The sequence below is a fragment of the Zingiber officinale genome, chromosome 9B (genome assembly GCF_018446385.1).
Source record: "Zingiber officinale cultivar Zhangliang chromosome 9B, Zo_v1.1, whole genome shotgun sequence".
NCBI lineage: Eukaryota > Viridiplantae > Streptophyta > Magnoliopsida > Zingiberales > Zingiberaceae > Zingiber > Zingiber officinale.
The window spans coordinates 18,506,642-18,578,730 of NC_056003.1; the positions used below are offsets into that span (position 1 = coordinate 18,506,642).

Genomic DNA, 72,089 nt, shown 5'->3' on the forward strand with positions numbered 1-72,089 from the left:
GAACCTCGTTACATCGCTGCGTGTTGAGGTTTGATCTTCTTTTCTTTGTTTCTTTGTTTTATTTTCCGCTGCGCTAACGTCAACTTGTAGAAAGAAACGAAGATTTGGGGTCGGCTATTCACACCCCCCCTCTCTAACCGCGACCATCGATCCTAACAAGTGGTATCAGAGCGAGGTCGCTCTTCGTTGGATCAACACCCGGGGGAGCACGAGCTAGAGAATGGAGTTATTTGGAGAAGACGTCACAATTCCACCTTTCTACGATCGCGACGACTTCACGTTTTGGAAGGTAAGAATGAAGTACTTTCTTATGACTAACCTAGAAAATTAGAGGTGTGTGCAATTAGGTTTTACTCCTCCATTGGATAAAGAAGGAGAACTTTTGGAGAAGAAGAAGTGGACGAAGGAGCAAATCCACCAATCAACCATCAATGATGAGGTAACGAAAATCATTGAATTTTCTTTACCTAATGATGTTTTGTGTAGGATAGGTGGATATAACGATGCCAAGGAGTTGTGGAATAACTTGGCAAAGTTCCATGAGGAGAACTCCACTCCAAGTCATGAAGAGGAGTCAAGTGAGCCAAGTAGCTCACATCATGGAGGCATGGATTTAGGGGTTGAGGGCTACTCAACATCTAAGGAAGAAGAGGAGGAGAGTTCCTCTTCAAGATCGGAGCAAGAAGAAGAAGCTTCTATCTCCGGAAGGGATGAAGAAGAGAGCTCACATCCATCCTCAACCCTAGGTCACTCAAGCCATTTAATTTCAAATAAATTACACATAATGTGCTTTGAGTGTAGGGAATTTGGGCATTACAAGAGTAAGTGTCCAAAGAGGGTTAGGAAGACTCCACCGGCGCCAAAGGTCAAGGAAGCCGGAGTCCCGACACGCAAAGGCAAGGAGCACGTGATGTGCTTCCAATGCAAGCGAAAGGGACACTATAGGAGTCAATGTCCGAGGGGGAGGCAACCTCACAAGGACAAGAGACCGAGCACGTCAATAGGGGGAGCTAAGGCAACCCCTAAGGTAACATTTAAGTCTCATTCTTGCAATAAGACACATGCTAGTAGTTTTGTTACAATTGTTAATAATGATAAGCATGTTAACTTTAGGAACCAATACATGAGCTTAGGAGCCAAACATGTTAACCTAGATAAGGATAATACTAGAAATGTCAACCCTAGAATTAACCCATCTAAGGCTAAGGAAAATCTAGGTAGAAATCCCAAATCATCTAGACATATGCCTAGGAATACCTCAAAGAAAAATGATAAATTAAAGCTTGAGGTATTAGAGAAAGAAAATCAAGTCTTGAGGTCAAGACTTGACTCTCTAGAAAAGGCTCTTGAGGATTTGACTCTAGGGTCTAGGGGTCAAAAACCCAAGTCCAAGGACAAGAAAGGTTTGGGTCACAAACCTAAGTCCCAAGTGGTCAAGCCCACTTACCATGATGTTCCATTCGATTATGGAACAAAACCTAGTACTAGGAAGACCATCACCAAGGTCACAAGGGGAGTCACCCCTAGAGTTGATCTTGATGAGACCCAAATGACCAAGGCTTCAAAGCCTAGGAGGGTCATTAGGAGGGTTGCTAGGGAAGTCATCCCTAGTGAATATTTAGTGAACCCAATGAGCTCAAATAGGTATTGGGTTCCTAGGAGCGTGATTTCATCACGCTAGATGAGTTAGGGTGCGCCAACCTTACTTGAATAGGTAGTTAACCTAATCATGGCAAAAGATGGCACTTTAGGAATTTTCAAGGTGTGATCAAGCCTTGAAAATGAAATTAAGAATTATTCCTAAGGTGATTAGAATGTGCCAACTACATTTGAGGAGTTCTCTTAAGTCAGTTTAATTGGCACATAGTGATCTAAACATCCTTGGTATATGATTTTAGGTCTATTACTCTTAGGAATATAGAACATATGGCAAAATGATCAAAATTATCAAAAATGGCAACTAAGGCTAGAATTAGGTATTTCCTATACCTTTACATGTTATTTGCCATATATTGTTTGTCATATGTCATGTCATGACATCATATTTAATTTAGTATCATTTGAAATGTCATGATAATGCTTAGGTTATTTATATGTCATGCCTTAGTTAGAGTTTCACACTTTATGCCATGACATCATGACATTGGCACATATTCCATTTATGATACTATTTTATGCCATGTCATCATCTCTTGCATTTATAATCAATGAAATTAATTTAAGGACTAAAACACAATTTGATATGGAGATCAAATTGTTGTTTAGAAAATGCATGAGAACCTAGTTAAGATGACCTAAATCCATATCTCACATCAAAATTGACTTGGATGTGTTTGATACACCTTAGATGTGTGTGAGATATTAGGATGATGAGTTAGGATCAAGGTGAATAGTTCTTGTACCTAGATGAGCCTAATTCGAAATTGAAGGATCATAGGGAAAACTTGTGTACAAGTCATGTACATATAGTCCTGAGATTATGGTCCTAAATTAAAGGGTTTAAAATCATTTTAAAATTGATTTGAAAAACCTTGATGAAGTTTTTCTAGTGATAGCATTCATCATTGAGCAAGTTGATACAAAGTTGAGTTAAACTTGAACTATTTCAAAGTTTTTCGAACTTTTTATCAAGTTTTGAAAATGGAAGTTATTTTCATCGGAAATTATTTTTCCATGATAATATATGTTATGAGGAATGTATCCTCAAAATTTTATAATTTTTGAAATTTTATGTGATTTTTTAGAGGTTTCTGAATTTCAGAAGTAGAAAAATCAGAAACTTCTGATATCAGAGTTGGGGACCGATCAGAGGGGATTCTGATTGGTCCAGGGCACTCTGGATCGGTCACTGGACCGATCTAGGGAAGTGTGGATCGGTCTGGTGACCGATCCAGGGAAGGTCTGATCGGTCAGGTGACCGATCAGCGCGTGCCAACTTATTGATTTTCGACTGTTTTGTCTGAAATTTCAGCTGGGAGTTGGTGTTTTGGATTTCTAAAAGCTTGAAACTCTCCAAGACATTGTTGGTGCAATGGTCAAGGGGGAGTTGACCTTTAGGGGAAGTTTTACCTATTAGTCAAGGGGGAGTTGACTTTTAGGGGGAGTTTTTACTCCTAAAGACTTGAGTGATATGGGATTATCACTAAGTTAATTGTTGACCTTAGTATCAAGGGGGAAATTAAGGGTTTCAATGAAAGGTATGGGACCTTCATTAGAAAGAAACTCTTGACCTTTATTCACTCTTTTTGATGTGTGTCAAAAAGGGGGAGAGTGTAGGTTTGGGGAGAATGTTCAAGGAAGAACATTAGAAAACCTAAGTTAGGTTATGGTTTTGTCAAACATCAAAAAGGGGGAGATTGTTGGTGAAACCTTAGGTCAAGGTTGACCTGGTTGACCCGACTTGAGTTGACCTGACTCGAGTTGTATTTTGATGTTTGACGAGAACAGAAGAGTTGTATTTTGATGGGAGATTGTTGGTGCAACCTTAGGTCAAGGTTGACCTGGTTGACCTGACTCGAGTTGACCTGACTCAAGTTGTATCTTGATGTTTGACAAGAACAGAAACTTGGGAGGTTGTGGGTGCAACCCTTGGTCAAGGTTGACCTGGTTGACCCGAGGTGAGTTGACTTGGCACGGAAAAGTCCAACCAGGGAGCTTGGCACGGGAAAAGTCCAAGCATGGAGCTTGGCACGGGAGAAAGTCCAAGTATGGAGACTTGGCACGGAGAAGTCCAAGTATGGGAACTTGGCAAGTGGAAGTCGGAGAGGGCTCGGTAGCTCGTTCTCCGGACTAGGTCAGAGAGGGCTCGGTAGCTCGTTCTCTGGACCGGAAGTGAAAGACGGAGAGGGCTCGGTAGCTCGTTCTCCGGACTAGGTCAGAGAGTGCTCGGTAGCTCGTTCTCTAGATCAGGAAGGCAGATGGAAAATCTTGGTGAGTGAAGCCAGGTGAAAATCCTGGTGAGTGAAGCCAGGTGAAAGTCCTGGTGAGTGAAGCCAGGCAGATGGAAAGTCCTGGTGAGTGAAGCCAGGCAGACGGAAAAGTCCTGGTGAGTGAAGCCAGGCAGATTGGAAATCCTGGTGAGTGAAGCCAGGTGAAAACCCTAGTGAGTGAAGCTAGGTGAAAGTGAAAGTCCTGGTGAGTGAAGCCAGGCAGTTGGGAAGTCCTGGTGAGTGAAGCCGGGCAAGGAAAAATCCAGATGGATCAAGGCTGATCGGACATCTGGTGTTGTGAAGGTCAAGTAGGTCAAGGGAGTGACCGGATACTTGGCACGAAGAGAAAAGTCTAAGTGGGTCAAAGGGATTGACCGGACACTTGGTAGGGAGTCTTAGCAGGTCAAGGGAGTGACCAGATGCTAAGCATGAGATACCAATAGGTCAAGGTTGACCGGATATTGGTTTGGAAGGCGTGGGACTTGGTTTGGGCAAAAACCAAGAGCTGGATCGATCCAGTGATACACTGGGTTATCTGATCGGTCTGGTGACCGATCAGTAACCAAACAGTATGCTACTGTATGTTATCTGATCGGTCTGCAGACCGATCAAAAAGCGAACAGAAGGCAAAGAGAAAAGGAGGGGATCGGTCTGTGGACCGATCCACATGCACCCTGATCGGTCCACAGACCGATTAGGAGACGATCAGAGAGTTGGGTGAGTTCTCTGTGAAGAGTGCTGATCGGTCTGGGGACCGATCAGCATAGGTCCTGATCGGTCCCCAAGACCGATCAGGGAGGCCTCGGACCGATCAGGGTGGAGCCTGATCGGTCCAGGTATAGCCGTTATGAGTGACAACGGCTATCTCCGTCTTCTTCGCTGTCTTCTTTGCAGTGCAGGTTATAAAAGGAGATTGAGGGCTTCTACAGCAATACTTCTTCTTCTTCCTCTCCTCATCTGCTACCTCTTGCTTCTGTAAGAGCTTGCTGTTGCTGAGCTTTGCTGAGCTCTTCTTAGCTGAAGCTTCGCGTGAGCTTCCTCAGCTGGGGTCTCCAACAGTTGCTGCTGTATTTGGCCCGTGAAGTTGCTGCTTCATCAACAGCCGACGAGAAGGCAAGATTGTTTGTTTTCACATTCATATTGTTGCTTCTTCTTGTGTATTCTTGTACTCCTATTCTTGCTGGTGCAAGAAAGATTGAGGCGAGGTTTCTCCACCCAGAAGGAGTATATATATTAGCCGGTTCTCCGGGGACTCATCCACCGACGGATTGATAGGCTTCGTCCACCTTACGGATACGCCGAGGAGTAGGAGTTTATCTCCGAACCTCGTTACATCGCTGCGTGTTGAGGTTTGATCTTCTTGTCTTTGTTTCTTTGTTTTATTTTCCGCTGCGCTAACGTCAACTTGTAGAAAGAAACGAAGATTTGGGGTCGGCTATTCACACCCCCCCCTCTCTAGCCGCGACCATCGATCCTAACATCTGGGACATGTGGTCTCTAGCCGAGGTATTTCTGCAGACCCTCAGAAGATCGAGGTTGTCACCAATTGGGAGCAACCAAAATCAGTTCAGGAGATCCGTAGTTTTCTGGGACTAGCTGGATATTACAGACGGTTCGTCGAGGGTTTCTCCCGGATTGCTATGCCATTGACACGCTTGACCAGGAAAGGCGTGAAGTACACGTGGTCCGAGGACTGCGAGACCAGCTTCCAGGAGCTGAAGCGGAGATTAGTGTCGGCTCCGGTTTTGGTTTTACCCTCCGGAGAGGACGGATTCGTGCTCTATACCGACGCATCTCTTCGTGGTTTAGGCGCTGTTCTGATGCAGCACGGCAGGGTAGTCTCCTATGCTTCTTGACAGTTGAAGGAGCATGAGAAGAACTACCCAGTACATGATCTGGAGCTAGCCGCCATCATCTTTGCTCTGAAGATTTGGCGACATCATCTGTACGGCATTACATTTGAGATTCTCACTGATCATAAGAGTCTCAAATATATTTTCACCTTGAAGGAGCTTAATCTCCGACAGAGAAGATGGATGGAGTTCCTGAAGGATTATGATTGTACCATTAGCTACCACCCGGGGAAAGCTAATGTGGTTGTCGATGCACTCAGCAGGAAGTCCATAGGGACTTTGGCTTGCTACCGAGCTTCAGTCACGGATTTGATTCAGGGTTTCTCCGTGTTGGGCCTTCAGGAGCAAGGACGGACAGAGCAGGGTATGTTGGTTACTATGGTTGCTCAGTCGTCGATCAGGACGAGGATCCGAGAGGCCCAGGTCGGTGATCAGCATTTGCAGTTTATTGACAGCCAGATAGCTTCCGGGCAGCAGACCGAGTTCACCCTAGATGAGGAGGGTATTATTTATTTCCGAGGCAGATTATGCGTACCTCAGTCTCACCTGGTCTTACAGGATCTACTTCAGGAGGCTCATCGCACTCGATTTACGATCCATCCAGGTGGGACCCGCATGTATTGATATTTGAGGAGTTCCTACTGGTGGAACGGTATGAAGAAAGACATCGCGAAATTTGTAGCTAGATGTCTTGTTTGTCAGCAGGTGAAGGATGAGCACCAGAGACCTGTCGGATTACTTCAGCGGATTCCTATTCCTGAGTGGAAATGGGAACACATTACCATGGACTTTGTGGTGGGTTTGCCGAGGCCACGATGAGGTCATGACGTGATTTGGGTAATCGTTGATCGATTAACTAAATCCACGAACTTCTTAGCGATCCGGAAGACTGATTCCCTGGATCGACTAGCAGATCTATATTGCCAGGAGATCATCAGATTACATGGTGTCCCTTTGACTATTATTTCTGATAGAGACCCCCGGTTCACGTCTCGTTTGTGGCAGATTCTGCAGCAGGCCTTGGGCACTCAGCTCCGTTTCAGTACAACTTTCCATCCGCAGACAGATGGACAGTCAGAGCGGATTATTCAGACTCTAGAGGATTTGCTGAGGTCTTGTGTATTGGATTTCGGAGGTAGTTGGGAGGACCATTTGCCATTGGTAGAGTTCGCCTATAACAACAGCTTTCATTCGGTTATCAAGATGGCACCGTTTGAAGCGTTGTATTGTAGACCTTGTCGGACACCCACCCTCTGGGATGAGGTTGGGGAGCCCCAACTGTTGGGACCTCATAGAGCTCAGCAGGAGGCAGAGTTGGTTGTACTATCAGACGGAGGATGTCAGAGGCGCAGAACTGCCAGAAGAGTTATGCATATCGGAGACGGAGACCCCTGGAGTTCTCTACTGGCAACCATGTTTTTCTGAGAGTTTCACCCATAAAAGGGGTGAAGAGATTTGGCCTCAGAGGTAAGCTAGCTCCGCGGTACGTTGGCCCTTTCCATATCCTGGAGAGGATTGGAGCAGTAGCTTATCGTCTGGTACTACCACCGTCCCTGGCAGACGTCCACGACGTATTTCATGTATCTATGTTGAGGAGATACATAGCAGACCCAGCTCATGTATTATCTGATATACCAGTTTCCCTTCAGCCTGACGCCACCTACGAGGAGGTTTCGATACGAATTCTGGACCAGAAGGAGCGTCAGCTGCGGAACAAGACTATCCAGTTGGTTAAAGTCGGATGGCAGCATCATTCAGACGAGGAGGCTACCTGGGAGCTCGAGGATACGATTCGAGCTCAATACTCGCATCTTTTCACTTGAGATATGTGATTTAATTTACCGTTCAACATTTATACTCTTTACCTGTTGTTAGTATTTGCTGATGGTAGATAACGAAATTTGGGGACCAAATTTTTATTAGTGGGAGAGAATGTAAAATATTGAAAAAAAAAATGGCGAATAATGATAAGGGAATTTTTCAAAATTTTTAGAAATTGTTCGGGAATTTTTCAGAGCTAGTATGGCTTCGGATACAAGGATAAAAATGGGGTCCCGGGAAATCCTATTTAGGCTACCCCATTTTAACGAGGAAATGTTTATTTTCTTTAAATTCTTTTTTTTTTCTTTTATTTCCTCCGTTTCTCCTCTTTTCCCTGCGTGCCCAAGCCCATAATCTCCGGCCGTTTCTCTTCTCCTCCCCAACTGACACGCCGCTGCCGCCTTCCGTTTCTTCCCCCTCCAGTACAAAAGCAGTGGCCGAGGGAAGCTTCGAGACTCTTCTCTTCCTCACCTTTGCCCCAGATCCTCCTTGCGTCGACGCGGAGCCCTAGAGCTCGAGCCACTACCCGATCGACGGAAGGAAGGGGCAACTCTAGCCCTCATCTTGCTGTGCCCTAGCCGCAGTCGACGTGCCCTAGATCGCCGGGGATCGAGAGTGTGCGCCAATTCCCTCTGCCCAGCTTGCACCCGAGCCTTCCTCTTCCCTGATCTTGCGTCGCCTTCCATTTTCTTCGCGTCTTCATTGCCACTGGCAACCATAGGACGAGCGAGAGTGCCCTAGGTGTCGCCCTCTCCCTCTTCCTCTCGTGTTGCTGTGCGACGACCTTGATGCGTTGACGCCGCCAGTTGCCAGCCGAAGTCCATCTCCTCCTCTCCACTCTGTCCGACGCCGTGCCCTAGCAAGCAATCAACCCTCGCTGGAGCAAACTTCTAGACGACACCTGAGGGGATTTGTGTTGGGAGTGATCGACTTTCTGGACAGAAGGTCCTACCTCCCGTGGCTTAACTACTAGCCTCCACTGTCGATCCTTCCTTCTTCCCCGCTTGTAGGTGAGTGAGGTGAGCAGCTTACCTTTCTTGTTTCTTTGTATTTGATCACTGGTTGGATGCGGAAGCAACTCACAGATATGGTTGATTAATTTCTAGGTTTGGTATCAACAGGATTAAGCTGTTGTTGGAGCTGAGGAATCTGAGCATTATTCATACACTTAGGTGAGCATGTTTAGTGACTTTCGTTGGGTTCCTATTGAGGATGTTCTATTCTGTACAGATTCTATATAGGGTATTAGGTTACATCTGGGTTGATCTAATTGGAAATCTTCATCGGAACTAGGATTTGAATTGGTTATTAGGATGATACATTAATGGTAGATCCTTAATTTTATTTCGTATCCTGTTCTTGTAGGACTCGTGTAGAATGTGATTGAGTTATGTATAACATATGTAATTGATAAGTTACATATGTGATGTAGGACAGTGATTGGGGGATTTGATTTGGCTAATTAATTTATACGTAATTAGCTAAATCTATATATATCATGTTGTTACAGGACTGTGATTCAAGACGGACATCTCGACATCGGATTGGTTCAATTCAATCTACATTGGAGGTGGGTACCTTGACCTATCTATTTTGATATGTCTTGTTGATATGTTTAGTAGATTTTAACAAGTAGTAATAATTATGATTATATCTGCATTGGCATGTCACTATTTATTTTGATCATGTATTGTTTGTCACCTGTTTATTATTTATAGAGGTAGTGACATGTCATGCTTTATGATATACTGGACTGGTTCGATACCCTACTTGACATGTGTACGTAGATCATATTATTTGATCAACATATCTTGGTACAAATTATATGGAGAGGGATAGGATTAGGATATCTCCCGGCTTAGTGACATGCACCATCTTGCATGATTGTATGCTGAACGGTTGATAGCTCCATTATTGTTGAGTGCATCGCCAGTTATATGGGTCTAGACACACAACCACTCATGGGTTAGTGGTTTTTATTCAGGCAGAGTGTGTGCAGCAGGTTGTTCTGTTTGGCTCTATTGGTTCGCTCATGGGTAGTGTGACGCAGCGTGGTAGCAGGCAGGGATCCCTCCCCGTTATTGCGTACCGGGAGATGAGAGCATTACGCTCCCTCACTATGTTGAGGTAGGAGGATAGGCGTACTCCGACAGCATCTCATCCACTCTGTCACTCATCAGGAGCAGTGACGACAGAGTGCACGGTTGTCACAGCCAACCCACTCGGTCTCACCATCGTGTGTGAGATCACTGACTGGCAGTAGGGGTGACTAGGACATGTTTTGGCATCATATGCATTATTTGCATTTATTGCTTGTGGTTGTTGCACTTTATATGTTGTATATTGGATGGATGCATTGTTTAACATGCATACAGGATTTATGATACTTTGGGTCTGACGGCCTTGATACCCCTATACCCAGGTTCTAGCTAGTACAATTACTCCTTATCTTTCAGTTCTGCACTTTCTTTATGTTATATTAGGAGACTGTACGCATAGTTATTGCTATTTGTTATAGTTTACTATGCATGTCAACTAGGTATTCGCTGAGTGTTAGACTCACACCCCGTTATTTCTATTTTCAGGTTGAGGCTGTTCCGGAGGTTCAGTCGCTAGTCCCCCACCACTGCGCATTGTGACGAGTTCGCACAGTTTGGGTTTTACTTATTATGTTAGACTTTGCTTTTCAGACTTATAGCTTGACATTTGGATCTTATACGTTTTGTTATTTGACGATGGATTTTTATGTGGACGATATCGGCTTTGAGCTTTATGAGTGTAGTTGAGTAGGAGATTTTGCGATGTTTTCCTTATCTGTGCTTATGTGAAGTTTTCATTATAAAACTTCATGGATGTTTGCTATATTTATACTGTTATTGTTCCGATCGTGTTGGCTGATGTATATGTGGCCTTGAGGGCATTGTAGGAAATTTCATATTGTCACCCGTACAGGGGAGATGCTGTTGAAATTTTCTCTGGCAGGGACTACCTGGGGCGTGACATCCAAGGTCTTTGAAAATATTTTTATGTCCCCTAAAAATATGATCAAATTTCTATCATTGCACCAACAATAACTTGGGGTTCCTAAATAATTAGGAAAACCAAAACTCGAAGTTTTGAGGTTTAAAATTCAATAAAGAAGTTAAACCTCAACCTAAACTTCACCTAAGTCTACCTTAACCAATCCATATTTGCTTTCAACATGAACACTCCCCCTAAATGGATATAAGTGTATGCCAAAGGGTTAGGAATAGTTAATGACCCTTGAAAACCAAAACTTGAAGTTTTAAGGTTCCAAAATTCAGAATTGAAACTAAACCTTATCCTAAACTTCACTTTGGTTTATTTTAACCAATCCATACTTGTTTTCATCATGAAAACTCCCCCTAAATTCTACAAATGTATTCCAAGGAGTTTGGAATGGTTATTGGAACTCGAAGTGACTTGAAGTGCTGAAATCAGGCTTTTCAGGCCAAAATCAGACTTCCAATCGATTGAAATTGGGACTCAATCGATTGAAATCACTTCAATCGATCCATTGATCGATTCCGCAAGCTACTGCTCGCAGAAATTCCCTCTGAATCGATCGACTGATCGATCCAGACTGGGTCAATCGATCGGCTGATCGATTCACTATCCTTCTGTTCGTGGGAATTGGCTTCCCAATCGATCGGCTGATCAATTGAACCCAATCCAATCGATCGACTGATCGATTGGGTTTCTGATTTCCTGAAATTCAATTTCAGCGAAACTCAAAAACTCCCCAAAAATTCTACAAAAATCTAAAAATCATGAAAATTCATGTAGACACTACTTAGGGTATATACTATCAATGAAAAATAGTTTTCTATGAAAATACTTCCTATTTTCAAAGATTGACACAAACTTTGAAACTTGTAAAAACTCTAGTGTTTTCTTCCAAGTTTGTGCTCAACTATTCAATGATGATTACTATCAAAAGATATTCTTCATCAAGGTTTTCCAAAGTACATTTAAAATCATTTTCAAAATCAATATCCAACCATGTTCTTTGGGCTCAATGCACATATCTTGTACATTAGCTTTCCCAATGATTGGAAAACACATAACTATGTGTTTTGATGAACCTAAAACTCAACAAGATGCACTAAATCAACATCTTGAGTTTGTTCACCATCCTAACATCTCACTTGTATCTAATGTGTACTAAAACACATACAAGTTACCTTATGATTCTTTGTGAGATGTATATTTGGTTTTGCCCTAAACTAAGGGATCATGCATATCTATCTAGACATTAAGAGACTTATGATCATCTACCTACGATGTCATTTGGTATAATCCCACTTGTTGGGATATTTATCATTCTTAATAAATGTCTTTTGTCCTTAATTTCATGGAAATTAACATAATGCATGATATGTTATGACATACATCAAAAAGAAATAATTTTCAAAAGAAAATTTCCTATATCTACATGATGTATGTATGACATGACATGGTGTTTATGTGTTTTTCATAATAATCATGAATGCAAAAATAAATATGATGTCATGACATATGATGGGCAAACAATCATGACATTTTAGCATAGACAAAATATACTTAGATAATCTATCTAAGTATCCTTAATTTTGATATTTTTTTCCCCTTTCTAAATTTGTGTCATTTTAAATTAAACAAATTCCTCAAAGTATGACACATTTTACTCTTTCGAAGAGTAAATGAAATCAAATTAAGGCTTAGATTTGCCTTTAATCTTCTAAGAAAATGTCAAAACCCCAACTTGACATTTCTTATCCTTTTCTAAATGTGTCAATTTAAATTAAGTTCAAATCCTCAAAGTTTGACACATTTTACTCTTCCAAAGAGTAAACATCTTACATTAGGATTTTCCTTTAATTACCTTAAGAAGATACCAAAACCCCAATTTGGTATTTCTTATGTTTTCCCAATTGTGCCAAGTTAAATTAAATCCAATTTTCTTGGGTTTTGGCACATGTTACTCTTTCCAAGAGTAAATAATAATTCACTTCTTTTTCAAAGGTTAATAATAACCTTGAAAATGCTCTTTGAGTGTCAACTTCATCAAAGTTGGGTTAACTACCCTTCCAATTTGAGTTGAAACCCTCTAAACTCATCTAGGGTGTAGAGAATATGCTCCTAGGAATCCAAAATTTATTGGTGCTCCTTGGATGCTCTAGGTACTCACTAGGGATAACTTCCCTAGATACCTTCCTAAGGACCTTTCTAGGCTTCTTAGAAGCCTTGGTCACTTCTACTAGGTCAACCTTAGGAATAGCTTTCCTTGTGACCTTCTTTGTGACTTTGTTAGACTTCCTCGAGGTCTTAGTCACATTGGTCTTGACAAAAGTACTCTTAGGGATAACTTCCCTAGTATTTTTGGCTTGACCACTAGACTTAGGTTTGGTTCCATAGCTATATGAAACCCTATGATAAGAAGGAACATTCTTCTTAGTTTTAGGTTTGTATCCCAAACCTTTATGGTTACTAGATTTAGGTTTGTATCCCAAACCCATCTTACCATTTGATGTTTCTTGGTTCCTTAAACCTAGGTTATGCTCATTTTAACCCTTAAGCATATTTTCCATTCTTGCTAGGGTTCTTTCTAAGTTATCAAGTCTTGACCTCAAGACTTGGTTTTCCCTCCATAAATCTCTAGATTTTGTTTTTTCCTTAAATTCTTGAGTATTTCTATTCTTAGGCATATATCTAAAATCCTTGGTGTTATTGCCTAAGTTGTTATTTACCTTCCTAACCTTAGGTGTGGTAAATCTAGCATGAAGAGGAATATATTTATCCTTAAAGCCATCATGCCTCCTATTTTCATGATAAATAGCATTAAGATGATAAGAATTATTTCTAGCATGCTTTTTATCATGTGTCAAAGGAATATATTCATTAAATGATACCTTGGTTTTTACCTTGGAAGCTCCCCCTAGACTTGTGTTTCCTCCTTTGACTTTGGTTATTTTCTTCCCCTTTGGACATTGACTCCGATAATGTCCTTTTTGATTGCACGAGAAGCACACAATGTGCTCCTTGCTCTTCTTTGTTTTGGGGACGATCTCTTTAGGCTTCTCCTTGCCCTTAGGTGCCACTTGGCCCTTTTTCTTAGCCAATTTAGGGCATTTGCTCTTGTAGTGCCCACGTTCCCTACACTCAAAGTAAATGATATGATTTTTATTATTTACAAAGGAAATTTCTATACCTTTGCTTGTAGGAGTAGCACTCAATCCTCCATTTGATGTAACTTGACACGTGGGGGTGTAGGACCGTTGCGGCCAGCTAGCAGGGGGTTGTTGGATAGTCCTGTAAACACAAAAGCAAACAACCCTTCCTCGAACTCTTTAAGCTAACACTTGCATAAATAAAGTAGAACAGTAAATTAAAAACATAAAGTAAGAGACAAGAGATTTACTTGGTTACAACCGATGTAGTTGTTAATCCAAGGAAGATTAAGCACTAAAAACTCCTTCAGGCGGAGAAGCCTCTTACAACGTTGAAGCGCAGAAACAGAAGCTTAACTACAACTCTAAAGCATACAAGTGTTGGAAATGATTACTTGGAGTTCGTTCAAAAGCTTCTGGACCAAGGCTATATCCTTGGTCGGGGCGCCCCGAAGGGGTTCCGGGCGCCCTGGGGGGATAAAACTTTATCCCCAACGTTCAGATCGGGTTTTGACTCGATCTGGTCAAATTCCAGGTTCGGGCGCCCGGAGCCATTCCGGGCGCCCCGGGCTGTTCCGGGCGCCCCGGACCCTAAGTCAACTCCGGTTGACTTTTTTCGCTTGGTCCGGGTCTTCAACTCCGGTTCCGCTCGCTTGGGTGATCTCTGCCATCTGAAAAAGGGCTCACCCGAACCCAGGTTCCGGTCTTCTCGAGCAGGCTTCCCTCCGGCTTCTCGTCCCTCGGAATCGCCACGTGTTTCCTTCTCATCCGCCAGCGTACTCATCCGCAGTCTTCGTCCCTCGGATGCACCGCGTGCAGTCCTTCTCGCTAGCTGTGTCTCTTGCTCCCTGAGCAATCTTCCGCTCCGGCTTTCGTCCCTCGGAACCACCGCACGCTTCCTTCTCGTCCGTCGGTGTACTCTTCCGCAGCACCTCGTCCCTCGGACTGCCGTCCTTTTCGCTAGCTGCATCTTCCGCTCAACTACCTGTGTTCCTAAGCTCCTGCACACTTAGACACCAGGTTAGAAACAACACAGGACCTAACTTAACTTGTTAATCACACCAAAACAACCTTGGGATTCCAACAATCTCCTCCTTTTTGATGTGATCAACCCAAGTTAAGCTAGGGTCAAAAATAGATATGAAAATTAAACAGTTTATCTTGCACTAACGTGCAACAAGATAAAAACATTAAATTTCAAGAAAGAAACATTAAATTTCAAAAAATTTTAATTTCCTACCTCCCCCTAGACTTATACTTTTTCTTCTCTCCCTTTGATCACATAAAAAATTGGGGTTGCAAGAAAAATCTAAGGGTTGACACTTAGAAAATTTATAAAGATCTATTTCAAAGATTTTCTGGAAAGTATTTCTAAGTCAAGAAAATTTTCTAAGTCAAAAATAACTTTTGAAAAAAATTCTAGGTATTCGTCATCAATAATTTCTAAGCCGAAATATTTATGCAAGAAAATTTAAGAGAATTGATAACCTTAAAAGAAATTTTCTATGTATTTATTTATTTATATATTTTATTCTAATGCTTTTATCAAAGAGTTTTAAATTTCCATTTTAACTTATTACAATTTCTCAAATTTGAAGTAATAAAATTTGAACATGCGAAGTATTGTATCATGTTAATTTCGGTTAATAGTTTGTCAAGATACTTTAATCGACAAGGCTATTTCTTTCAGCTTTAAAGCAACAAATATTAAACATGCAAGAAATTGTATTGACAAAATAATTGGTAAAAATTCATTTGACAATTTTTCTAATTTGCAAGATTCATTCAACAAAATATTTTGTAGCTTACAAGAATCTTTTGGCAATATTTCTGATTTGTAAAATTCTTTTGACAAAATAATTTGTAATTCGCAAGAATCTTTCGTCAAAACTTTTTACAATTCAAGAAACTCTTTCGACAATATTTATAATTTGTAATAAGAGTTTGGCAGTTGATTTTCTAATCCGAAAAATTCTTTCGATGATTCAATTTTTAATTCGCAAAAATCTTCAGGTAATTTTTTGATTAATTGAACCAATTGTTCAGAGGGTAGAGGTCATACCTTACTTACCTCGTCGGCAGTTGGTTCTCCCCCTGTTGAATTGTTTTCTTCCGAAGATTCTCCCCCTTCATCGATGCTTAGTGAAGAAGGGTTTTCTGTGTTCTCGAGATGTACTTCGGCTGTTGGTTCTGTCGGTGGCTCGGTGTCTATTGAGTCGTCGACTTCCAAAGGTTCTTCGTAGAGCTTTAGAACTTTTCCCAAAGTTCTTTTGCGCTTTTGTATTCGTCGATTCTGTCTTGATCTTCATTTGGTATTACGATTAGAAGATGAAATTCTGCCCGTCTGTTTGCCATCGATTCGTCACGTTGTTTCTTGTTCCAAAGGCGTAGATCGAGTTCTTCTCCATTCGTTGTCTTTGGTTCTTCATAGCCACATTTCAATATTAAAGAAATACCAAAATCAAAATTAAGATATACCTCCATTTGTTTCTTCCATGAAGAAAACTCCCCCTCGAATGCTGGTGGATATTCGCTAGCTCCGGCCATCGTTTTGTTGCTTCAGACGGGGGTTAGTCCTTCTGAGGCGTCTCAGCTTTGATACCACTTGTAGGACCGTTGCGGCCGGCTAGAAGGGGGAGTTGGATAGCCTGCAAAAATAAGACAACCCTTTCTCGAACTCTCAACAGTACACTTGTATAAAATTAAAGCAGTAAATAAAAGCAGAAAGAAAGAGGCAGAAGGTTTTTACTTGGTTACAACCAAAGAGATTGTTAATCCAAGGAATGTAGCACTAGTATCTCCTTCAGGCGGAGAAGCCTCTTACAGCAGTGAAAGCGTAAAATAGAGAAGCTAATCTAGAACAGTAGCGTACAAGTGTTGGAAATGGAATGCATTGAGTTGATCTGAATGAATTCAAAAGCTTCTGGACCAAGGCTATATTTATAGCCTTGGTCGGGGCGCCTAGAAGGGTTCCGGGCACCCTGGGGGGGATAAATTTTATCCCCCAACATTCAGATTGAGTCAAAACTCGATCCGGTCAAAAACTCACTTCCAGGCGCCCGGAAGGGTTCCGGGCGCCCCGGGCTGGTCTGGGTGCCCTGGACTAGTCCGGGCGCCTCGGGCTGGTCCGGGCGCCCCAGACAGTTCCGAGCGCCCCGGATGCTTAGTCAACTCCAGTTGACTTTTGTCCGGGTCCTCTGCTCCGGTTCCGCTCGCTTGGGTGATCTCTGTCATCCGGAAAAGGGCTCACCCGAACCCAGATTCCGATCTTCTCGAGCAAGCTTCCCTCCGGCTTCTTATCCCTCGGAATCGCCGCGTGTTTCCTTCTCGTTCGCCAGCGTACTCATCCGCAGTCTTCGTCCCTCAGACGCACCGCGTGCCGTCCTTCTCGCTAGCTGCGTCTCTTGCTCCCTGAGCAATCTTCCGCTCCGGCTTTCGTCCCTCGGAACCACCGCACACTTCCTTCTCGTCCGCCGGTGTACTCTTCCGCAGCACCTCGTCCCTCGGACTGCCGTCCTTCTCGCTAGCTGTGTCTTCCGCTCGACTACCTGTGTTCCTAAGCTCCTTCACACTTAGACACCAAGTTAGAAATAACACAGGACCTAACTTAACTTGTTGATCACACCAAAACAACCTTGGGGTTCCAACAGGGGGGTGCCTCATCTTCTAACTCTTCTTCACTTGAGAATGTGGATGTTTCCACCTCTTCCTCTCTTGAAGATGTAGAAGATCTCTCATCTTCTTCCTTCTCCTCTCCTTTTTCTTCCTTGAATGTTGCAGTCGTGTCAACATCGAATTGGTCCTTCTCTTTTTGGACCAATGAGCTCATATTCTTGGGCTCCTCCACTCCTTGGAATGTTGTAGTGTTCTCATGATACGTAATGATCTTTTTCTAAAGATCACTTGCACTCGTGCATTCACCTACACTCAAAATTACATTAGAGGGTAATAAATTTAGCAAAATTTTTGTTACCTCTTTATCCACCTCCGCTTGCTTCCTTTGTTCCTCGGTCCAATGTCAAGGTCGGAGGCACTTACCCTTTTTGTCCTTTGGAGCCTCAAATGGATCCTCCAATGCAACCCATTGATTCAAATCCATTTGGAATCAAGTTTCCAACCGCGTCCTCCAATAATTGAAGTCTTCTTTGTCGTAAGGAGGTGGAATTCGGATATCCCATCCAAGCGGTACTTCAATCTCCATCTTCTTCTTCCTCTAGCTTCTTGCTCTCTTAGCAGTTAATCTGTAGAAGAGAGACCTCGCTCTGATACCAATTGTTGGGACCGAAATGTAGCTAGAAAGGGGAGGTGAATAGCTCATCGCGATCTCGTGCTTGTCGTTGCTTGCTTCTTATGATGATGTGCAGCGGAAAATACAAGAGACAACACACTACAACACTAACACGTAGATTTACTTGGTATCCACCTCAAGAAGAGGTGACTAGTCCAAGGATCCATACACTCACACACTCTCCACTATGAAAACCCTCCTTTACGGTAACTACCGAAGGCGGAGAAGCCTTACAAGCTCACAATACAACAATAAGCAAGAAGGAAGCCAAATACAAAGAACTCTTACAAGATTTTATACAATAAAACCCTAGTCACTTCTTCTTCTTGTCGTAACTCGCCTCTTGACTTGGACGTGCCTCCAAGAATCTTCAAGACTGGCGGGGAGAGCTGTGGAGAAGCTGTGGAAATCGCCTTTGCAAGCTCGTGTAGAGAGGAATGAAGTTCTACCGAAGAAATCACAAGACAATGCCTTTATCTGCGCCAACGGTTGAATCCCAATCGATTGGATTGCTCCCAATCGATTGGGGAGGCTTTGGATCGATTAACCGATCGATCCAGAGTGCCTCTGTGCTCTCTAGAAATCCCCTGAATCGATTGCCCAATCGATTCACTATGTTTCGTGCAATTTCCAGAGATATCGCATGAAAATCCAACCTCCCAATCGATCAGCCGATCGATTGGAGGCTCCCAATCTATCGGTCGATCCATTAGGAGGCTTTCTGTGCGATCAGTAAAGGCTCCCAATCGATCCATGGATCAATTAGAAGAGACCTTTGTCGCGGGTGCTCTCCCAATCGATCATCCGATCGATTGGGCATGATCCAATCAATCGGTTGATCGATCCAGCTCCTGTGGACTTGCCCAATCAAGTCCAAAGCCCCCTAAAACCAACATCTGGTCAATTCATGACCTGTTGGTACATCATGCCTAGCATCCGGCCATACCCGACCAACCTCGAACTAGCCTTTTAGCCTCCTCCATCAGCCTTGTGTCCCTCAGATATCTCCCCATCCTTTACGCCTTACCTTCAAGAGCTTCCTTCGGCCTCATCCTAGTTGTCGGGTTCTCCTTGCCTAGTCACACTAGGACTTACCTTACCAAGACCACATGCTTGGAATTACAACCTTTGCCAAGATCACACTTGGACTTTCCAACTGCCTAGCTCCTCACCAGGACTTTCCCAATGCCTAACATCCAGTTAGGACTTTCCCAATGCCTAACATCCAGTTAGGACTTTCCCAGTCAAGTCTCCTGTCAACCTTGACCTACTTGACTTGTATTCTTATCAACCTGATCAACCCTTTGACCATCTCCATAACCAGACGATTACTCCAGCAATCTCCTTATATTGTCAAACATCAAAACTCAAATCATGACTCAAGCTTAGTCAAACTGGTCAAACTTGACCTAGGAAAATTACCCCAACAGTTTGTTCCTTGTTATATTAATAATTTATTGTATTATATTTTCTGTGGGATTGAATATTACTCGCTAGTTTTGGATTGGATTATTTTCGCTATGAGGTGTTGTATTTTGTATTATTAGATTTAGATATTCTTGGTTTTTATTTGAGATGTCTGTATATTTATTTTTGTTTTGTTGTTGGGTTAATTTGATATTTGCTAGATTAGGTTTGATACTTTCGATTTTTGTAAATGTATCATTTTCTTATTTTAATTTTGTAAATGTTATAATGTGTTTGTTTGTGAATATCAATATTATATTTGTGAATGTGTTATGTTGTTTGTGAAAATGTATTTGAAAACCATTGTATGTGATGGTAGATTTAGCAGTCATTATTTGTTATTATTATTTATTTTGAAATTATTATTCACTTTTTTACTATTCATAATTACTATTAACATTCTCTGAAAAACATAACTTCAACCCGAAGCATGTATGTGCATGCATATATATATATATATAATGTTATTTGTGAAAATGTATTTGAAAACTATCGTATGTGATGGTTTCAAAAGTCGGAATGAAGCTTGAACAATAAGATATAACTGATGAGAAGTAATAAGAAAAATATTCTTTCAAAATGCTTAGATTTACCATCACTGTTTGATATTACTATTCATTTTGAAGTTATTTTTTTTTAATGTTCATAATTAGTGTTCACAATCTCTAAAAAGCATAACTTCGAAGCACGTAAAAATCTATATATATATATATATATATATATATAGGGAAAAAAAACAAAAAATAAGCAGTCGGAAAATTTGATAATTAGCGATGGAATTTTAATATTCCATCGCTAATTAGCGACGGATTTTAATATTTCATCGCTATATTTTCATATGAAATTTAAAAAGTTATGATAGTTAGCAACGAAAATTTAATATTCTGTCTCTAATTAACAACGAGCTTTTATATTCCATCACTACTTAGTGACGAGCTATTTAATTTCCATCACTATGTTTATATATTATTTTTAAAAGGTTACGATAATTAGTGACGACGTATTTATATTCCGTCTCTATATAGTGACAAATATTTAAAATTCCGTCTCTACTTAGCGACGGAATATTAACTTCTATCGCTAATGTTTATATATGAAAATTTAAAATATTACATTAATTAGCAACGATATTTATTTATCCATCTCTATTTAGCGACAAGTTTTTAATCTTGACCATAGTATAACGGCATCGTTAACAAATTTAGTAACGAAATTAAGTTAACTGTCGCTCTTTAGAAATGTAATATAATATGCCTCTATAATTAACGACGGGATTAATAAATGGTCGTCTCTAATTTTGTGATGGACTATTTTAATCCTGTCGCTAATATTTACGATGAAATTTAATTCAATCACTAATTAGTGATGGTTAATTTAATTCCATCGCTAAGTGACGTCAGTAACCAATTTCATAACAACGATAATAATCGATTGCTAATCAGTTGCTAATTGAAAATAATGACTAAATAGTGATGGATATTTTCGTCACTAAAATCTTTTTTTAGTGATCCGTGCGGACAGCCTTGTGCAATTTTTTTTTTTTAATTTTCTATATTTACCTCTCTCTATATCTACGAATCAATACTAAAGAGATCATTAAGATAATCTATATATGCAAGACCAGCACTAAGGAGACCAGTAAGATAATAGATTTACTTTATTGCTAAATGATATGCCAGTAAGTTAAAAAATTAAAATTAAAAGAAAAAAAATCTGTTACAGAGCACTTCGTCCGCAGCATAAATTTTTTTCATATATATATATATCTAATCATCCTTATAAATCTATTCTTCATTATAGAAGATGTACATTCAACAAATTTTAGTCCCTGCAATATATGGCATAGTTAGTATTATATTTATTTTAATAAATTTTGAGATCAATTATCAAGCATGTATAAAATATCTCATTAGGAGTCTAATTTCTCATATATAAATAATCGTTATGATAAAATATTCTCATATTTTATCTATCTGACGTTAAGACAAATACTCTTATAATTTATTTGTATATATTTTATCATGAAACTACGTTAATAAACCACTTGATATGAGTGACTCTGATGTCTCTATGTCCTTGGACTATAGTAAATTTTAAAATAATTTAAGGATTTAGTGTTTTAAAAACATTTTCATTAATATCAAAATGCCCCTAAAATTTATTTTAATACCAAAATACTCTTAACTCGGTGATAATTTTAAAGGGTAAACGAGGTGTGCTAGTCTTATAGGGGGCATTTCGATAGTAAACTAGAAATATTGAGGGACTTTGACCCCCAAAAAAATCTTAGGATTTAAAACATAGAATTATAAAAACCAATAAATATTTTTATAATATAAAATTATATTTTACCTAAAACATAGAATGTGAAAATATAAAAAGAATTATTGGGGTCCAGATAAAAGAAAGATTCAAAAAAGTTAAGGGTATTTTTAAAAGTTTATAAAAGAAAGAAATTAGTATTTGCCATTATTTTATTTATTATCATTTTTTTTTTTTGAAATATAAGAGACAATTAATTCTGACAGCATGATGTCATACGCACCGAGTGAGGAGGAGATGGGCACCGTGTCATTGACTGACTGCTGCCGACACGATGCATTTTTATTAACACTTTTCTAATTTCAGCTCTTCGACTTCAATCTTAGTGAACCCTTTAAAGTTTTGATCTTTTCATCATTGACAATGAAGCAACAACAGGATCGTCATTTTTTAAATAGACAACCATTTAAGAGTGAACTGCATCACTAATCCTATCAGCAGCTCATTATTAGTTCTTCAGTAATTCAAATCTGAATTCTTATGTGTTGTTATCAACACATAAACAAACCCTTTTGGCACCAAAGAAGAGCTCCTTTCAATTCTTAGATCTGCTAGTTATATCAAGGTGAGTGGAGACTGAACTGCTGGTGTGTCTAATCTGCTTGTATTAGGCTCCAGCAAGAATACCTAACTGAATTAGGTGTATGTTATTTGCTTGGAAAGAGAATGGCTTGAGGAAAAGGACAATATTCTAACGATTCAATTGACTAGATTGTCAAAGTAGACCTGACATATCAATCAGTAAGGACCCAACAATGTTTTTTTAAAAGAAGAAAACTTAAATTAAACAAGTTCTACTGTGACAAGTTGGGTATCAAACTATGTTTTCTGCCCTCCTGTACAATGGTAAGATAATTTTTTTAAGTGCAGCTGATTTTTTTTTTTATTGTTTTGAGACGACGACAACAATCAACTCACATCATAATTGATGTATCAATAATACCCAATTGAAATATGATAATTCCTTTATAATCTAATTGTTTGTAGGACACCATATCACACTAGTAGGCAATGACATGTCCTTGGGACATGGGTGTAATAAGGTTCACGAACCCCAACTTAACATCACAATTTTACTTGAATGTACTGTGAAATGAGGAGCGGTATTAGTAATTAAATCCCAAGTGCAATGAATTCCAAGTTGACTCAAAGGTGCAATGAAATGAAAATGACATGAGTCCTTGAGTCACAAGTGTTGTGAGGTTGAACAACATTGGCCTAGAATGAAAGCTAGAAGAGTCAAAAAGGTCATCCTCAAAAGAACCAACATAAACCCAAAATGGAATAAAAAAATCTAACAAAACAAAGGAATAAATAACAAGTACTTAAACACTTCAAAGTAAAAAATGTCTTATACTTCATGATGAGAATTGCTACACACGTAAATAAATCCACAATACTAGTTAATTAAGATGGTTCACCCAAAGGAAAAGTTGTTCATCTTGCCTCAAAAGTCATGGACTAGTAATTATCATTTTTAGCAACAGAAGGTAGTTCACCCCATAGTCAACATCAAAATTTATGCAATAGAATAGATCGACCATCATCTTAGAGATGTACACGCTCACTGTGGAGGAAGACTCACAAAGGTAGCCTTCACATACAAGGAGTGGAAACATCCTAGCTAGGCAAAATTGAGCTCATGAATACATAACATTAGTTGTTGGATGGTTGGAGATGGAATGACTAGCATGAGAATCATGTTAACACTATCTTTTGGCACTTGAAAGTCCAAGACCCAAAGGAACCAAATTAAAATGGAGAAACAACACTAGTATAAATTAGAGGAAGATTGACGAAGCATTATGTTTTGGAAATAACAAAGTTAGAGGAGGAATGCTTGATTGCCCAAGGAATCTTAGTAACTCAAGTGAAGACATGAGCAAAAGTGCATATAGACTGCCATCTCATCTCGAGCTCCCTGAGCCAGCATGAGATCAAGCACAAGATTCCCAAACACAAAGTCATGAAGCTATAAATCACACAGGGCACAGGGGAAGCTAATTATTACTGCAGGCCATACCTCAAGGGTTATAGGAAAGAAACAACGTCTGGAAGATACCTATAAGTTTGATTGTTCAGAAACAAGTTTACAAGTCAAGATACAAAACTTCTTGCACCCAGTTTCTCGGAATACTAAGGCACAAGATAATAGCAGAGACAATATAATCATTGTTGGATTTGTTGGATTACACTACTACAAAAACCACAGGCAATACTGAACAGATGTTCTTCGTAGATTCAGCAAAGGACTGGAAGTATTTGAGATTCCCTCCCTATCAATCTTCTGCAGAAAAAAATATATATAGCATAAGGGATACGAGAGAGGAAAAAGAAGACTGACCTGTGAACTACTATGCAGTACAAATATGGTTTGTGAATGAATCCCACCGTTTGGTGACCTGGAAGAGGTGCTGGTGAAGTCTGGTGAAGTCATTGGAATTGAAATGGAGAGCTGGGTCGTGGAAAATGAGGCCCGGTTTGATCTATTGTCGTCAAGGTTTCGCCAAGAATCTCTTGCCTTGGGCCATTCTTCGAAAAAGGGTCGAAGGGACTGAGTCTCATGTTTTGCTGGCTCTGTTAAACTGGATTCACTTCCAAATAAAGAATGATCCTGGCACTGCTGTCCAGATAGCGAGGGGAGGGTAACCTGCCCATGATCTTGCAGTAACTGAAGTTGAGGATACGCATTCCTCAAATTGAAAGAATCTTGCAATTTTGACTGAGGAAACGTGGATGACCATGTCGACATTAGGTGCCATGGGTTGTCAACTCCAAGGACCTTTGCGCTGCCAGAAGCTTCAGAAAAGAATCTGTGCTCATCCACATCAGCTCTAAGTCCAGAGAAGTACCTGCAGAATTGGGGCAATTATGCATCTCCGTGAAATGAAAAAAAAAACATTTGCCATAAAAGGTTATCTAAGAAATTGTTAGAGTTAAGAAGATGAAAGGGCACCCCTTCCCCTTCTTCTTCCAACCCATTCATTGTCCTCCATTAATTGAGAAAGAGGAAGAGTCATCTTCCCCATATAAAATTACGTCCAAGGTCCAAGAAGAAGTGTGTGACAAGCTGTGTGCGAAGTCTATGCAAGGTCAAAGAGAAAGGGTTCGTCCCGTGTGTGCGATCTTGCAAGGTTCGTCTGTGTGCACAAAAGATAGAGGAGTTGCTGCGAAGAACATAAGTTTTGGTTCATCACTACCATCGGGTTGGGATTTGATTTGTGAACCTTGAAGAGCTTTTCGATTCATTTGTGAACGCTCTTCTAACGACAAACGAAGATCAAGATCTACTACACTGAGTTTTACAAATTTCATATTTCTAAATTTCATGTTTTAGAATTAACATTGGTATCAGAGCAAACGTTGAAGGCATGATAGATCACTATCTTTCTACTTGCTATATGATTATGTTGTCATGAAAGCATAAAATCTCTTATACTTGTAGATCATGTTACTATAAAAAAGGTAGATTCGCTACCTTAGCGGCCCCCCTAGTGTCGGCCCCACGGATATGGAGGGAGGTTCATACAGGTACACAGGTCATAGGCGCATGGCGGGGTAAACCCCAGATCGTCAGTTCCTGAGAATCGACCCCTGACCATTACGCCAGAGATACCATGATGTTACTATAAAAGGATCTATGCAAGATATGCCAGTAGATCTATTCGAATACCTAGTAGATCTATTCGAATGGTATGCACTTGTTCATCGCCAGAGGAATCATCGACAGAGTTTACTCTATCGGATTTCGCCATCGCCGAGACCTGGTCACAATCGCGATCTACGGCCATCGCTGAACCCCAAGCGCAATAGATAATACCCATGAAATTTGTCTCCGTTTTTGGTCGGTGGGCGATTAAGAGGTCAGTCGTCCGATTATGATCGACAGGCGAAGGGGGTCAGAGGTGATGGCAGCGTGGGTGCTGGCGACGAAGAAGAGAAAAGCGACGTGGATGATCGCGAACAAAAACCGAAGCATTAGATTTCGTACCAAGCATTAAGTTTCGCGACAAAATTTTTTTTTGACAACCATTAAGTTTATTATTAATGCATTAAACTATAGTTTATTAATGCATTAAAAAAAAACTTTTGAAACTCATGCATGTTGAAATTAATGTCAACGCCGTAACATTAGTGTAATTTTTTAATTAATGCATATTGCAATTAATTAGAAAATTATTTAATTAATTCATGCTTCAATTAAATTAAAAATTAAATTTTATTTTTTAATATTTCAATTAATTGGACATGGACTTCAATAATTAGGTGATTGAGACCCCGGTCTAGTTCAAACCATTGGTTGGTTTAACTAGACTAGTTTGGTCCAGTTAGATCGAGGTCTGGTTTAAATCATTGATTGGTTTAACTAGATCAGGTTATTCCTTTTAGACCCAATCTAGTTCAAACCATTAGTTGGTTTAACCAGATCAGTTTGATTCAATCAGACCGCATTGAATCTAATTGGATTGGACCTTTTCAGATTTGATCAAGTGGACTAAATTTGTTCTAATAGATCAGATTTGATCTAAATTAGGTCAAATTGTCCAATGGGGTAGGATTGATCAAATAAACATTGATTTGATCAATAAGTCTAGTTTAAACTTAAATGGGCTTAGGTTAAACTATAACAATTAAACATCCCAATTAGATTAGTTCTAATGAGGGTAGGGGACTTAGGATCTAGTTATCCAATCGACTAGTCTAGTTTATCAGTCAACTAGAGCTCCTCAAATAAAGAAAATTTATTTTTCTTATTTGCTTAGTCATTCTGTGTGTTGGTTCTATGCATATGTGTGAATTGAAATGAATCGGTTTTGTTACTGGTTTGTCAGTTTTGTACTGACATTGTTAATTTTAGGACAGTAAATGAACCAAGCGTCGGTGAACAAGCTTGGTATTCGACTTGATAAGAACTTGTTTATGTTCGTTCAATATACACAAGATTAATTAAACAAACAAGATTGAACAGCTCATTAAACTAAACAAGCAAGCTTGAACACAAATGTGTTTAGCTCGTTAACGTTCGTGAACAATGTTCACGAACCATATTCATTAATAAAACTCTTTTCAATATACTAAATAAATAATAAAATAAATAAATAAGTTTAAATTATCAAGCTCAATAACCAATTAAACAACTAAAAGTTTCAAACAATCAAATAAGTTTGAATTGAGAACTCGATAACATCTAAACGAAGCAAGCTCAAACCAAGCTTAAATTGAGAGTTCAATAACATCTAAACAAACCAAGCTAAGTTTAAATTATCAAGCTCAATAACTAATTAAACAACTAAAAGTTTCAAACAATCAAATAAATTTAAATTGAGAACTCGATAATATCTAAACGAACCAAGCTCAAGTCAAGCTTTAAATAAGCTCAAGCTCATAAAAAATAAACCAAGCCAAATTTTAACAATCATTTCAAAAGCTTGGTTTATTTTAAGCTCGGTTCGGCTCGATTACTTTATCAGACAAGCTTAAATACCTCAAAGCTCGGCTCGACTCGGCTCATTTACAGCCCTAGTTATTTTCAATTCTAGATGTCGAGGATGATATACACATGACCCGTCGCGACATGCGATGCAATGAGTTGAGAGAGGAGATTGAGTATGACCCGTTTACGGACTCAGAGGATATATTGGACAGTTGGACTGTTTTGGAATCTCAAGCAGGAAGAGTTTCCAATCCTGAATAATTATAGGATCTAGGTTTAGTCCGATCGCTACCGATACACCTTAATGAAGTAGCACACCATTTATGGGGGTTCTCCAAATGGCGAATCCTATGGGGGTTCTCTAAATGGCAAATCTCATATATACAGTTGTGTGTGGCATTACTTCACCATGTGGATCAAGAGAATCTCGAAAAAATTGAGGATCTACGAGAGGATCCGAATGTGGATCCAATAGAGAATCCTGAAGCTGATCTACCTGAGATTGCCCTAATTGAGTTTAGGATGAAAGGGATAATATTGATCGCTATACTAATATTTGTCCTAGTGGCAGTGATGTTAGCTTATCTAGCTTATTAGAGTATTGTTATTGTTACTATCGTTATATACGAACAGTATTAGCTCATTAAGTTTAATAAAATCATGTGTTAGGTCCCCTAGCGGTCGGCTAGAGGGGGGTGAATAGCCCCTGCACAAAAACAAGCAAAAATACCTTCCTTGACTTATAACTTAATATAACACTTGCATAAGAATAAATAAAAGACTAAAAAGATGAGGCTCGGCAGATTTACTTGGTTACAACTGGGGAGGTTGTTAATCCAAGGAAATTGAAGCGTACTAAAAATCTTCTTCAAGCGAAAAAACCTCTTACAGCAATGAACGCACAGAAAAGAAGCTAAACAAAAAATTAAAGCGTACAACTGTTGTTTCTTTGTATTTCACGTTGTTGTAAAGCTTCCAGGCGCCTAGAGGGGATAAAATTTTATCCCCTTCACAACGGATCGCGATCAAACACGATCCGGATAAACTTCAGTTACGGGCGCCCGGAAGGGTTGGCCACCCGAACCAGGAAAGTCAACCAAGTTGAGTTTTTCAGCCCGGGCTTTCCACTCCGGTTTCACTGGCCTCGGTCCAGGTTTTCCACTCCGGTTCATCTTGCTTGGATGATCTTGGCCATCCGGAATAGGGCTCACCCGAACTCAACTTCCAGTCTTCTCGAGCAAGCTTCCGCTCCTGGCTTCTCGTCCCTCGGAAACGCCGCGCGCCTCCTCGTCCGCCAGCATACTCTTCCGCAACACCTCGTCCCTCAGACGCACTGAGCCCATCGGCTCTTTCCCATGCCGTCCTTCTCGCTAGCTGCGTCTTTTGCTCAATATTCTGTGCTCCTAAGTTCCTGCACACTTAGACATAGGATTAACACAACAGGACCTAGCCTAACTTGTTTAATCACATCAAAACAACCCTGGGATTCCAACAATCTCCCCCTTTTTGATGTGAACAACCCAAGTTAAGTTAAGGTAAACTAGCATAAAGTAAAAGCAATAAATTTGCAATTAAAGTGCAAAAATTAAGAAAGTTAAAACTACCTCCCCCTAGACTTAATCTTCCCTTCTCCCCCTTTGATCACATAAAAAATGGAGTACCAAAAAAAATCTAAGTGTAAATTTTTCAAAAAATAGGAAATTTTTTGTTTTTTTTTAAATAAAATGATTTCCAATATTTTGAAAAACTTATCAAGTTTTTGAAAATAATTTTGATAGCACTTTTAAAAAAATTGCAAAAAAATTTTCTAAGTAAAAAAAATATTTTTGATATCACCAAAAAATTGTAACATCAATAATTTCCTAAGTTAAAAAAATTTGCAAAAACTAATTTTGTAAAAATAATTTTGATAAAGTAAAACTAATACTTCCAAAAAAAATTTTAAGTTTTTTCTAAGTTAAAAACACCAAAAAGAAAATGTTTTGAGTAACTACTTAAAACATTATTTAATTACAATTAAATGCTTTATCAGTTAGTCAATTAAATAATTTATTTCATTAATTAGCTTCCAGGCTGTGGCGAGCCACTATGCCTTCTTAGTTATTGGAGGAACTACTTTCTAGACAAAGCCTCTTAAGGAAATTCAAATATTTAATTTTTTCGCTGAAAGCCCTAAGTCTAATTAAAGTTCAATTTAGACAAGACTTTGAAACCCAATATAGGTTTCAGCCGGTTAATTAAAAATCTCTTAGGAATATATTTCTGAGAAATTTTCCTAATTTGTCCCTTGTGGTAATTAAAATATCGGTTCAAATTATTATATTTCCTAATATTTTGATTTTTAACATTTAAGTATGCATGATTTTTCAAGTCTTCTACTTGTATTTTCAATTCATCATTTTCCAATTTCAATTTTTCAAAATCTTCTAATAAGCAAGATTTGACTAATATTAATTTGAACTCTTTATTTTCTTTTTCTAGTTTGCAACAATTCTTTGATAAATATTTTATAAACTGGAATGACTTATCAGGAGGAAGAGATTGTACCTGACTTACCTTATTAATCCCGTTGTTCGTAGCTCCCATTGAAGTGTTGCTTTCCTCCGATGTCGCTCCCCCTTCATTGATGCCCTCGATGCTCATTTCGGACGAGCTTGTTTCGTTTTCGTCATCTTGATGACTTGCTATTAATACAAGTCCGGCAACAACTTCAACTTCTGATTCGGACGACGTTTCGTCCCACGTCGCCTTTAGCGTCTTGTACTTGTTGGATTGGATAAGCTTCCTGTTCTCCCCTTTGTCCTTGTCCTTGTCCTTGATCTTTAACTTAGGGCAGTTGTCTTTAACGTGCCCTTCTTCATTACAGTGGTAGCATCTAACTGTTCTTTTCTTTCTACCCTGCAAATGGTTAGTTTTTCTAGATTTAAATAATTTTTTAAATTGTCTTACCATCATTACCGTTTCGTCATCGTCTAGAGAAGATTCTAAATCTCATTCGTCCATCCTTACCTTAAAGGCAACGTTGTGCTTCGGCTCCTTCTTAGGATCTGCACATCTCGTCTCATGGACTTCAAATGTTGAAAACATTTCTTCTAAGGTAACAGAATCTAAATCTTTAGAAATATAGTAAGCATCTACTAATGATCTCCACTCAGTAGATCTAGGAAATACATTAAGCGTGTACCTTAGCGAATCTCGATTGTTTAGCTTTTCTCCGAGATTCGTGAGTCGGGTGATTAGTTCCTTCATTCTCGAGTGAAGATGTGCAACGGTTTCTTCTGCTTCCAGTTTTATGTTGCTTAACTGATTCCTTAGCAAATCCCGTCTCGCAAGCGTGGCTTCGTTCGGCCATCTCGTGTGCTTCGTTCGGCGGTTAGTCCTCCTGAAGCGTCCTTACTTTGATACCACTTGTTAGGTCCCTTGGCGGCCGACAAAAGGGGGGTGAATATCCCCCGCACAAAAATAAACAAAAATACCTTCCTCGGCTTATAACTTAATATAACACTTGCATAAGAATAAATAAAAGACTATAAAGACGAGACTCAGCAGATTTACTTGATTATAATCGAAGAGGTTGTTAATCCAAGGAAGTTGAAGCGCACTAAGAATCTCCTTCAGACGGAGAAGCCTCTTACAGCAATGAACGCACAAAAAAGAAGTTAAATAAAAAATTAACGTGCACAAGTGTTGTTTCTTTGTATTTCACGTTGTTGTAAAGCTTTGGGAGCAAAGCTGCTTATATAGCCTTGCTCGGGGCGCCTGGAAGGGTTCCAGGCGCCTGGAGGGGGATAAAATTTTATCCCTTCACAACGGATCGCGGTCAAACGCGATCCGGATAAACTTCGATTCCAGGCGCCCGGAAGGGTTCCGAGCGCCCGGACCAAGAATGTCAACCAAGTTGACTTTTTCAGTCCGGGCCTTTCGCTCCAGTTTCGCTCGCCTTGGTCCGGGTCTTTCGCTCCGGTTCCTCTTGCTTGGGTGATCTAGGTCATCCGGAATAATGATCACCCGAACCCAACTTCCGGCCTTCTCGAGCAAGCTTCCGCTCCTGGCTTCTCGTCCCTCGGAAACGTCACGCGCCTCTTTCTCGTTCGCCCGCATACTCTTCCGCAGCACCTCGTCCCTCAGACACACGGAGCCTATCGACTCTCTCCCATGTCGTCCTTCTCGCTAGCTGCATCTTTTGCTCGATATCCTGTGTTCCTAAGTTCCTGCACACTTAGACACAGGATTAAACACAACAAGACATAACCTAACTTGTTTGATCACATCAAAACAACCCTAGGGTACCAACATCATGTAGTAGAAATTGTTGCTATGTACGAATAGTACTTTATGAAAAATTATGTTATATGTTAACAAACTAGAAAAGGGAATGTTATATGTTAACAGTCTTAAAAGAATGATTAGTTCATTTAAATAATGAGTTCATTTCATGATTTGTTCACTTAATAATTAGTTCATTTGATGGTATGTGTATAATAGTATTGATCAATGTTGGTTAGATTGGATTATATAAATAATAAGTGGAAACGTAGTTGCCACTTGATTTTGTAAACCAACTCAAATTAATATTGAATCAACTATAAATTATATACATATGAAATACACTGAATTACTAGATAATGTGTTTATTTATGTTAGATCATGACAAACAAGAACATCATACCTAAACTCAGTACAGAGAGAAATTATATAGGGATAACTACAAAATCTAGCACCTTAAGATACAATATGTTCTTGAGAAAAGATAAGTTCTAGAAGTTGTAAATCAATTCAAGGAAGAACCTGCTGATGGTTCTATAACACAGCACAAACGTAACATTGATGTCCACTACTAAGGGAATATTGATTAGTTCAATGGTAGACGACCTGGTATTTGAGTACGAGTCATTACCATCAGCTCATGTAGTCTGGGTTGCCCTTAGAGATAAGTATAGTGAACTAAATTTAAGCAAGCCTCATCAGCTGACAATAAAGTTTGATAGCGCTACAAAAAGCGCCCGAATGTTACCATAACCTAATATTTGAGGGAAATGATAAATATGATTCGGGAGCTAAAAATTGTTGGTCACGAGTTGACTGATGAACAACAGGTTCAGACAGTTATCTGTTCCTTTCCTAATTTTTGGAAAATAATGAAATAGAATCCGACTCACAATGAAAGTATCAAGACTTTCACTGATGTCTCACACCATGTAGAACTAGAGGCGGAGAGAATAGAATCGACAAGGATTTCTAGTCTAGCTTTTGTAGCTGAAGGTTCCGATTCCAAGAATAAGAAAAGACGATTTAAGAGAGGAAAGGGAAAGGGAAAAGAAGCTGGTGCTACTGCTGAGTAAGGCCCAATCAAGAAAAAAGAAAAGAAGTATGGACAGAAACCTAAAAGCAAGCTAACTTGCTATAACTTGGCGAGAAGAGTCAATTTGCTCGGGAATATACTAAGCCGAAAAAAGTAGATCCATGTTTATCTTCTTTCTATAAGCATTATTATGTTGCTAGTTCAGTGTTGTTTGTTGATTCTTATCCTTTGTGGATTATAGATTCAGGAGCAACGAATTATAGATTCGTAATAGAGCTACATACGTGGAGTACCGTCTGGTACCAGCTGGCAACAAATCGATATATGTGAGAAAAGCAAGGATTGAAGTCAAATGAGTTGACACTTGCAAACTCAACCTACGTGGTGAGCATACTTTGTTTCTACATGATGTCCTGTATGCTCCTGAGATTCGACGGAATCTAATTTCCGTTAATAGTTTTCTTGATTTAGGTTATTATATAAATTTTTACAGTCGTTATGTGGAATTAAGAATTAACTCTGTGTTAATAGGATATGGTTATATAACAAATGATTTCATGGTTCTTGATGTAAAACCAAATAATAATTATAGAAATAATGGTTGTTTTTCAAACATTGCTCTTACTAGTGATGCTGATATTAATGATAAAGTTTGGCATACTAGACTAGGACATATAGGACAAGAACGAATGAATAGATTAGCTAAAGAGGGTCTGCTCGGCACTCATACTAAAATTAACTTGTCGATATGTGAGCATTGTCTTGCTGGAAGAGCAACTGAAACCATTTAGTAAGGCTATTAAAGCTGAATCACCATTGCAATTAATTCATTTGGATATTTGTGGTCCAATGAATGTGAAGGCTAGAAATGAAAATTCTTATTTCAATACATTTATTGATGATTTCACACGTTTTGGTCATGCGTATTTGATTTCTCACAAATCTAAAGCATTAGATTGCTTCAATCGTTACTTGAACAAAGTTGAGAATCAATTAGGACATAAGGTTAAAACCTTGCGCACTGACCATGAAGGTAAATATTTGTCTGATCAGTTCAAGATAATGTGTAATGAGAAATGGATTATTAGATAGCTAACTATCCCTAAAACTCCACAGTAAAATAAGGTTGCTGAAAGAAGAAATCAAATTCTTCTAAATATGGTTAGGTCTATGATTGTTCAAGCTAATTTGCCTATTTCCTGTTGGGGAGATATGTTATTAATTGCAACCTATATACTTAACTGAGTGTCTTCTAAATTTGTTCCATCTACTCCATATGAACGTTGGACAGGCAAAAAACCAAATTTAAGTAATTTGAGTCATTGGTGTCTGCTGCCTATGTTCATGATAAGACCTACGAATATGAAAAATTATGACCCAGAGGTAAAAAGTGTATCTATATAAGGTATTCTGCATTGGTGAGCAACAAAATGGAACCATCTCTGAAATAAAATCAAGAGATGCTACTTTTTATGAAATTAAGTTCCCAATAAAAGGTGAAGTTGATAAGACAATTCCTTTTATTTAAAATAGAGGAAGAGGATAATGTTCCTTTATCAACAAATCAGGAATCACTAGAGATGTCTAAATTTAGTCAACATAGTGGGAGTAATTTGCTAAGTCATAATTTAACTTCTCAACAACCCAACTTACGAAGAAGTGTTCGGAAGATTAAAACTCAAAAATAGTTTGAAGTTAAGAATGAGGCATTAATAACACTCTCAGTTGACGACGATGAACCTCGAACGATTGAGGAAGCATTAAAATGCTCAGTTAGAGAAAAAATAGAAATTGCAATGGATAAGAAAATGGAGTCAATGAGAAAAAATCAAGTTTGGGATTTAATCGATCTTTCTATGAGCCAAAGGGCTATTAGGAATAAGTAGATTCTCAAAATCAAGAGGAAAGCGGATGGATCGATTAATCGATACAAATCTCGACTAGTTGCCAAAAGATAGAAGAGAAATTGAGTACATCTTAGGAGAGAAGATCATGAAAGATCGATCAAAAAGACTTTTGGGTTTGTCAAAGGCTTATATCACTAAGCTGCTACAACACTTCAATATATCGGATTGCAACATTGTATCCTAAGACTCCTGAAAAAATAGCCGAAATGAAGGCAGACCATATGTCAATGTTATTGGTAGTTTAATATACATTATGTTGTGTACTCGTTCTAATATAAACTAGGTTGTTGGCTTAGTTAGTCGTTTCCAGTCAAAGCCAGGATTGAGACACTAGAAAGCGGTGAAGAGGATATTAAGATATTTCAAAAGGGACAACAAATTGTTGTATCTGTTTTCAAGGATCTAAGATGAGCCCGAAAGGCTATACAGATGCAAATTAGGCAGGAGACTTGATGACAGAAAATCCACATCTGACTTCTAGCTAAATGGCGGCGTTATCTCATGGAATAGTAAGAAGCAGGCTTATGTAGCCTTGTTGATAATGAAAGTTGTGTGGCTTGGCATGTGTAGCCTTGTCGACAATATAAGTTATATGACTGGGCTTGTGTAGACTTGTCGACAATGGAAGCTGTGTAGCTTACGCAACGGCTGTGCAAGAAGTTGTCTAGTCGAGAAGGTTCCTGAAGCATCTAAAGATTGCTAAGGACAGTGGGAGTTCTATTACAGTGTACTGTGATAGTCAAGCTGCTAGCTTTTTCAAAAGATCTCAAATATCACAGCAAAGGCAAACATATAGAAATTAAGTATAATTTTGTAAGGAATATTATTGACAAGAAAAAGATAGTTCTGGAGTACATCCCTACATGTAATATATTTATAGATCCTTTTACTAAACCATTAACTAAAAAGTTATTTCAAGGATATGGAAAGTCTTTGTGACTTCGTAAAATATACCACGTTGTAAAATATCATGATATATTCAATGTATATGTTGTTACATTTTGGATAAAAATCTCGATGCACATGTTGACAGGTTGAGATTGATCCACTCACATGGGCAGTCATCTCTATTTGGTAAGTATAAATAGAGGTAAGACTGTTACTTATAGGACAACTTATGTAGCTGTAAATAGAGACATGCCTATAAGTTAAAGTCGTCTTGATAATGGTGTCAAGATGAAATCATATATGTAATGATTACAGTAAATGAACTCTGAATCTGCTTAAGGCTAGATTGAAATTCATATTTTGAATTCAGGATTAGACATTAAGTATATATATATCGAAATTTGTACGATGTTAAATTTTGATAAAATCATACGCTCTTTTTAGTAAAGAGAAAAACACCATAGCATATGATTCATACCACGTATCCTATAGTGACAATAACTGTAGTAGAAGAATGGATCCTTCCTTCTCTACTATGTGAGATCCTTGAAATTATAAGTTAATATCAATTTTACCCTAAGTGACTATTTAGTTGTCTATTTGAAGTTCTGTTCTGCTACTTTGGCATGTTTGAGTGATTCGGTCTGTGGAGCATAACTAGGAAAACGACTTATTAGAATGAATAAATTCTAGCTAAAAGAAAATATTAAATAGATTTACATCTTTTGATATTATTCGCTGCTGGTCAATCCATTTTTATTATGTATAGAAATGATTGTAAATATTTGAATATGGAACATGTTCTTGACATAATAATCATTATGAGAGATTAGAGATGTTCATATTGATGTAAATGGAAATAATTTAATCTGGGGTAAAGATAAATTATTGATGTCTATGATTCGTTCTATAGAGCAGCTATGTAAGGTGTAACAATCTTCTTAGCAATAATTAATCAATGTGCTTGATGTCGCATGAACCATTTTCCCTAAAGTATGAATTGAATGTTCTTACATCGTCTTTGTGACTAGATGACTCTTCTGAATTGACTTAGACGACTGGAAGATGTTAGAGTTAAGAAGATAAAAGGGCACCCCTACCCCTTCATCTTCTAACTCATTCATTTTCCTCCATTAATAGAGGAAGAGGAAGAGTCATCTTCCTCATATAAAATTACGTCCAAGGTCCAAGAAGTGTGTGACAAGCTGTGCGAAGTCTATGCAAGGTCAAAGAGAAAGGGTCCGTCCCTTGTGTGCGATCTCTGTGCAAGGTTTGGGATTTGGTTTGTGAACCTTGACCAGCTTTTCGATTCGTTCATGATCGCTCTTCCGACGACAAATGAAGATCAAGATCTACTCCAGGAGATCACTGTGAGTTTTACAGGTTTCATATTTATGAATTTCATGTTTTAGAATCAACAGAAACAACTATTTCTTTTAAAGCTTCAGAAAGCTGTTTAAAAATCTAACAGCTTGAAACTCATGGATCACTAGATGCATTCCTCTTCTTTCAATTTTGATGCACTGCATCTGAACTATAATTGTTGTTTCAGGCAACTTCTACGACATCAGAATGCAACCTCACACATGCTTATTTTCACTGTTGCATTTCAAGCAAGTTCTAAAGCATATCAGAATGCAATCACACACATGCTTATTTTCACTGTTGCCTTTCAACGTGTTGAAGGTCATAGATAGTATTGCTTCACTGTAAATCATCACAAAGGGGTTGAGATCATCTCTTAAACAACCAAAATGGGAGCTACCACAATAACAACATATCTCAAATTTCTAGATCTCAAAGTGCTTGAAGCTCTTCAAATAAATACATTAAAAAAAATGAAAAAGATTCTTCTAAGGTATCCATTTCATAATTCTTGTGAGAAATTTCTTAAGTTACTAAGTCCAATAGCGAGCCTAATATGGTTTTATCCTATTTTCGCTATATATAACTCTTAGCACAATCAACTTAATCCACAGATGAGCACAACATGGATCTAACAAGTTCTAGTTGTCCTTGCAATCGCAAGAAAAAGAAAATTTTAATTGCAAGTTTAGGTTATTTTGGTCCAATCATTGGACTATTTGAAAAATTGAGAAGTCGCATATGTAGCTCTTGCATTATATTTAATATGAGTTAAGCATCATGAGTTAATAGTGTTGGACACACAATTTGTTACCAGAGATTTTAGGAATTAGCTAAATTTAAATACACTAAATTAAATTCAACTTATATGTCGAGATGATCTGAGCAGATAATCTCAGGCTGCCAGCAGGAGCTGGTTTCTGCCAAGTGCTGAATGCAGACGAGTGACCGAGCGAGCAAGCGAACGAGGTACCCGACTGCTATCACGGGCACTCCTCCGAACAAGAGATGCATGACAGAGGAGAAGGGGAATGTAGGTGGAGAGCTTTAACTTTTTCAAGTGTGTAACCTTTTACCTTAGTCGCAGCCTCCTTATATAGAAGCTCTTTAATTTAATACATCCGTTACACCCTTAAATAAGGGGCAAAAAGTTTATGTAGAAAAATGTTGGTTGTTCCACTTGGGCAAATTTTGCCCCGACCGATCCGGCATTTGACGCGGGTAGGTCATGCTCACACAAGAGTCAACTTGGTTCAGTGCAATTCAGGCCCTGGATTTGTCCCCCTGCACACCCACACGTGAGAGAGAGCCTCTCCCCATGCATTTGTTGACATCATCAATCCATGTGAATCAATATAAACCAACTAATATGCCTTGAAACTCCTAATGTGGGACTAAAGTCTCATTCACAATAGAGTTTCATGTCTCTGCCACCTCTTCTCCATTCACATATATCCAACAAATAGGTAGACTTGACAAATTAATAGATTAGTTTCTAGTTTATACAAGTATGGAAGATTGATATCTATCGGATCAGCATAGACTTAACCTTAAGTATTGTGAGGTGTTGCAAAGCTATCACTGGGTCACGCATGCTGCCAATTAGCATTTTGGAATATGAATTGGACTTCAACTCTTAACAAGGGCATCAAGCCTTGAATAGGGGAGATAGTATCTCACGAGCACAGTTTACATGGTGAGTTGTGGACTACTAAAGGGAGTTTATGAACCCAGAAAAGTTAGCTACTATTAATTTTGACTTAATAAACATTTTAGGTTAGTGATTATCGTAACAAATTAATAGGTATTTTTATCATCTATGAAAATCATGACAAATGATGTCTAAGCCAACTAAATCCAACGCACGGTCAGGTGTAAGAAATAGTTGCCTATGTGAAAGAGAGTTTGTCATTGGGCATCACATGCAGGTAATGAGGGAGGAGCCATGAGTTGAAATTCATGGTCTTGATGGAATAAATTTTAAGCGGGAAAGATTGTAACATTGTAGTTTAGCCTCACACAGCGAGCTGTGGATTAATAAATGAGATTTTTACAAACTTAGAAAAGAACTAATCTAACATGGATTAGAAAATTAGCCTATTAATTTGACAAGCCCAGCAACTAGTTCAAAATAGCTAATTGAAGTTATTAGTAGCTCATTCATCTATGCTTATGAGAGTGCTTTATTAGCCCATGATTCACCAAGGTTTTTCTCCCCATTGTATACATACTATCCAAAATGGTTATAAATGATAGGTACTTCTCTAAATTCATTGGCAAAGTTGTCTATAAGTATAAGTGGAATCTCTTGATGTATAAAATCTATCAGAGTAAGAAAAATTAACTTGTGCTGCAAATGAACTCAAGGTAAACCAACCAGCTGAGCTTAATTGATTCTACCGATTTCACTAGCACAGGACAATCCAAATATTATAGAAACCATAAATTAACCAAATGCCCTCATAGTGTAAAGGAACATATCCATTTCTTAATGGGCAAATAGTAATATACCTATTGCTCAGGGTGTAGGCGTCCACGGGCAGCTGAGATGAGCCGGTGACATTGATGCATGGAATATGAGTACTTGGTCCAGCAGTTGAATGTATGTTCTTGAAGTTCTCAGCACCGCTCCCACTGGTATTGTTACTGGCAGGAGAAAAGGATGTCAAGGTTGACGAAGTATTCTTAGTTGGGGAGACAGTTTGTGATTCCACAGGCTTTCTTGAACGATTGCGGCCACGGTGCATGTGGCGCTCACAATACTTTGAACCAGGATATGCATCCTTTGAGCAGCGCCACTTTTTGCCATCAGTCCGACGACATCGCCCTGGTTCCGGGTCTGGTCTCTTTCCATAGTAGGAATAGTAACTCACTAAGTTCAAGAGAAAATATGACTTTATAGCATGAGTTGTATATATAACAGAAGAGACAATAACACAAGAGAGTTAAATACAGCTCGATCAGTAGACCCAGTAGTTTAATATCGATCAAAATATCCATGTAATTACTAACGAACAGGAGACTTATCAAATTCTCTAAAGAACATTTGACAAACATCCTTTTGAGAAAGTATAAGGATCTGCAAGCTGTTTACAGTGGCTAACGATACTTCCCAAATCAAAGGGACAAAAAAAGGAGTAGGAATCCTAGAAACAATAGTAAAAAAACCAAAATAACCGAAGAGGATGAAAAAATTTGACATTCAACACAAATAATGAGAGGGCATAATGTGCATGCAACCCTATAAGTTACAAAGACCAGAGTTCCTGGATAACATATTGATGGAACAGAAAACCTCAGCTAAATACTATTTCACCAACAGGATAAATGATAGAAAAAAATCCTAGCCTTTTCTAACTTGACTGGAAAATTGAAATACAAAGTTTAAGGAACAGCAATATATATAGCAAAAATTAGAATTTCAATCGCCGAAAAAAAATTCAATGAAACCATAAAACTACATTAAAATGCCGACAAAAAGGGATACATAAGTCAAACATGCAAAATATCTAATAACAATAAACTATCGATTGAATCTAGACCTCAAACATCAAAAGTAAAATATCGACTTCAAAGGAAAACTTGAAGACGAGAACTTGGCCATGATCTCTTACTCGAAGGGTGATAATATCGTCCGGTCAAGGCCTCGAAGCTTCTCCGAATGGGAACGATGAGCTCCAGCGGCACGGGCACGCCTGCTAGCAGATACTTCAAGATCAGCACCTGATGCTCCATCTCTTGCCACTGAGCATCCGTGAAAGTACGACGGCCCCCTAGCGCCGCTTCGAAGCTGCTCATGATGCCGCGAGCACAGCGCAGGCTCAAAGGGAGGCGACAGGAAGCGGATCGATTAGAGAAGGGGGTAAACAATAGAAGAAGACGCCCAGAGATCAGTCAGGAGAGGCGGTTGAGCCACCCACCGGCGACGAGGGTGACTTATAAAGCTTCTCCATCTGGGGTGGAAAAACAGAATGAAAGGGGCGGTGGCGAGAGAGAGAGAGAGTGGAGTGTACGATAGACGAACAAAGAGTGTTCGCCGCTCTTCCGCGACAAGGGTGTTTTTTCAAACTAATGAACTACAATGGTGCAAATGAGTATTACTTTATAATTTGGGCTTTAGGGCTCAACGGCCCGAACTAGCAAGTTCATGGGGATTCAGAGTTCTCGGCCCAAATTTAAAGCTATTTTACCGAGCTAGGTGGTTAGGTGGCGTGTTGGCATTCCCTATGGGCTGACACCGTACTTAGGAAAGGGATCCTATGATCCGTAAAATACTGGATCATCATCTGATCCGGTAAAATACTGGATCATCATCTGATTCAATATTTGATTTAGTGATAGATAATGATCTCCATCTATTTAATATGTGAGGGACATTATCTTTCATCAATTCACCTTTTTTATCTAAGAATGGATCAAAAAAGATGGTCCAGAGGATCTCATTCTCCATACTTATACGTGATGTTGTTGTAATAGGTCATAAATCATGAATCCTTTCTCAATATGTATGAAACGCAACGCGAGTCACCTGACCCTATGCAAAAAGTTATTATGTTGGATGAAGTCTCTATAATTTATCTCTCTTCTAAATCGTATAGGATAATCTTAGAAAGACCTTCGAGTGAGGATTATCTAATTTTATTATAATTTTTTTTTTTTGAGGTTGGTCAATTTCCCAAGTTCTCTACTCTGAACTCCCAAAGTTCTCCCCTCAAAGCACCAAACTCCTATAACTCTCTACTTAGGGCACCCCAAGCTTTCCTTTTAGAGTTCAATAAGTAGGGCTATAAATAAGTCGAGTCGAGCTGAGCTTTGGGGTATTCAAGTTTGTTTGATAAGGTAATCAATCTGAGTCGAGCCGAGCTTAAAATGAACCAAGCTTTTGAAATGAATGTTCAAGTTTGACTTGATTTATTTTTTATGAGCTTGAGCTTGTTTTAAGCTTGGCTTGAACTTGGTACGTTTAGATGTTATCAAGCTCTCAATTCAAACTTGGCTTGAGCTTGGTTCGAGCTTGACTTGAGCTTGGCTCGAGTTTGGTTCGAGTTTGGTTCATTTAGATGTTATCAAGCTTTCAATTCAAGCTTATTTGATTGTTTGAAACTTTTAGTTGTTTGATTGGTTGTTGAGTTTGATAATTTAAATTTATTTATTTAACATATTTAAAAGAGTTTTATTAATGAATATAGTTCGTGAACATTGTTCATGAACGTTGTTCACGAACAATATTCACGAACAATGTTCACGAACGTTAACAAGCTGAACACATATGTGTTCAAACATGTTTATTTAGTTTAACGAGCTGTTCAAGCTTGTTTGTTTAATTAATCTTATGTATTTTGAACGAACATAAATAAGCTCTTACCAAACCGAACACCAAAGTTGTTCACGAACGCTTGATTTATTTACAACCCTATCAATATATTGCAAGTCTTCTCAAGACATTCATTACTCCTAAAGTAATTATTGTGACTCACAATCATCGTTTCTAGAATTAATAATCAATAATAACCAAGTGACCGACCTTAATGGAGACTATCATAATTAATGATCGAGATTAAATAGCTGAACGATTTCTCAAATACTGTGGTCACAATCATTGAAGGTAACACTCATCTCATCCTTATATAAATGCTAAGAGCGTCTCCAATGCAAAATTTTTAAAGAGATTTGTAAAATAAAAAAGTTAAATAAAAAAGTTTTAATCATTGTGGATGTAAGGTTTAAAGTTTGTTGTTAAAGAACAGTAATGAAATTTCAAAGTTGCTTTTTTTTTTGAAATTGATATAATATGCATGTAGTTATGTAATTACATATTATAAAACGAAACACACAAAAATTATTTAAAACTCTAGCTATTGGAGATATTTTAATAGATTTATAAAATGTTGATGTGGCATATTGAGATCATAAATTTTTTTTATAAAATTCTCTTTTTATGACTCTCACGTTCATATCTACACCTTTAGTGATTAACATAAGTGGAATTTTACTTGACAATTTCAGTACTCTTAATGCTGGTTCCCATGTGCATGGTAGACGAGTACCCCTAACGCTAGTCAAATATATAAATATGCTCTAAGCAATTGAGCCATTAAATTACACGAGTTAGAATTACCCACACACGAGTATTGATTATAGTGTGCATGGAAAAACAGTAAAACTAAATAATAATAATAATAATAAATTATTCTACTAAATGCCGATCTACTGCTCAAAATATAGTCATTGTCAGATATTGCAGTAATACTCTAATATTCCAGCAATTAGGGCATGACATGACACTGAATTGTTACAATTTGGAAGATAATTGGCAATGAAATAATTTTGAGAGAGCACTGAGCCGATCCATTCAAAACTTTTGGCTTCCTCGTGATTCACTTATGCACGAATGCAAGTGAACGCATTACAACAAGATGTTACATCTTCGATCTGCTGACACCATTTCTTTTTCTTGTAACTCAGACACCATTTCTATAATATACACAAGCAACAAATAGATAAACAATTTCATAATGAATTGGAAGTTGGAATAGCATGTTGAACAAACTTTACATACAAAAAAATCCAGTTAAACCCCTTGACTATCAACAACGCGAACACCGGAGTGAACTGCGTCGATGGATAAAAAGAAGCACCTCAACACCTGGAAGCAAATGCAACAGAAAGCGCACACAAAGAACTCAAGTTGCAAATTGTTATATACACTTCAATGTCATATCATAAACTCTGCCAAGGCTGCAGCTTTAGAAGACCAGTGGGATGATATTAGAGTTGAGTCTGATCAAACCATTGACTCAAAGGGCCAGAATTGACTGAAGTGCACTACAATCTCAGATCATGCTGCGATGATTATTATCACAATGAGTAGGATAATGCCAAAAATCACCAAAAGCAGGCACATCTGCATAAAACCCAGCTAACTCAAAAACACAACATATTCAAAAGATTGATACTCCTTTTTTTAGAAGCAGAAGTCGATCTTACGAGGGACGAATTTGACTTTTGGGTTTTTTCTGCCTTTTTAAGCTGAGATTTTGCTTGTAAAGTTGCTGCATGAGAACTCTCGATGTGGGAGTTGATATCATCTGCAAGAAACTAAGAGTTTATCAAAAGGAAAACACAAATGAAGATGAACATTACAAAGTTAATTTTTCTCACCAATTACAATTCCTTGATCATTAACCAACACAGCAAGGTCCTTGAAGATTTCATTCACCTGACCAATCTGCTGCTGAATTTCTTGAATGCCCTGTTCTCTCTCCTCGATGATTGCCTCATTAAAAACAATCTCATTATCCAACAACAACAACTCTTGCCTATACAACAAAAAAATCATGAAATTAGGAAAATATCCAAATGCATCTCTCGAAAAACAAATGCTAGAACTCATCACAAATTCTCCTAAACTTGTACAAACTTAGATACCATTCAGTCACAGAGCAGGTTTTGCTCATTACCAAGAACAATTAGGGGAAAAAAAGACCTGCAATTGGCATTAATTATTCAAGTAACTTAACAGCCTAATATGGGATGGCTATGTCTACTTATATGATCAAATCCATATAGATAGTCAGTATGTGTATCAAGTTAAGCGCTAAAGGTACAACCTATTCAAGTGCTACACATTTTTGTTGGCTTTGATGTTTCATGTAAAATCACAACACTAAAGTGTTTTAACTCAAGCAATTGTCACCTAAACAGAAATTGCAGCGTTATCACTTAGCTCAAGTATTTGGTGCAAGCCTTCATGATGACTGTGTATTATAGTTCACTCTCATGTTTTGGGGATAAAATTCAAACCTTCTGAGGATCATGTGATGCTGAAATCCAGATTAAAACTGGTGATAAAAATCAAGGTCTAACTAAGATCAAGTTGGCAGTGGTCTGAACCGTGGAATTGCTAGGTAGACAACCAAGATTGAACCAAATTTGAGACAGGGCCACTCATATGTTGAAGCTGCTGCAGCAGCAGAAGTGTCTCTTCTCATGTTAAGTCCAACAACACTGATGAGTATAGCATGATTACTTGTGTTCCTCTGACGGCCACCTGCAAGATTGACGTTGATCAAAGGTCTCCATGTTTGCAGCCAACCCAAGAAGTAACTAACTCGTTGAAGGCAGACTTCATTCAACCATCATCTGGACAGTTGATCTTGTCATATAATCAATTGCCTGGGGCATTCATTTGGTACTTTTGATTTTGCACAAAATCAATTGGTTCTTTATTTTTTCATGGGATAATAATGTAGTAGATAACTTTCAGGTTCAGAAACATCTGGGTATTAAGTTGTTATAAGAAGTAATAGCATTCCTAACGACACAGCATAGATGGAAAAAATCTGTCATTCATAAATATTCATATAAAAGATTATGAAAGTAGAAAATTTTGTTAAGCAATTTGTCCAGACAAAATAAATTTTTTCATGAGATAGAAAGTAATTGTAAATAATTAGCAAATAACCTAGAAACATCATGTACTAGGAAAAGACATGAGCTAGAAATCACCTTCTAGAATCTGCAAGCAGAGCACGCTGTTCGCGAGTTTTGCTAGAACCAGAGTCAGCTTCAGTTGCATCATAGCTGTACAAATATAAACAGGCATCGAAGGAAACTGCAGTAAGTTACAAGAATAATCACAGTGAAAATTAAATAAATTAAAAAAAAATGGCTATACTTAACAGCTGATTGGGATCATTAACCTAATTAAATCTACTTGTTCATATAGCAATACCCATGCCAACTCCCTATTTCCCCCTTGTTAGGAAACAAACAACTCAGATATAAGCACTTTTTCTACCAAATACTCATAAAGGGATTCTTGTCAAATAAAGAGGCCAATAAATCAGTTGGAACTAGATGAGAAGACACTTGTGTCAAAACTGAAAATAACGATCCACTGAAATACTAATTTGAAAAACTGAAACAATGATCTTATGAGTGACCAAAGTTAAAAAACTGACAACAAGCAAAACCAACCAATGGAATCTACCATATGCCACCACCATTGAGATTAAGGAAACAATGCAGCAGTTCAAACCAAAAATCCAACACAATACAAATTACCTTTGAGGGAAATTTGCTTCTGGAGCCAATGGGGCAAATGCAGTCTCCCTCTCAGCAGCCAGCCTCTGAAATTTCTGGAACTCCTTCAAGATATTTTGAAAATCCTTTGCAAGTTTTGCATCAGCAACTTTTTTACTCGCCTGATAGATTTAATAAATGCTTGAACACATGCAATCATTTAATCACAAATTTCAGAGGGTATCCACTGTATTTGCAGTGAGAAAGATCTAAGAGAGATGATGATCCATGACGCAACAACAACCAAGTCTTTATCCTACTAAGTAGGTTTGGCTATATGAATCCTCATATGCCATTGGAGTCAATCCCCTACTGTTTATTATCTATATTTAAATAAATTTTATCATATTTTATCATTGATAATCAAGTCTTCTTTGGTCCCAAGGACCAACAAGAGAAAGTAGAATAAGGCAAAGTTTGTTTATGGTTCAGAGTTTATTGGATAACTTGATGAGCAGGTGATTAAGTTTTTATTTCTTATTATGTTAAACTTGTGAAAAATAGGCATCCATTTCTTACTATGGATAAAATTCCGTAAAAATGACGGACAGCAGAAAACCAATATTTTACTCATTGATAAGCTGATTCATTGTGGAATACATGTTGCCATTTTTCAGTTAAGATAGGAATTGAAGGAACGGATAGAAATTCTGACATAGTTAATGTAATAAAATAAAATGATCACAAAAAAAACTTTAAAGAATGGAACCTAACTTACAAATGATGTTTTCCTAATAAGAAGATTAACAGCATAGTAAATGATGACAAATAAAAAAGAATTTGATAGCTTAAGAGATATATTCTACAAGGATGTGAGCATGAGAGTTGGTTTTTATCATTGGCAATGAAAAATTATAAGAGAGGAAGGAAGAATTGATTGAAACAACAGTATCATCCATGATTAATTGATTTTATAAAAAAAAAATAAAAAATATAAGTTTCTCCTTGCTAGAAGCCTAAAAAACTATAGGGTTGTATTTTTGGTCTGTCATGTCATTAAAACACCTTTATTATCAGACAAGTTTGTAAACACCAATTGGATAATTGCATGAGAAATCATAAGAAAACCTATAAATCAGGAGATTGGAAATTCAACTAAAACTAAAGCTATACCAATGCCACGAGAGTAAATAAGAGAAAAAGTATATGGAAAGAGTTGAAACTTACACTGACTTCAACACGATGATCTGTTTCACTAGCTAGTTTAAGTTTTGCAGAAGTGTCTTTAACTAATTGTGAAATTTGTAATCTAGAGTTATTCCTGCCAAGAAACATATTAAATCAAGTAATGAGTGTGAAATAAGTTCCATGGAAGAATTGATTTTACATGGAAAACATCAAACATGCAGCTAGTACATGAAAGAAACTATTTCCAGCAAAACCAAATGGAAAAATGATCTAACTTGAATAGTAAAAAATGGCATAAAGAACTAGGACTGCAATTAGAAGTTTTCTCAGAGATGCCCAGTAAAGGGAATATAGTTCATCATCATCATCATCCTAGGAACTTATCAAAACAACCCTACCTTAAAAAAAATTATAAAAAAAAAGTCAAAGGAACCACATTTCTATAAAGAAACTAAACATTCGTATTCTTTAGCCACATTAGAGCAATCTAACAAATCTAGTAAGCATTTTATTACATTAAAGAAATCTTTTAAAGATGGGGAACATTCAGATTTATAATTTTGATGAAGAGAAGGATGGTAACCATTATTTACTATTCATTGGATACACAGGCAGACACTTTTTCACATCTTAAAGCTCTCACTCCATCATATCATGTTTTTTTTAATAAAAAAAATGAAACTAGGTGCAATTTAAAGTCTCTCTTCCCTCTCTCAATTTGGAAAGAAATTGATTTCTCTTTCTCAATTTTTTTTTTAAAAATAATCTCTCTCTCTAGTTGCCAATTTGGGAAAAAAAAAATCAATCTCTCTATTTGGGAATAAAACGATGTCTTTCCTAGTTCCTCTATTTGGAAAATAAATAAATCTTTCTCTATCTCCCTCTCTATTTGGAGAGAAATCCACTACTCACTACCTCCAGATTTGGAAGTTGTGCTTCAACCTTCACTTAGGTTTGGAAGTTTCGTCAGATTTGGAAATCTCTTCCATTACCCATCTCAATTCATAAGATAGACGATCTACTTTCGCCAGCTTGGAAGCTTTCTAGTTCTGGAGTGGCTGTTGCTGCCTTGTTTTGAAAGGGGATTTCCAACAAATAAGGAAGGTGATAAATCTCCTTCCTTTCTATATCTACCTCCCTTTCTCAGTTTGAGCAACCCACTTGCTCATGTAAGACAACCACCCTCAAGGTTTCATTTGGCTAGTGTATTAAACAATTGAGATTGTTATGAATTAAGTTCTTAGTGGTGGCAAAAAGGCAAATCGCTCGCTTCCAGCGCCTCCGCCAGCCCCTCCCCAACACGGAAGAGGTAAATCATGGGTAGCTACTAGCCTTAAACAGTTGAATAGTATATGCGGAGGGCAAGCACCCAACTACTTGACCCCCAGACCTCATAGTGACAACACCAACATGCGCTAGCCAACTGTTCGTCCCAAGGGGACTATGAATTAAGTTCTCAGTGGAAACTTGGTAGGTTGATTGATGATTTGAAAGTTAATGTTTTCACCTACATTTGCATTAGAATTTTCTCTAAAATCCTAATGCTGTGTTTAGGGCAGCAACTTAGAGGGCAATAGATAATGGTTTTTGATCAAGTTTTGATAGATGAGTCTCCTTTTTGAGATAGGATCCTCATCCTTTTGTTCATGGTTATAAAAGGAGGACAATAGAGAGCTTGCAAAGGTTGGCTCTTTGTGCTTAAATTCTTACATCTATAAGCTCTCTCATAGTGATCCTAAACCTCAATTATAGTGCTTTTTACTCGCTCTCACTTGTTCTCATTCGTTATAGTAAAAGCAGTCGACGATCTAATCAATTGAAGCTTAGTTTCAACTAAGTAGCAAGCCACAAAAATATTTATGTTTGTGGTTGAATTGATTAGAAAATCAATTAAACGTGTTAAGTCATCAAGGCAATCAATTGAATCCTTAACAAGATTTAGAAAGAATACCAGGAAAGTTGCAACTATCAGATCCCTTAAGCGATAAAATGATTCGGTATACTAAAGTCAAGGTGAGTCGATCGTGTTAGGTTGCATGTACTAGAATCAAAGAAAGATCATGAGTTTATAAGAAAAAGATATCTCCATTGGTATGAGGTCTTTTGGATAGAGCCCAAAAATAATACCATAAGGGCTTAGCCTCAAAGTGGACAATATCATACTATTGTGGAGATATCTAAATTCTTTTGGTCCTCTAATGAAGGAAGTGGGAGCTCCCATGTCTGGATCAAGACGACCAGACACCAAGCAGAGAAGTCCTAGTCGATCCTAGAGGCAGGAAAGTCCTGTTGGGTCAAGGATCAAATGACATCAAGCGGATAGGCTTGAGGGGGTGGTCCTTCATTTGAGGGAGGGATTGTTGGGTTGTAATGGTTGCAAACAAAGTTCCACATTGAAAACACATGGAAATATCATGAACTTATAAGGGAAAGATATCTCCATTGATACGAAGCTTTTTGGGTAGAGCCCAAAAATAAAACCATGAGGGGTTAGACCTAAAGTGGATAATATCATACCATTATGGAGATATCTAAATTCTTTTGGTCCTAACAGATCTAAGTAGTCGTTGTCTTGGAGAGCAATCGACTTATAATAAGTCAACTCATAAATTCATTGGTAAATTGAAGACTATAAAATGTAGTCAATGAAAGAAAAAAAAAGTGAACTTGAAGCCAATTTGGAGGCTATAAAAAGAGCACCATGGAGAGCATGCAAAGGCAAACACTTTACGGTTAACTTCTTAGATCTATAAACTCTCTCATTGTAATCCTAAGCCTATTGTTGTGATTCTTAGGGGGCGTTTGGTTTAGGGGAATAAGAGTGGGGAATGAGAATGAGAATCATTGATTGTCATTGTTAATGTTTGGATTATAGGAATAGGAATACAAATAAGGGAATGAATCCTTAAAATAGGGTAATAACTCATTCCCATGTACCTCCCCTTCAATGAGTCATTACCCTATTTTCATCAATCAAAATATTCCCTTATTCCAAAAATACTCTTGACCTAAAACTAAAATTTTCTCCCTTAATATCAAATATCAAAATATATTTATTTATTTATTCTTTCATATCACTTCTCTCTCATCATATTTTCTCTCTCATCATTTTATCACACACTTTCTCTCTCCTTAATTTCTCTTATCACACTCTCTTTCCTCTTTTTTCATTACGCTTTCTCTCTCCTCAATCTCTTCCATCGCACTCTCTTCCTTCTTTTTTTTCTCATCATACTTTCTCTCTCCTAAATCTCTCCCATCACACTCTCTTTTCTCCACACTTTCGCTCTCATCACACTTTCTCTCTCGTCACACTCCCTCCTTTTTTTCCTCAACACACGTTCTCTCTCATCATATTTTCTCCCTCATTATACTTTCTCTCTCCTCAATCTCTCCCATCACACTTACTGTTCTCTTTTTTTCTCATCATACTTTCTCTCTCACCATACTTTCTCGCTCCTCAATCTCTCTCATCACACTCTCTCTCCCCATTTTTTTCTCATTATATTTTCTCTCTCTTCATCCTCTCCCATCATACTTTCTCTCACATTATACTTTCTCTCTCATCTTCTCTCATCATGCTCTCTCCTATCACTCTCTTTTCTCATTTTCTCTTATCACACTTTCTCTCTCTTCATTCTTTCTCATCACACTTTCTCTCTCATCATACTTTCTCTCTCATCATTCTCTTTCATCATATTTTTCTCTCACATTCATCTTTCTCTCACATCTATTTTTTTCTCTTGTTTTCCTTTAAGGGTAAAAAAGGAAATTTTGATTTATTCCGATAGAAAATATGCAACTAACCAAATATTGCTTTTACGAGTGATATCCATGCTCATACCCATTCCCATTCCACAATATAATGATTCTCATTCCGATTCCTATTTCTAGGAAAGAACCAAACGCCCCCTTAGTTGCTCTCACTTGTTCTCATCCATTTGAATAGTCGTAGTCAATAATCTAGTCAACTGAAGGCGAGTGAACCAACTAAGAAGTTGACTTAGACTAATCAACTAGCGAACAAAATATTTCTATTTGTGGCTGAGTTGATTGGACAGTTGATTCAATGAGTTGAGTTGAGTCGACTAGGTAGACAATTGAATCTATAACAAGAGTTGAAAAAATACCATTGATTGAGAGGTGAAAATATCATTGATCGGAGAGTAGTCGACTATGATAAGTGGAGTCGATTCAAAAATCTATTGGCAAACTGAAGACCGTAACAACTACAAAAATAGACGGTTGGAGATGCAATCAATCGAGTGATTAATGACAAAATAGAAAAGTGAAATTGAAGACAACTTGGAGGCTATAAAAGGAAGACTATGGAGAGCTTGCAAAGGCTAGAGCTTTATGCTTAACTTCTTGCATTTATAAGTTCTCTTATTACAATCCTAAGCCTTAATTGTTGTGCTTCTTACTTTCTCTTACTTGCTCTCATTCATCATAAGAAAATTTTGAAAGAGATTTCTCCACCTCCAAAAGCATCCAAAAAGTAGAAAGTTAGTGGGCATTCAGAAATGACTCACCGAAGAGTCGTAGCTCATGGATTAGGAACAAGGGTTCCAAATCACATAATCAATCATGTTACATTTGTATTCACACTTTTTACTTCCCGCTATGCTTATCGTGTTTGATTGGCCTTGCAAAAGTTTTAGCAAGAGTAAAAAGTTGATGCTATTTGTCCTCTCTAGCCATCCTACCATCATCCCTACTGGTCCTAAGACTCCATTGGATGGACACCAAACTAATAGAAACAAAGAGCATGTGGCCACAGATAGATTTATTAGTGAGAATATGTAAATCTTAGGGATGTATAACCCATAATGTCTGAACTATTCAGTTCAATATTTTAACCTTAAGTTCTCACTTATCTATAATAATAAGAGAACTAAAATTATTATTTTTACTGTCAAAGAAGGATGGGTATTTCGTAAACCTACTAGAATCAAAGACATTTACTTTTAAATAAAAAAAATCATTTTTTGCAAGAACAAACTTTATATCAAAACCTCAAGAATGGTACTTTCTCATTGAGCATTTGAGAAATTTTAAAAATAAATAAATCCACTTATTTCCGATGCTAAGGCAAAAGCACGAGACTTCTTTTAAATATTAAAAAAATGCAAGAATCAAAACTTAAAAATAAATTAATTCACTTATTTCTGAAGCTAAGGCAAGAGCAAGAGATTTCTTTTAAATAAAGAAAAAAAAAACTTTGGCGCAAGAATAAGTTTTATATCAAAACTTCATGAATCGTTACTTTCTCATTGAGCATTTGAGATTGTTAAAAATAAATTAATCCACTTATTTCTGATGCCAAGGCAAAAGCAAGAGACCTCGTTATGCTAGCTTTGTAGATTAACAAGAAAATATAAATAGACATGAAATGTTAACAGCCATGGTAATCATCTTATGGATCAAGTAGTGGTTTAGTTTCTTATCCATGGTAAATTGGAGTTTCTCATATATCGAGAACAAAGTCAAAGAGTGGGTCAAACCAAAGCTAGATCAAACGATATCAACATGAACCTGCGTAGCGAGATTAAATAGACCAATAGGAAAATAAATGCATAGAGAATTGCGCCCTCACAGCTTATCGCGTAGCTGGGGGGTGTCCTTGGGGGTGCCGATCGTGTTGACGAGGCGCTCGAAGTTGCGAACGGCCGTGGTGATCTGGAACAGCCCCGCGGCGACAGCCTGCGTCTGATCCTGCCTTCCGTTCGTCAGATCCCGCCGGCCGGCGAGCGGTCGCCCTGTATCCAGATCCTGGAAGCTCATTCTGTCTCCCTCAATTCCAACCAGAGAGAGAGAGGCCCGCTGAAGCAAGTTCGAACCAAAAAAAAAAAAAAACAAAAGCCAATCGAAGGAATACGAGACCGATCCCCCGAAAGACGGTTGGGAATTCGCGTGCGAAATAGAAGAAGCCACAAGATCAGAACCTGGCTTGATCGAGAGACAATGAAGGAATATAGGGATCGGGAAGAAGGGAGATTGGGAGGCGAAGAGGCCAAAGCGAAGAAACCAAAATTGGGAAGAAAACAATGAAAAAGGAACAAACCAAGAACAGTAAAGCGATCGACAAGGCCGACCACGAATCGACGAATAAATATGCCGCTGTAAAAACGATAAAAAAATAAATAAATAAATAAATAAATAAATAAATAACGATGGCGAGGCTCTCCTCATTCACGTCACAACTTAAGTAACGATTATTTTGCGTGTTGCGTCGTGCGCGGGACATGAAGAGATGCCACGTCAATGTCAACGTCAGCGTCAACGTCTACGGAACGTGTACTGCCCGTTCTGTTGATTTGAGTTTCATGTATTTTAGGGCATGTTAAATCTCTAAATCTCATAATTTACCATGTCAATATCACGTAAAAATAAAAAAATCTATTATTCTCTCTATAATATTTTTTTTTACTATAATCTTTTTATGTACCTCTATTATAAATATTTAACTTATATTATAAATCATAAATCCAAATGTAACACTACTCTATCATTCATTATAATCTCCATCTTAAAAAGAAAAAAATAGATTTGAATTTTTAATACTATTCCTAAATTATAAATCTTAATTCTCAATGGTTTAAATTTTTTTATTAAGATTTTTTGATTTTATAAATCTCTCATAAAATTTACATTAAAGATGCTCTTAACTAGCATGACCGTTAAATCTTCGGTGATGCGAAAATCAGTTGACATGACAATGATAATACGAAGATATTAATATAGAGGTAGAGATAGGATCAGACTCACATTTTATAGTTCAACTTGTTAGTAATTAGTCATAAGAGTCAATTATGAGATGATTAAATTTTTTGAGTTACTCATTGAGTTAGACTCGAATGAACCCATCGATTGGATTGAGTCCAATCTGAATTAGATACATTGGATTAATGGGTTAGACTCAATAGGTTAGACTTATTAGGTTATTGGATTAATGGTTAATTCAATATAATAATCTAACCCATTAAGAGAAATACAAAGAGACAAAAACCCTTGATATTCATTTGATGAATATAAATAGATTTTAGATTGAATTTTTCATTAGATGAAAAAAAGAGACTCTTGATCTTCCCTTCTTCTTCCTCCTCTTCCTCCTTGGTCGAATCTTGATGTTTGGCCGAACCTTCCAAGTGACTAGCACCACAAAGTTGGTTATTCTCCAAATTGAGAGTTCGTGTGAGACAAATAAAGGATATGTTCGTGTGCATACCGTAGAGGCACGAACACTTAATCGCGTTGAGATCTGCATCCAAAGAAAGGTTGCTGACATGATTGTGAAGGGCACGCATCAAAGGTACAATCCTCTCATATAAGACTTAGTATATGGTTTCCTTTCACATGGATCTTCTGGAGGAACTAGATGTTTTCCGCTGCACTTTCGTGTGTTTAGCGCCCTAGTTCCTTACAGTTGTATCAGAGCCACTTACGAAGGCATATACTAAGTTGTTAGAATTTTTATATGTGATATAGAAATTTTATGATAGGTTTACTATAATTTGTAAAATTATAAGTCTCGACCAAAAATTGGTGTTTTGTTGAGAACGAAACATAGTTGGTGTTGTGACCAGCAAGGTCTCTGCCAAAGGTATTTTGTTGGGAACGAAACATAGTTGGTATTGTGGGCAGTAAGGTTTCAGGTATGGCAACAATTCATACAATGAGTGTGCGAAATAATTTTTCGCTGGGGGCGCTGCCCCCTCAACCCCGCAACGGGCGCTGCCCCCTTGACCCCGCCCACTAACCGGCTAACGAGATCACCATGGCGTTACGGCTCATAATTAGTTGTTGAAATTGTTGGTGCAATATTCTCTAGGTCAAGGTTGACCTGGTTGACTGAACTTGAATTAGTTCAAGCTCGAGTCTTGATGTTTGGGTTTCGATGTTTGACAATACATGGAGATGACACATGGAGATTGCAGGTGCAATTGTTCATGTGGGGAGATTGTGAAGGAGAGTCAAGTAGGTCAAGGTTAACTGGATACTTGATTGGAAAATTCTGGTGAGTGAAGCCAGGTGAAAATCCTAGTGAGTGAAGCTAGGCAGAAGGAAAGTCCTGGTGAGTGAAGTCAGGCAGATGAGAAGTCCTAGTGAGTGAAGCTAGGCAGAAGGAAAGTCTTGGTGAGTGAAGCTAGGTAGAAGGAAAGTCCTGGTGAGTGAAGCCAGGCAGATGAGAAGTCCTAGTGAGTGAAGCTAGGCAGAAGGAAAGTCCTGGTGAGTGAAGCCAAGCACGGGAAATCCAGGTGGATCAAAGTTGATCGAACACCTGGTGGAGATAAGTCCAAGTGGGTCAAAGGGATTGACCAGACACTTGGCACGAGGAGAAAAGTCCAAGGGGTTAAAGGGATTGACCGGACACTTGGTGAGGAAGTCCTAACAGGTCAAGGGTGACCGGATGCTAGGTATGATGTACCAACAGGTCATGGTTGACCGGATGTTGGTTTAGGGGACTTTGGACTTGGTTTTGGGCAAAAACCTTGAGCTAGATCGATCAGCCGATCGATTGGCTCATGCCCAATCGATCGGCTGGTCGATTGGATGAGTCCTCGTGACAAGCCTCCTCCTAATCGATCAGTGGATCGATTGGGAGAAGCTCGCGATCGCACAGAATAGCTCTGGATCGATCGGCTGATCGATTCAGAGCCTCCAATCGATCAGCCGACCGATTGGGAGCTGCGATTCTGCGCGATAAGCCCTGGATCGATCGGCCGATCGATTCAGGCAATTCCTAAGAGCACAGAGGCGCTCTGGATCGATCGATCGATCCAAAGCCTCCCCAATCGATTGGGAGCAATCCAATCGATTGGGATTCGACCGTTGGCGCTGGATAAAGACGTTGGCGTGCGATTTCGTCGATAGAACACACACAGAACTCTTGGCTTTCTTCTCCAGCGACACCAGCGATTCCACAGCTTCTCCACAGAGTTCTCACCGCTAGTTCTTGAAGATTCTTGAAGGCTTGTGCTGGTGCATGTCCAAGTCAAGAGGCGAGAAAGAAGTTAGGGTTAGGGTTTCTTGTGCAAACTTGTAAGATCTTATTGTATTTTGTTTCCCTTTCCTTTCTTCTTGTACTGAGAGCTTGTAAGGCTTCTCCGCCTTCGGTAGTTACCGAAAAGGAGTGTTTACATAGCGGAGGATGCGTGAGTGTGTGAATCTTTGGACTAATCACCTATTCTTGAGGTGGATACCAAGTAAATCCCTAAAGTTAGCGTTGTTGTGTTGTTTCTTATATTTCCGCTGCACATCATCCCAAGAAGCGAGCAACGATGAGCACGAGATCGCGCCGAGCTATTCACCCCCCCCCCCCTCTAGCTATATTTTCGGTCCCAATAGAAATTATAGTAGATTTATGTCATAAGGATATTGTGAATATAAATATGACATGGTGGATGGTTATGACCTTTAACCCCAATATAATTGGATGTGTTGTAATTCATAATACGATCTGCGTGTTATGCCTTCATATTTTATCACTCTTGTTGTAAATTTAGGCTACACTCGAATGTAACTCGAGTTTCTTTAGTTTTTGTAATGTACAAATTAGAGAATAATTAGTCTATTGCACAACGGTGAAAAAGGAAGAAGGACAATAACACATGACGACTAAGGAAACACTTGGAGAAGATGCTTAGACCTAAGTTGACTTTTCGATCTTCTCATTGGCTTGAGAGGATTGTAGATTATGGGGTCATAATCATGTCACATTTAATTTAGTATATATGTTGATGTATGCCATGATATGCCATAAATGTATGTGATGCATGTGTAGCTATCATAATTAGGTCATTTTCATATGACTACTAAAGTTTGGTACTCACTACTACCTCGATCTTGTAGTCAAGTTTTGCTAAAGCAAAGTGACTCGTTTTATCTTGGTAGAGTGTGATAGGATAATTGTGATGTCCAAATATTAAACTTTGGGTGTGACTTAATTAAGTTGAGAACTTAGAGGCATATCCTATATGATAAAATTCAATTATACTAGTCTTGGATGATTATCCAAAGCTAACTCAAGATGTGTTATAATGTGGATTTCATAAGATGGGTCAATCAACAAATAGTCTTGTTCACTCAATGATACAAGAGTTACATAGGATGTAATTGGTAAACATTGTCTACCTAAGTAGGGGTGTCAATTCGGGTGGGTCGGGTCGAGTTGAGTTTTTTTTTTAACCCAACCCGAACCCGACCCAAACCCGAGTTCAACCCAAAACACCTAAACTCAAACCCGAACCCGACCAACTCAATCAACCCGAACCCGACCCATATAACCCAAAAATCTGATTCAAAATGACTTTTTTGGGTTATTTTCCCTATAATTCTTCACTTTTATCTCAATGCTCCATCATTATCATACAAACATGATATTAATATACATAAAAACATCTAAAATTTTAAAATAAAATTTGATTTAACCCTAAAAACCCCCCACAAAACGCTATATTTAAGTCAACTCGGGTCAACCTGAACCCGACTCGACCCAACCCGAAAATTTTTAAGTCTCCAACCCGAACCGGAAAATGCCCAACCCGAACTTGATTTTTTTTTAGTCGACTCGGGTTGGGTCGTCGAGTCGGGTTCATTTTTGACACTCATATACCTAAGTTATACAAATCTTAAGCGATTAGCCAAAACTAACTCAAGACAAGGTATAATATTGATCTTATTCAATTAGTATACGTTGTCTACCTAAGTAATACAAGTGTTGGGTGATTAGCCAAAGCTAACTCAAGATGAGGTATAATATGGATCTTGTCCCACTTGAATGTCTTTGCTCCTAGGTTTAGAGCTCGTAGTAACTTGCTTCTACTAAACTTTAGAATTCAGTGGGAGAATCATTTAATTAAAGGCCTAATTAAGTAATCCGAATATGATACTTATTTCTACATTTTATTATTGTAGATCACCATGTCATTTAATACATCGAATACACTCTCACTACGATCTGTCCTTGATATGGACAAGCTCAATGGAGCTAACTTCCTAGACTAGTACAGAAACTTGAGAATAGTTCTCAAGCAAGAAAGAAAACGGTATGCCCTAGAGTAGCTCATTCCTGAAGCACCCCCCACTACTTCCACTAGAGATGATAAGAATGCTTATACGAAGCATCAAGATAATGCATTAGATGTATCATGCTTTATGCTCGCCACCATGAACTCTAAGCTTCAGAAGCAACATGAGAACATGGATGCTTATGATATGGTTGAACATCTTAGATAACTATATCAAGGACAAGCAAGGCATGAGAGATTTGAGATCTCTAAGGCACTGGTTCAATGAAAGATGCAAGAAGGCAGCCCCGTAGGGCCTTATGTGCTCAAAATGATCAGGTATGTGGTGAATCTACAAAGGTTGGGATTCCCACTAGGTCAAGAATTACCCACTGACCTTATTTTACAATCATTGCCTGAGAACTACAGTCAGTTTATCATGAACTACAACATGAATGAAATTAACAAACCACTATCTGAGATGTTGAGCATGCACGTTGAGAACTGCTGAACTTAACCTTGAGAAGACAAAGCCTAGTACCATTTTGATGATGCAAAAGGGCAAAGGCAAATGGAAGCCCAAAGGTAAGGGTAGGACCCAAGCCAAAGACAAGGGCAAGTCTCATGCATTGAAACCCAAAAGTGGAGTTGCTAAGGAAGGAACCTACTTCCACTGTAGTGAGACTGGACATTGGAAGAGGAACTATAAGGTGTACCTAGAGAAACTGAAACGGAAGAGAAGTGAGACTTCTGTCTCAGATATATATGTTATAGAAGTCAATCTATCTATTTTTTTCTTCATGGGTATTAGATACCGAGTGTGCATCTCACATTTGTACTAATGTGTAGAGGCTGAGAAATAGTAGATCATTGACAAAGGGTGAAGTGGACATACGAGTAGGCAATGACGCAAGAGTTGTTGCTGTAGCTGTACGTGTTAGAATGTATATTAAAAGTCTAGATGTATAAACATTTATTTTGAAATAAGAATCACATTGGTCAAATGTCTACATCTATATGCTAAATGTAGTTGTTCATTTAATTTATATTGAAGATAATATGGTGTGTGGTGCCACACAGAATATCATGCTATCAGTTCCTTATAAATTATAAATAGTTGCTCACAACCAAGATGGAATGTGGCAAACCATTGGAATGATTGTAGTGTAATTTAGTATTAGTTTATCTTGACTATAAAATTACATTAGTACACTCTGAGTGTATTGAGCAGGACCATTTGAGGTTGTTCTTTTTATACTGATTGTAAAACAGAACAGGACCTCTATTATTATGAAAGTGTGTACTCTTAATCATGATATAATAACAAGAACGTATACTTAATATTTATTTCTTTAATTTATCAAAGGGTGAGATTTAGTTCCTTAAATCAAAAGGTCTGATAAGTTGGGAAATGATATTATTTATATGATGTGTTGTTGATTATAGAATGAAATTATGTCCTAGTGATCTAGGTTGGTGATGTCCTCTTGAGAAGCTCATAAGGATTGTCATGTAAATCCTGCAGGTGGACTTAGTCCGACATGACAATAAAGTTAAGTGGTACTACTCTTGGAGCTAGATATTAATTAAGTGAGTTGTCAGTAACTCATTTAATTAGTGGACATTCGATATTTTCAACACAGGGAGATTAACACACTCATAATTAGAAGGAGCCTATATTATAATATGGGATTGGTGCAGTAGTGCAATAATAACTCCTTAGTGGTATGAGTTATTATTGATGAACTTGAGTTGGGTGTTCGGGGCGAACACGGGAAGCTCAAGCTCATCGGGAGACTAAAACTAATTCCTCCTCTCGGTCCCTGTTGTAGCCTCTTATTTATAAAGTCTTATATCTACCCAAAGCCCAGCTTCTTAACCAAGCTAAAGGGTCGGCCACACCCTTGCTTGGAGCCCAAGCAAGGGGTCGGTTAAGCCAAGCTCGGAGCCCAAGCTAGGGTCGGCCAAGCCTTTCTTGGTGCCCAAGTAAGGGGCCGACCATCCACACATAGAAAAGGAAGTTTTATTTTTTTTGTAAAATCTTTCCTTTTATAAAGATCCATTAAAAGGATGATTTTAATTATAAAACTTTCCTTTTTTAGATCGGTCACAAAAGGAAATAAAATGAAGTTTTTATTTTGTTAAAAACTTTCCTTTTATTATGCTTCCCACATGGTTTTAAAAGAGAGTTTTAAATTTTAAAATATTTCCTTTTATAGCTTTCTACAAAAAAATTAAAAGAGAGATTTGAAATCTTTCCTTATTTGTAGTTATCTATAATGTTTAAAAGAAAGATTTTAATTTTAAACTTTTCTTTTTTTATAACCATGATATAAAAGGAGTTTTATTTTAAATCTTTTCTTTTATAGGCATCCACAAAAAGATTTAAAAGAGAAGATTTTAATTTTATAAAACATGTCTTTTATAGCTAACCACAAAAGGGATTTTAAAAGAGAGATTTTAATTTTTTTGTTTAAAATATTTCCTTGTTTGATGCACAAGTGGTGGCCGACCATGTAAAGGAATAAAAGGAAGTTTTAATTTTTTGTTTTAAAACTTTCTTTTTTTGAATTCACTAAGGATTATAAAAAAGAGGGAGAGAGTGCCTCATTGAGAACAACCTAAGCCTTGCATCCTCTCTATTGTGGTCGAAATTCCTCTCTTCTATTCCCTTGGTGGCCGACCCTCTTCCTTCTCTCTTCTCCTTTTGTTTTCTTTCTTGGAGGCCGGCAGCATCAAGCTTGGTTTTCTCTTGGTGGCCGGTTGCTTGAAGGAGAAGAAGAAGAGAAGGAAGCTCTCTTGTCTAGCATCCCTTGGAGGTTAGTTGGTGGCCGAAACTTGGAAGCAAAGGAAGAAGCTTGGGCGTGGATTTCATCTTGGTAGATCGTCACCCACACAACGTCCAAGAGGAGGAGAGGAATATAATAGAAGATCAAGAGGTCTATAAGCTACTAAGAAAGGTATAACTAGTTATTTGTTTCCGCATCATAGCTAGTTCATCTTCTTTGTATAGATCTTGAAAAACCAAACACAAGAGACTATTGGTTTTAGGTTATCGTTTTATTATCGATTTCATTTTTCGATTTCATATTTCGATATTGTACTTCTATTGAGGTATCTGTAGTTAAACCTAGTTTACTGTAAGAAGTTAAATATCCAATTTCTTTAAAAGACTTTGTCCATGAAGTGGTGGATGATCACATACCCAAGAAGGCCTAGTGCCTCGCCGTGTTTAACTTGGAAGTCGATCTTTGAAATAGATATTTAATTAACTTCTGTAATATGGTTTAACTTATGAAGAACATATCGATTAAACTTGGAGTAAAAATGTTAAGTATCGTTTCTAATCCAAGTTTAACTTCTAAAGGATAATTTGGATTAATAATGTTAAGCATCATTTACAATCCAAATTTAACTTCAGTAGAGCACATAGGTAGCTAGGATAGTTCTATGCTTGTACAAATTTTTGTACAGGGGAACTAGAACGGTATTCCGAGTAGCAACCAACAATTTGTATCAGAGCTAGGTTTATGCCTCTGTGTATTTGGTTTTTAGTTTAATTATGAACATGTCATACATCTTTTAGGCATGAAAATAGTAGGATGTGTAAATAGATTAACTCTGTGGTTGTAGGCTCCAACTATTATTGTCTATTGTGTTTATGTGTGATTGGACCCTCGGACATGTCGAGGTTATTTTATGTGTATGCATGATTGTATTTATTAAATATAGCAGGAGCTGTATTAGTTTTAGGATTTTATATTTTGTTCGATCTAGACTTTATGTACATTCCTTTGTGGAATATAGGATCGATATATGTAAAATTTTATTTTTATCGTGGATCGTATCCTTGCGAGGCGTGGTGCTATTTGAGGACCAGAGGCACAGCGGAAAAGGAAGCTCGATGGACGCAACAATATGAGCCCTAAGGCTGGCATCTAGGTTTGACGACTGCTAAGGCTGGTGGCACACGGAGGACAGCTATGGATGAGGCAATAATAGTTGGAAAATTAGTTTTCATATTTATTACCTTTTATGCTGTGATGTGCTGTGTTTGTGTGCATGTTAAAATTCCTCATTTCTAAATAACTAAGTGAGAGAGGAATTAATTAAATTCCACGGTCTCCATTACTGGTTTGTAAGTGATGCATTCAAACTTGCGCGTTGGTTCTGAGTGCCTTCCTCCACATCAGATGAGTTTATTTGCGGATCACTAGATCAAACTTCCTTAATGGATGATTATAGGAAATTATTTAGGAGCGTGTGATCTTCTCCATCTGACGCGGTACAATCCTATTTAATAGACTTAGTATCAAGTAATGATATACACTTAGGCATATTTAATAATATCCTCCCCATCGGAGTCACTGCTATTATTTGTGTGACCGAAGAAAAATCAACTATTAATTTGTCATAAAGTTAGGTTGACAAAATAAAATTAATGAGTAAAACCTCCTCTTACAAATGATTGAATTTGTATACGTCCACACTATTGTGGCATACAAAATTCACTGTGTTTGAGGCAATAAAGTTAGGTTGACAAGATAATTAATGGGTAAATCCCTCCTCTTACAAATATTTGAATTTGTATACGTCCACACTATCGTGGCATACAAAATTCATGGTGTTTGAGGTGTTGGTAAATTTAAATGATATTGTTTGAGGAATCAATATTATTTTAAATTCTAAGATTTTGACCAAATGTTTGATCGAAGATAGACTAACTATTAATTTTATTTGTCATAAAGTTAGGTCGACAAGATAATAAAATTAATGGGTAAAATCTCCTCTTACAAATGTATGAGTTTGTATACGTCCACACTAACGTGACATACAAAATTCACAGTATTTTAAGGTGTTGATGAATTTAAATGATATTGAGGAATCAATATTATTTTAAGGTCTTGACCAAATATTTTGTGATTTTTAGGATTTCAAATGTTTACCAATCCCCTAGCTGTTATATTAGAGAATACACTTACAAGTCCCAATTATATTGATTGGAAATAAAAAGTAGACTGTTCTCATAAAATTGAGAACAATAAATGTGTATCCTATTCATTAGTTGATGAAACATATTTAGTGGTGCTATCTACCAGTACCTGGTGTGTAGATACAGAAGCTACTGATAATGTCTGTAATTCATTGCAAGGGTTCCAGGAAACCCGACTACTACATGAAGGGGAAATCACCGTCTACATGGGCAATGCTACGAAAGTGGCGACTGTTGCAGTGGGAGATGTTTATTTATCTTTTGATAAGAATAAAATATTGATTTTGAGAAATTATCTTTACGTACCAAGTTTTAGAAAGAACTTGATTTCAGTTTCTAAACTATTTAAGGATGGATATACTGTCTCTTTTGATGACAAAGTTGTTATCAAGGATAAAAAGGAAAGTTATCTATTCTGGTATGTTGATTGGCAATTTATATTAAATCCAATAACTCCCATGATGCAATAAATGGAAATTAATAACACATCTTCTAATAAGAGAAAGCAACCTTCGGACATGAACCAAATATATCTTTGACATCTAAGGCTAGGTCATATTAACTTAAGTAGGATTCAAAGGTTAATAGCCGATGGACTTTTAGATTCATTGGTGGTGCAAAACTTTCCAACCTGTGAGTCTTGCTTGGAAGGAAAAATGACCAAGAGACCTTTTAAGGCTAAGGTGTATAGAGCCAAAGATGTGTTGGAATTGGTTCATTCTGATTTATGTGGACCTATGACTATCCAGGTAAGAGGTGGTTTTGAATATTTCATCATTTTTATAGACGACTATTTGAGATACAGGTACATTTACTTGATGCGCCGCAAGTCTGAGTGCTTTGATGAGTTCAAAGAGTACAAGGCTGATGTGGAGAAACGTCATGGTAAAAGTATCAAGACACTACGGTCTGATCGTGGTGGAGAGTACCTCTTAGGAGAGTTTAGGAATTACTTATCAGAGGCTGGGATTCAATCCCAATTGTCTGCACCTGGTACACCCCAATAGAATGGTGTGGCTGAACGAAAGAATATGACTCTTATGGAAATGGTTAGATCGATGATGAGTTATTCTGAATTACCAAATTTGTTTTGGGTATATGCTCTGGAAATGGCAGCGTACATTCTGAACTTAGTACCTTCTAAATCAGTATCCTCTACTCCCACATAACTATGGAATGAGCGTAAGCCTAGTCTAAGACATGTTCGGATTTAGGAAAGTCCAGCACATGTGCTAAAGGGAGATACTGATAAGTTAGAATCACGTACAGAAGTCCGCTTGTTTGTGGGATATCCTAAAGGAACGAAAGGTGGTTTGTTTTATAGTTCTAAAGATCAAAAGGTCATTGTTAGCACCAATGTCCGATTTTTAGAAGAGGACTATGCAATGAACCACTAGCCCATGAGTGAAATTGTTCTAGAAGAAATGAAAGAGGACACGTCTATTTTAGTACCAACAGTGTAAGATGAAATATCACAAGAAACTGCAACACGTATTATAAATGATGCACAACTACAGGCAGATCCTCATCGTAGTGGGAGGGTTGTTAGGCAACCTGAAAGATTCATATTTTTGGGAGAGTCTTCGTACTTGATCTCAGGTAAACATGAACCTGATCCCTGAACATATGACGAAATACTCCAAGATAAAGATGCAGCATCTTGGCAAAGAGCAATGAATTCAGAAATAAAATCTATGTATTCTAACAAAGTCTGGGAGCTAATAGAACCACCCAATAGTGTAAAAGCCATTAGGTGTAAATGGGTCTACAAAAGAAGAAGGGGGACAGACGGGAAGGAGGAAACTTTCAAAGCAAGGCTTGTTGCAAAAGGGTATACTCAGAAAGAAGGAATCAATTATGAGGAAACCTTTTCGCTGGTAGTCATGCTTAAGTCTATCCGGATTCTTTTATCTATTGTTGTTGATATAGATTATGAGATTTGGCAAATGGATGTCAAGACAGCTTTCCTTATTGGAAGTCTTGAAGAAAACATCCATATGAAGCAACCAGAGGGATTCATTGCGAAGGGCAAAGAGCATCTTGTATGTAAGCTCAATCAGTCTATAGACAAGCAAGCTTCAAGATCTTGGAACATCCAGTTTAATGAAGTTATCCAGTCTTATGGATTCATTCAGTGTCCGGATGAGTCTTGTGTATATAAGAAGCGTGATGGAAACGTGGTGATATTTCTTGTACTATACGTAAATGATATTTTGCTCATTGACAATAATGTCAAAATGTTGTCAGAAGTAAGGGTATGGTTGTCCAAGTGTTTTGATATGAAGGACTTGGGAGAATGTGAGCATATTCTTGGGATCAAAGTAATAAGGGATTGCAAGAAGAGGATATTGTCCTTATCCCAAGCTTCATACATCAATACTATCCTAACTCATTTTAGCATGCAAAACTCCAAGAAAGGTTTTCTACCTTTTTGGCATGGAGTACTCTTATCTAAAGAGATGTCTCCTCAGATATCAAAGGATATAGAGGAGATAAAGGCGGTTCCTAATGCTTCGGCTGTAGGAAGCCTAATGTATGCAATGTTATATACGAGACTGGATATTTGTTTTGTCGTGGGCATGGTTAGTAGATATCAAAGTCATCCAGGATCGAGACACTGAACTGCCGTAAAGCATATATTAAAGTATCTGAGAAGGACTAGAGATTATATGTTAGTTTATAAGGTAGATGATTTACTCCCTGCGGGTTACACGGATTCAGACTGATAGGGACAATAGTAAGTCGACCTTGGGATTTTGTGTTTACTTTAGGAAGTGGAGCCAACAATGGAGGAGTGTTAAGTAGAAATGCGTTTCAGACTCCACCATGGAAGCTGAGTATATGGCAGCCTTTGAGGCAGCTATAGAAGTTGTATGGCTCAGAAACTTCATGACGGACTTAGATGTGATTTCTGGTTTGCCCAAAATTATTATAGTTTATTGTGATAATAGTGGTGCAGTAGCAAACTCGAAGGAACCACGAGCCCGTAAGGCAAGTAAACACATAGAGCGCAAGTACCACCTAATACGAGGAGAGGTTGTTGTCGCCAAGATTACATCAGTAGATAACCTGGCAAATCTTTTCTCTAAGGCCTTTCCAGCGAGAGCTTTTGATGGGCATGTCGAGGGGATGGGAATCAGATGTATGGCAACATTTATGGCAACATAGTCTTTTAGTATAAGTGGGAGATTGTTAGAATGTATACTAAAAGTTTAACTTTTTGTATAAACATTTATTTTAAAATAAGAATCATATTGGTCAAATGTTTACATTTATATGCTAAATGTAGTTATTCATTTAATTTATATTGAATATAACATGGTGTGTGGTGTCACACAAAAGATCATGTTATCAGTTCCTTATAAATTATAAATAGTTGCTCACAAGCAAGATGGAATGCGACAAACCAACAGTAGGAACATATTCCTTATCTTTGCCCACTGGATTTATTTTGGAACTAGAAGAGTGTTGTTATGTGCCTACTTTAACCAAGAACATTATATCTATTTCTTGTTTAGACAAGAAGAGTTTTTCATTTGTAATAAAGGATAAATGTTGTTCCATTTATTTGAATGATATGTTCTACTGTAGTGCACCTATAATAAATGAACTCTCTATTCTAGATTTTGAAAACTCAATCTATAACATAAATATCAAACGGTTCAAATTTAATGATTTGAACCAAACATATCTCTAGCATTATCGCTTGAGTCACATAAATAAGAGTCGTATATCCCAACTCTATCAGGATGGACTTTTGGACTCATTTGATTTTGAATCATATGAACTATGCGAATCTTGTCTTTAAGGCAAGATGACAAAGACTCCATTTAGTGGGCATAGCGAAAGAGCTAATGACTTATTATGACTCATACATACAGATGTATATGGCCCTTTCAGAATATCAACTAGAGGAGGTTACCATTACTTCATTACTTTTACTGATGATTTTAGTAGGTACGACTACATGTATCTGATGAGACGTAAGTCAGAATCCTCTGAAAAGTTTAAAGAATTCTCTAATAAAGTACAAAACCAACTTGGAAAGAGTATTAAGATGTTTCGATCAGATCGATGTGGGGAATACCTTAGCTAAGAGTTTCATGACCATCTCGTTGAGTGTGAGATCATCTCTCAACTGACTTTGTCTGGAACATCACAATGGAATGGTGTATCAGAAAAGAGAAATCATACTTTATTAGATATGGTATGATCGATAATGAGTCAAACAGACCTTCCTACTTCCTTCTGTGGGCATGCTCTAGAGACAACCACTTTCACACTTAACCGCGTTCCATCTAAGGTTATCATAAAGGCATCATATACGATATGGACAGGAAAAAGTCTCAAAATATCTTTCATGAAGATTTGAGGATGTGAGGCTTACGTTCGACGATAAGTCTCAGATAAACTAAGACTCAAATCAGACAAGTACTATTTTGTAGGATATCTCAAGAAAACAAAGGGATACTACTTTCATAATCCTATATAAGGTAAAGTGTTTGTTGCCAGAACTGGTGTTTTTCTATAAAGGGAATTTGTTTCTAGAAAAAACTAGTGGGAGCAAAGTCAATTTTGAAGAAATTCAAGATGCACAAACTAGCACTGACACCTTGATGAAAATTGAATAGAAACCACAAGATATTATGGATCATGATGTTGTTACACCACAAGAAGTTATGGGCCAACAACCTATTCAAGTAGCACAAGCTCTACGCAGATTTGATAGGACCTGTCGTCAACCTGAGAGATATTCTTTTCTCTTGTCTAACAATGGTGATGTAGTGCTAGTTAGTCTCAACGTGCCTACATCTTATCAGGAAGCTATACAGGGCCCAAATTTTGAGAAATGGCTAGAGGACATGAGATCTGAAATAGAATCCATGTACACTAACCAAGTATGGACTTTAGTTGATCCACCTGAAGAGATCAAACCCATTGGGTGTAAGTGTTGGTTAGTCATAGGAAAACATACCGATTCCACTGTACAAAAATTATTTTATACAAGTGTCGAACCTTTCCTTAAATAACCTATTGTGTTCTTTAGAAGTTAAATTAGAAATCGCAGACGGAACTTAACATCATTGATTCCAAATTTAACTTATCTGTTCTTAATGGTTTAGATTTGAATCGCAAGCGGAACTTAACACTATTGATTCAAATCCACCTATGTTATTAATTTCATTAAATATTAATTTTCAAAATTGGCTTCCATGACTGCATGGCGAGGCACATGGCCTTCTTGGGTATGGGAGCATCCACCACTGCCTAGACAAAGCATTTTAAGGAAAGATAATATTTAATTTCCTTAAATAACTCTAGGTTAACCAAAAACAACAATCGAATCACAAATTCGAAAAATAAAATAAAAGAAACACAAATTCGAAACAAATCCGAAAACTCTAGAATCATATGCCTCTTATATTTGGTATTTCCAAAAAAATTATACAAAGAAAACTATTATGATGCGGAAAATAATTACTAGTTATACCTTTCTTTGTAAGCAAATAACCTCTTGATCTTCTACCGTATTCCTCTTTTTATCCCGGACGTTGTGTGGGCAACGATCTATCGAGATGAGAATCCACCTAAGTCACCTTCTTCTCCAAGCAAGATTCGGCCACCACAATTCTCCAAGAGAAGTAGAGGTCCGACCACCACCACCAAGCTCCAAGGGATGCAAGAAACAAAACCTCCTTTCTCTCCTTCTTCTCCTAGCTAGAACCGGCCACCATCAAGAGCTCCAAGAGGGGATAAAATCGGCCACTAAAGAAGAAGAGAAGAGGAGAGGGAAAATCTCTAGGGCCGGCCACACCAAGGAGAAAAAGAGAGGAAGAAAAGAATAGAGTTAGCACCCATAAAGGCACCTCTACCCCCTCTTTTATAATCCTTGGTCTTGGCAAATAAGAAAAATTTTATTAAAAACTTCCTTATTATTTTGCCATGAAAAGGAAAATTTAATTAATTAAAATTAAAATCCTTTTCACAATTGTAATGGCCGGCCACTTTAATCCCCAAAACAAGGAGAGTTTTAATTAATACAAGAATTAAAACTTCCTAATTTGTTTCCAGAAATTTATAAAAAATTTCTCCAATAATTTTTCCCTTCATGGTGGATTATAAAAAGAAAATTTTTTAAATTAAAATTTTTCTTTTAAACATGTGAATAATTTTTAAAAAGGAAAGTTATATCTAAAAAATTAAAATCTCCTTTCAATCTACAAATAAGGAAAGATATAAAATCTTTTCTTAATCTTTTGTAGAAACTTATAAAAGAAATATTTAATTTTTAAACTCTCTTTTAAATCATGAACATGGTTTAAAAAGAAAAGTTTTTTTAAAATTAAAATCCACCTTTCAATCTACAAATAAGGAAAGATTTCAAATCTTTTCTTAATCTTTTGTAGAAAGCTATAAAAGGAAAGATTTAAATTTTAAACTCTCTTTTAAAACCATGATATCCACATTAAGAAAAGATTAAAAATAAAATCTCTTTTAATGTGATGTGGCCGGCCACACCAAGCTTGGGTTCAAGCTAGGGTCGGCCACACTAACTCAACTCACCCTATTTACTTGGCCGACCCAAACTTGGGTTCCAAGCTTGCTTGGCCAGCTCCAATAGGATGGGTATAAAGGTGGGTAAGAAGTGGGTATGTGGTGGGTATAAATTTCTATATACAAGAGGCTACGATAGGGACCGAGAGGAGGAATTGGTTTTGGTCTCCCAATGAAATTAAGCTTCCCGTGTTCGCCCAGAACACACAACTTAACTTCATTAATAATAATTCATACCACTAAAGAATTATTAATAAACTACCGCACCAATCCCAAATTACATTTTGGGCTCCTTCTTATTATGAGTGTGTTAATCTCCCTGTGTTTAAGATGTCGAATGTCCACTAATTAAATGAGTTATTGACAACTCACTTAATTAATATCTTAGTCCAAGAGTAGTACCACTCAACCTCATCGTCATGTTGGACTAAGTCCACCTGCAGGGCTTAACATGACAATCCTTATGAGCTCCTCTTGGGGTCATTCTCAACCTAGATTACTAAGACACAGTTTCCTTCTATAATCAACAACACACACTATAAGTAATATTATTTCCCAACTTATCGGGCTTATTGATTTATCGAGCTAAATCTCACCCATTGATAAGTCAAAGAAATAAATACTAAATATATGTGTTTGTTATTATATTAGGATTAAGAGCACACACTTCCATAATAACTAAGGTCTAGTTCTTTTATCAAGTCAGTATAAAAAGAACTTACCTAAAATGGTCCTACTCAATACACTTAGAGTGTACTAGTGTAATTTATTAGTCAAGATAAACTAATACCTAATTACACTACGATTATTCCGATGGTTTGTTCCTTTCCATCTTAGTCGTGAGCAACTGTTTATAATTTATAAAGAACTGATAACATGATCTTCTGTGTGTGACACCACACACCATATTATCTACAATATAAATTAATTGAACAACCACAAATAAATGTAGGTATTTGACCATTGTGATTCTTTATTTCTAAATAAATGTTTATACAAAAGCTAGGCTTTTAGTATACACTCTAACAGTAAGTGGGTTTTCAAAGTGAAGACTGACATGGATGGTCATATGCATATCTATAAAGATAGATTGGTGGCTAAAGGATTCAAGCAGATTTATGGTATAGATTATGATGAAACCTTTTCACCAGTTGTCATGCTAAAGTTCATTAAGATCATGCTTGCTATTGCGGCTTACTATGATTATGAGATCTGGCAGATGGATGTCAAAATCGTATTTCTTAATAAAATCTACTCAAGGATGTGTATATGACATAACTTGAGGGTTTTTGTAGATCCAGAGCATGCTGGAAAGGTATGTAATTGCAACGATTCATATATAAATTAAAGCAAACTTCTAGAAGCTGGAATCTTCAATTTGATGATGTGATCAAAGCGTTTGGTTTCATCAAGAATGAAGATGAACCTTGTGTCTACAAGAAGGTTAGTGGGAGCACAGTCATCTTTCTTATATTGTATGTAGATGACATACTTCTCATTGGAAATGATATCCCTACTCTTCAATCAGTGAAGACTTGGCTTAGGAATTGTTTCTCAATGAAGGACTTAGGTGAAGCAGCTTACATTTTAGGCATTAAGATCTATAAAGATAGATCTCAGCGATTGCTTGGTCTAAGTCAGAGTACATACATTGACAATGTGCTTAAACATTTTGCCATGCAGAATCCCAAGAAGGGATTCCTACTAATGTCACATGGTGTGAGTCTTTCGAAGACTTAATGCCCCTCTTCTAAGGAAGAAAGGGACCGCATGAATCATATTCCTTATACATCTGCTATAGGGTCTATCATGTACGCCATGCTTTGTACTCACCCAAATGTCTCATATGCATTAAGTATGACAAGCAGATACCAGTCAGATCCAGTTGAAGGTCACTAGACAACAGTTAAGAATAAGTTTAAGTACTTGAGAAGAACTCAAGATTATTTGTTGATATTTAGAGGTGATAAAGAGCTTGCTATAAAGGATTACAACGGTTGTTGTAAAGGGCTACAGTGGTGCAAGTTTCCAAATTGACAGGGATGATTCTAGATCATAGTTAGGGCATGTATTTTACTTAAATGGTGGTCCTCGGTATTGAATACTACAATGATTCTATATCATTCAAGGGATCATCGATATATAAGATGTGAGGATATGTAGAGAATCGAACAATGCTAACATTACGGATCCTTTAGTCAAGACTTTGGCACCGAGGAAGCATGATGGTCACACTAGGTCAATGAATATTAGCTATTTCAGTGATTGACACTAGTGACATAAGGAGATTGTTAGTGTAAGCCCTAAGAGGCAATCAAGAGTTGATTGACTTAGGACATTTTGTATCATATTTCGTTCTCTCATTAAAAGGCAAAGGTTATGGTTATTATATTTATTTCAGTTCAGTGTCGAATGAATAAATATGATAATGTTCTAGGTTAGTCGGTTCTAGTCTACAACATATCAATTGGCTAAATTATAGTGGGATATGTTGGAACCCCAAGGTTGTTTTGGTGTGATCAACAAGTTAAGTTGGGTCCTGTGTGTTTTTAACCTTGTGTCTAAGTGTGCAGG

General features: G+C 37.7%; 2 protein-coding genes across 4 annotated transcripts; both read right to left on the reverse strand.

Moving 5' to 3' along the window:
- Window positions 1–23,902: 23,902 nt before the first annotated feature.
- Window positions 23,903–40,815, reverse strand: LOC122025373 (growth-regulating factor 5-like). 2 transcript variants are annotated; one of them, XM_042584179.1, is made up of 4 exons: window positions 40,361–40,815; window positions 39,258–39,618; window positions 24,242–24,702; window positions 23,903–24,137 (listed from the first exon to the last, which is right to left on the reverse strand). In XM_042584179.1, exons 1-4 carry the CDS (start codon window positions 40,542–40,544, stop codon window positions 24,130–24,132), a joined length of 1,014 nt encoding a protein of 337 aa, XP_042440113.1. In that variant the 5' UTR covers window positions 40,545–40,815; the 3' UTR covers window positions 23,903–24,129. The 2 variants fall into 2 exon arrangements, with proteins under 2 accessions (XP_042440113.1, XP_042440112.1); XM_042584178.1 differs by having other exon boundaries at window positions 23,903–24,702.
- A 2,223-nt stretch (window positions 40,816–43,038) lies between these two features.
- Window positions 43,039–53,053, reverse strand: LOC122023998 (syntaxin-22-like). 2 transcript variants are annotated; one of them, XR_006123283.1, is made up of 8 exons: window positions 52,555–53,053; window positions 46,998–47,091; window positions 45,813–45,952; window positions 45,255–45,329; window positions 43,908–44,065; window positions 43,734–43,834; window positions 43,306–43,650; window positions 43,039–43,220 (listed from the first exon to the last, which is right to left on the reverse strand). XR_006123283.1 is itself a non-coding variant. In XM_042582477.1 (7 exons), the coding sequence occupies exons 1-7, from the start codon at window positions 52,740–52,742 to the stop codon at window positions 43,585–43,587; spliced, it is 822 nt and encodes a 273-aa protein (XP_042438411.1). In that variant the 5' UTR covers window positions 52,743–53,053; the 3' UTR covers window positions 43,229–43,584. The 2 variants fall into 2 exon arrangements, 1 of the variants encoding a protein (XP_042438411.1); XM_042582477.1 differs by lacking the exon at window positions 43,039–43,220 and having other exon boundaries at window positions 43,229–43,650.
- Between the last annotated feature and the right edge of the window lie 19,036 nt (window positions 53,054–72,089).

Coding starts and splice junctions, on each gene's coding strand:
- LOC122025373 (XM_042584178.1), bottom strand. CDS start 40,544: ATGAGCAGCTTCGAAGCGGCGCTAGGGGGCCGTCGTACTTTCACGGAT. Junction 39,619..40,360: donor ACGATATTATCACCCTTCGA/GTAAGAGATCAT, acceptor TCTTGAACTTAG/TGAGTTACTATTCCTACTAT. Junction 24,703..39,257: donor GCCTACACCCTGAGCAATAG/GTATATTACTAT, acceptor CCAATTCTGCAG/GTACTTCTCTGGACTTAGAG.
- LOC122023998 (XM_042582477.1), bottom strand. CDS start 52,742: ATGAGCTTCCAGGATCTGGATACAGGGCGACCGCTCGCCGGCCGGCGG. Junction 44,066..45,254: donor CTGCTTGCAGATTCTAGAAG/GTGATTTCTAGC, acceptor TTTGTTGTATAG/GCAAGAGTTGTTGTTGTTGG. Junction 43,651..43,733: donor AAAAGTCAAATTCGTCCCTC/GTAAGATCGACT, acceptor GGTTTTATGCAG/ATGTGCCTGCTTTTGGTGAT.